At 44.6% G+C, this 72089-nt stretch overlaps 1 protein-coding gene across 1 annotated transcript; it reads right to left on the reverse strand.

Annotated features, from left to right (window-relative positions):
* Positions 1–2946: 2946 nt before the first annotated feature.
* Positions 2947–34872, reverse strand: CS (citrate synthase). The gene is made up of 11 exons (XM_044285222.1): positions 34652–34872; positions 21755–21802; positions 21536–21643; positions 20687–20752; positions 20480–20611; positions 19332–19520; positions 10703–10902; positions 8311–8440; positions 8128–8229; positions 7833–8042; positions 2947–4883 (listed from the first exon to the last, which is right to left on the reverse strand). The coding sequence occupies exons 1-11, from the start codon at positions 34700–34702 to the stop codon at positions 4713–4715; spliced, it is 1407 nt and encodes a 468-aa protein (XP_044141157.1). The 5' UTR covers positions 34703–34872; the 3' UTR covers positions 2947–4712.
* Between the last annotated feature and the right edge of the window lie 37217 nt (positions 34873–72089).

The raw sequence follows: 72089 nt of genomic DNA on the forward strand, positions 1-72089 counted from the left end.
ATCCAGTGAGTTAGGGGAAGAGTATTCCTAAGTCGATCACTTGCTGCCCTTAGATAGGATTTCAAGTTTGATATGACTCCTCATGCTGGGGAGCAAAAGACATAATGGGAAATGTAAGCACATGCATTAGGGTAATGTTCCCAAACATGTGGCTCTCCAGATACTGCAAAATGTCACCGCCTAGCTATGGGTACTTTCACGCGTGCGTTTTTATTCTCCGGCATAGAGTTCCATCACAGGGGCTCTATACCGGAAAAGAGCTGATCAGGCACATCCCATGCATTCTAAATGGAGAGTAATCCGTTCAGGATGCATCAGGATGTCTTCAGTTCAGTCGTTTTGACTGATCAGGCAAAAGATAAAACCGTAGAATGCTACGGTTTTATCTCCAGCAGAGAAAAATAAAAAACATGGAAGACTTAGGCTACTTTCACACTTGCGTTCAGAGCGGATCCATCTGAGACACTCATATAATGCAGACGGTGGATCCGTTCAGAATGGATCCGTCTGCATTATATTGTAAAAAAAAAAAAATCTAAGTGTCAAAGTAGCCTCAGACGAATCCGTCCAGACACTACATTGAAAGTCAATGGGGGACGGATCCGTTTGAAAATTGAGCCTTAGTGTGTCATATTCAAACGGATCAGTCCCCATTGACTTACATTGTAAGTCTGGACGGATTTGCACGCCTCCGCACGGCCAGGTGGACACCCGAACGCTACAAGCAGCGTTCAGGTGTCAGTCTGCTGAGTGGAGGCCAAACGCTGCCAGACTGATGCATTCTGAGGGAATCCGCATCCACTCAGAATGCATTAGGGCTGGACGGAAGCGTTCGGGGCCGCATGTGAGAGCCTTTGAACAGAACTCACAGGCGGAGCCCCGAACGCTAGTGTGAAAGTAGCCTTACCTGAATGACGGATCCGGCATTTTTTCCCATAGGAATGTATTAGTGCCAGATCCGGCATTCAAATGCACAGACCAGTAAAAAATAAAATACAAGACGGATCCGTCTGCATGACAAGCGGAGAGACGGATCCGTTCTTGCAATGCATTTGAGAGACGGATCCGCATCCAGATGCGTCTCACAAATGCTTTCAGTCACATCCAGTTCAGCGGATCCGGCAGGCAGTTCCGACAACGGAACTGCCAGCCGGATCACACTGCCGCAGGTGTGAAAATAGGCTAAAGCCGATAATTCGATTAATTTGCTCTTTTAGTGTCCAAAAATGTTTTTTTTTTTTTTTTTTTTAAAGTTAAACAATCACTGCAGCCAGGCTCCTGCTGTAATGACTGGATCAGAAATAACTCAGATCCTGACCATCTAACAACTTAGATCAGGGGTCAGCAAACCTTCGGTACTCCAGCTGTTGTAAGACTACAATTCCTAGCATGCTCTATTCATTTCTATGGGAGTTCTATGAAGAGCAGAGCAAGTATGCATGCTGGGAGTTGTAGTTTCACAACAGCTGGAGTGCCTACCCCTGCCCTAGATGCTGCAGTCGATAGCGACCATGGCATCTAGGCAGTTACAAAAGGAGGGGGCTCCCTGTCAAGCTTCTCACATGGCTACATATAGTCAAGGGTGCTCACTCAGCTATTTTCAGAACTCCCATAGAAATTAACGGTGAGCACATGTAAACGTGCGAAGTGTTCTCTTTCACTTTGGGGGGCCTCTTCTGAAGACAGAAGGGGTCCCAGAGGTGGGGCCCATACCTATCTGACATTGACATATCCTAGAGGAAAAAACTATTATAAACAATAATTATGATAATATTTTATCATACTGTATTTTCTACTGCTTATATCCTGATTTCTGAGAGGTGTACCGTAATTTATTAGTGATATTTGCCCTGCAGGCTTTCAAGGGGTAACATAGGTGTTCAGTACAATTAGACCTTGGAGGCATGTTTTGTTTCACCATGTAATTGGACCCTCCCATATTCTGTTGTCCTGTTTGCACATTGTAAGTTTGTGCCAAGAAGGACGACATTCGTTCGTCTGAAATGCCTAACATTTGAATTTGCACTATGGATCTTTTTAAGAAGTGACCGATAAAAAATTGTTTTATCGAGACGCAGTGCTGGATTTCTCTTATCGGTTTTTGCACCTGCATTCTTTGTTTTGTGACAAAATGTGTGACTTTAGTTATTTCCGACATCCTTGCCACTTTTCCAAATAGTGGGCAGAAGTTAAGTGGCTGACTTATTTACGCACTTGCCTGCAGTGCCAGCCCCGGGGGCAAACCTTAGAAGTTGGCATTTACTTGCCAGAACCAGCATTCTGCCACGGTCAGTTATATGTTGCATTATCAAGAGTTAGAACTTTTTCAGATGTGGTTGTAAAGGTTGTAGATGGTCCTGAACAAGGCAAACTGTTGCCAAATTCAGTCAGAATAGCTACAAGAAATGTTGTCTATAAAGAAATTTTATAGAAAAACTTTCAAGAGGTAAAATACAATTTTTTTTCCTGAATATCTGCTTCAGATATTGTATATTGCAGATTGTTACAAAGTTTTACACTAAGGCAATACTAATTATACTTACTGTATTGTGATATATACGTTTCCATTTTATTTTTATTACTTTACTTTTGACTCCAGCATAATGTAAGCCGGACTAATCAGTTATGCAGGCCATAAACGTCTATTATGATGGAATGAATAACAGAATGCCTCTAAAGTCATTCAGTTATGCATTCCGTTATAGAATTGCGTTATGGTCCGTGGTAAAAAAAATCCATAACGTAATTCAGTAAATACCACATCACAAACCCACACAACTTCAAAATATGAAATTCGCTCATCACTACCAACTATGCCTAACTTTTTGTGAGTAGTGTAAGTCACCAATGAGTTTCCCTTTAAAGAAACAATGGAAGACAAGAGCAACTAACACAATACAAACTAGGGAAACAGATTCAAAAAGTCAAGAAAACACAGACATGATGTAGTTAATAAAAACATTTATTTTGCATTTATACAGAACAACCTTAAGTCTATTGTGAATCTGAACATCCATCTGTAATTTGCACAGCGTTTGCTGGCATGATCTGCCTGCACAGACAAGAGGGGGCAAGTATGTCACACAGTTAGAGGTGTAGGAGTGTATTATATAGGATTCCCTTTCTTTCTAGAGGCGAATGGGCGATTTCCAGTACTGCCGAGGAAGTTAGCTTTACCAGACTAGTTTTACCAAGTTGGGAGCAATTACTTGAAAGAGATGGTAGCAGCTTAAGTAATGCCAAATAAGGCCAAATGACTATTGTATTGGTAGTAATCAGTTTTATTTCCGGTTTCTGCTTTCTTATAGCTTCCAAATATAGCCAAAAATAGGGTATAGAAGCAGTTTACCAAAAAAATAATTCAGCAGCTTGTGCAATCTCAAACCGTGGTTAGATATTGCTCACTACACACTGCTGGAGGAAACAGGAAAGGAAACAGGCTAAAAAGCAGCTTTTAAGAAGACATACGTTTTAAACACCTGAACCGTCTCCATCACAGTGGCTTTACCTTTTTATCACACACAAGAAAAAAAGTAAAAAATAATTGTTCATACATTCATGACAGATAACCAGGGGATGGCAGGAATCTAGACATAAAAATCTGAAAAATAAAAGCTTCACTTAAGATATGACCAGAACCAGGAATAAAAGCTGCACATCATCACAGGAAGCACTGCTGCGAGACCGTTCTTTGTTCTCCGTGAGCTCAGAAAGGAACATTCTCCGATATAAAAACAACCATAAAAAATCCTAGAAAAGCAGCCAGGCAGAGAGTCCATTTTCCAGGACAAATGTCTCGCACATACATGTATCAGACATGCAAGGAACGGATAGCTTCACAACTGAACACACCACTAGTGTGACAGCACTATCAAGCTTTTGGGTTTTTTCCCCCCAAGCCCCATGAGAAAAGGCTTCATGGATTTATGGATAAAGAGGTTGTGCAGCGTCCTAATAATGATTGTGATCTAGTCAGATCAGCAGGGGCCCAACTCCCTGCACCTCCGCCGATCAGCTGCTTGAATGGTTAGCTGGTGCGATCGCTGCTTCCTCTTCAAAAATTACCTGTGCGCTGTTCTGTTACAGCGGCAGCGCAGTGTACTTACAACTTTTCGGCCCACTCATTTGATAGGGATGGCTCAATTGTAGCTTACCTGCGCGTCCTCTTTTTGAAAAAGAAGCAGTGCTTGCATGAGCGCCAACAGCTGATCGTGGGGTTCAAAATTAGGCCATTGCATAACCCCTTTAACAGAAGAACCATGTAAATTTTAGAATGCAACACTAACATATATATAGTGTTTACCAAAAATCTTCTATAAAGATATGACCCTTTGCTAGAGCAATTGCAAAAGTCACAGCTTTTTTTTCCCCACAGTGTAGCTGGAGCAGACAAAGGTGTACAGCAAGTCTTGCAGGCTGGTTTATAAATAAGTAAAAGGAAGGTTATAGGTAACCAGTGAACAACAAGTCCCTATCGGCAGCACATGAACCCTTTCCTGGTGGAGAACTGAATCGCTCCAGCAGGGAAGGTAGATGAACAGGATATGTTGTGAACAGAACATATTTCAGCATAAATAACCAAAAGTGTTTTCTTGTCAGCGCTCAGAAGACAATGGGGTGCAAAGCAGTCTGTTGAAACGAAAGGTGTACTGTCTTTCTTTTACTTGGCCCTTCACCCAGAATGAGTGAAGCCTTCGGCGTTCCGTTTTTATTTAACCAGATTTTGCTCCGACTAGCTGCATGAGGCCATCTGTGCTCATGGATTTAGGCCTCTCCAGAGGGAACCCAAGTGCACGGCTCCAGATAAGCTGAGATAGGACTCCCAATGCTCTTGACACACCGAAGAGGACTGTATAGTAATTCATCTCCTTCATGCCATAATACTGCAGGGAAATACAAAATAATCAATTATAGGCAAAATGCAGCTTCTAAACCCATCTTACATCTGTTGTCACATTGTTGATCCACCTCAATTGGGCTTGGTGTAGTGCCTCTCACTGTATAGATTTATTTTTATTTTTTTAATTTAATTCCATGCATTTTGGGCTAATATTTTATATAGGTTTGGAGCAGTTTGGCTTCTCCAACCTGTAGAATGAATGCTGTTCCCTATCAAATCTCTGTCTCCAGTCCCACGGTCACCCCACTTCAGAACTTTCATTATGGTCATAAATCATATATGAAGATCATACAGGAGAGGAGAGAGACTGGAAACTAAGCTACAAGGCTGATCTCACACAAGCAGGTTCTGTCTGGATGCGATGCATGCAACAAACCCAACAACATCCGGACTGAATCCTGATCCATTCATCTAAATGGGTCTGTGCACACAACATCTCTGCATTCAGAAAAAAACGTAGCATCTTCTATATTGTCCGTTGTTCATGCAGCCCTGTCTCCATAAAAATTAAATAGGGCTTGCGTGAAAATTGGAAAACATTCGGATGCAATGTGTTTTTCACTGATGGATGCTAGATGTTGAGTGTTATTATTCGGGTTTTCTTCACAAGCATAAAAAAAAAAAAAAGTCAGGGAAAAACAGATTGTGGTGTCTGCAGGGGAAAAACTTGAAAACACTGAACGCAATCAGAGACAAAACCAATTTAGCTTGAGTGCAAATACATCTTCTAAACCTGGACTGTATGTATCTTACATCGTATTTGCGATGTTGAATACTTGTGTTAATACATAAGTATTAAGGGAGTGATACCTTTATAGGCTAACCAGACCAAAAAATATATATATATATTGCAAGCTTTCACAGCACAAAGGCTCCTTCAGGCAAGATTACAAATGAAAGACTGAGAAAAGAAATAGGCCCAACACTTCTAGGATGCTAAAGAAAAACATGTACATGGGAGGGGATGCATAATTAAGATAAAGCTGATCAACAAGTGGACATGGCGGAGACAATGTAGATTAGGGATTGGGAGTCGAACTGAGGGAGGTGTGAAATTTGTCTAAATAGTGGGTTGTGAAACCAGGGGCGAGATTCAGTCCACTACTTATTGACTGGAATGTAGTCATCATTTTAAATTCCCAAGTTTTTCTGTCTCTATCATTCTTAAAGTTCCCTTTGAGAATTAAAATCTTTAAATTCATTAATTTCTGGTCCTGGTCCAGAGAAATGGATTCCTACTGTTTTATCGGCTTTGTGGTTTATCTTAAATCTGTTCCTCCAATGTGGTGTACATGATACTCTGTACTGTGTGTCCTAATGGAAGAATGGATATTGGGGATACTGTACAGAAACTGTGATGCAGAATTAACCTGCACAGATTTAACAAACCCCAAAGCCGATACAACAGTAGGAATCCATTTCTCTGGACCAGGACACCCCATTAATGACTTTAAAGGTTTTAATTCTCAAAAGGGAACTTTAAGAATGACAGACAGAAAAACTTGGGAATTTAAAATGATGACTACATTCCAATCAAGTGATGGGCTGAATCTCGCCCCTGGTTTTACAACCTACTATTTAGACAAAATTCACACCTTCCTAAGTTAGACTCCCAATCTACATGGTCTCTGCTGACCATGTTCACTTGTTAATCAGCTTTATCTTAATTATGCATCCCCCATGTACATGTTTTTCTGTAACATCCTAGAAGTGTTGGGCCTATTTCACAGTCTTTTTGTAATCTTGCCTGAAGGAGCCTTTATGCAGTGAAAGCTTGCAATATAGGTTTTTTCTGGTTAGCCTATAAAAGGTATCACTCCCTTAATTCTTATGTATTAACACAAAAGTATTTAACATTGCATTATTTTTGCGGGCCAACACTGTACTATGCAATCCTTGCCTTACATCATATTTGCTACAACATAAGTTTCAGTTTTTCCTTGAACAGATCCTGACCATTTGTATTACTCGCGTGAAAGAGGCCTTAGAGACAGCGTGACGGGTTTTCTGCAGCCTACTATGTATTAGAACACAGGCAGGCTGCAGAAGCTAAAAAAAAAAAAGTCCACAATTTTTTGTAAAAAGCTATTAGAAAAATAATTGTTAGCCCAAGATACTTGCAATTAAAGAAAAATAATTGATCTAAAAAGAGGTCCGTAGCCTTGGACGTTTGCACAAGTATTCTAGATGTCAGATTATGAAAATTAGAAAGAGGAGAAGAACCCGCGCTGACTCTATTTATACCTGAAGAAATGCTAGTAATCTCAGATTTCCCCAAGGTATATAGGACCTTATAGTCTTCAATATCTGTTCTGGTAGCTCTATTCCTGTCAGTACTGAGTGGATAGCTGCGCTAGCTGTGCTTATCCTTTACATGCAAATAAGTGTTGCAGAAGGTAAAAAACTGTTGCGGACTAGCGCAGCTATCCACTCAGTACTGACAGGAATAGAGCTACCAGAACAGATATTGAAGACTATAAGGTCCTATATACCTTGGGGAAATCTGAGATTACTAGCATTTCTTCAGGTATAAATAGAGTCAGCGCGGGTTCTTCTCCTCTTTCTAATTCTCAACAATAGGTCTCCTCCTATTTTGTGGGCTGTTTTTTGGCAATTAACCCCACAGCAGAACCCTGCAGCGACGGGGCTCACACACAAGTTTGTTTGTAAAAGCTTGCTTGTGTGAGCTCACCCCTACCCCAATTTATCCAGACGGCAGCGCGAGTGTTTATCTATCTTTTTAGATTATGAAAATTATCTATAGCAACAGTACTTACCACCATACATAAAATAAAGTGTAGGCACAACTATACAGTCCACCCATTATAACCATTCCCTCCTATATAAAATTTCTTGCAATATACAGGACAAGGGTGAAGACTGCAGCAAAACATAGCACAGTAGAACAACAGTAGGTTTGCCATGTTCCTACCTGTAAGAGGACACCACTATGAGCATCTACATTGGGCCAGGGGTTCTGGGCTTTTCCTTGCTCAAGTAATACATTGGGTACAATCTTGTAGAGCTGAGCCACCAGCTTGAACATAGGATCGTTGGGAAGATGCTTTAGGGCAAATTCTCTTTGACATGTGTAGCGAGGATCAGTCTTTCTGAGGACAGCATGGCCGTACCCAGGTACCACCTGTCATGAACAATATTAGTTGTGTAATTAACCTCAACAATAATACTACAATGAATATATACAGGAAAATAGCGCCTGCACGTACCCTGCCAGAATTCAGTGTGTTCCAGATGTAGTCTCTGAGCTGCTCGTCCGATACTTCTCCACCCAAATCCTTTTGCAGACTTGTTAACCAGACTAGCACCTCCTGTAAATAAAAGGTTTTAAATAAAAAATTTAAAATTGTACAGGATACAGAGTTCACTCACAGACGGGATAATATAGGTACCTGATTGGCCAATCCGTGGAGAGGACCAGCAAGTCCATTCATGGCAGCAGCGAAAGAAAGGTAAGGGTCAGAGAGGGCACTGCCAACCAGATGACTGGTGTGTGCACTTACATTTCCGCCTTCATGGTCACTGGAATTTAAAGAAAACATGTCTGTCAGTCAAGGAAGACTAGGAGGGAAAAGAAAAAGTTGCTCTCCATAGGGAATAATAGACCAGAGGTGACAGGTGAAAGTTGCACATAGTGTTGAGCGAACTTGTGTTTTAAGTTCTGCGTCCAAAGTTCGGGTTATTGAAGAATCCAGTTATGGATTACGCTACCACGGACCATAACGGAATTTGGAATCCATAACTGTATTCTTCGATAACCGGAACTTTGGACGCAGAACTTAAAACACAAGTTCGCTCAACACTAGTTGCACACCATTTCAGTTCCCAAATTCACAACAGCCATGCAGTGAACAGGGAAGAAAGTGAAACTTCCTCTCAGAAAGTAACCAACTAGAAGACAACTGTCAAGAGCCTTGTCTGCAGATTTTCTAACCAAGATCTACGATACCTTGCTGTCAGCCCACAGATCAGGCGGTGCAACACTGCCTGGTGTCAATAAGAATCTGTCTAAAGGTGGCCATACTGTTACAGTAGCAGACAGCAAATCCTATTAATTCTCAAGGAAGATCATTTGCCCAAAGGATCAGGCATGTTGACATTCCACATCCCTGATCCTTTTTTGCTCCCCTGACCTATGCAAAAAAATAAAATAAAAACCATTGGCCAAACATGTCATACACATTAGACAATCAGCAGGTCCCACAGACAGAAGTCTAAGGCTACTTTCACACTAGCGTTCAGAGCGGATCCGTCTGAGACGGATCCGCTCATATAATGCAGACTGTGGCTCCGTTCAGAACGGATCCGTCTGCATTATATTGTAAAAAAAATTCTTAATGTGAAAGTTGCCTGAACGGATCCGTCCAGACTTTTACATTGAAAGTCAATGGGGGACGGATCCGTTTGAAGATTGAGCCATAGTGTGTCATCTTCAAACGGATCCGTCCCCATTGACTTACATTGTAAGTCTGGACGGATCCGCACGCCTCCGCACGGCCAGGCGGACACCCGAACGCTGCAATCAGCGTTTAGGTGTCCGCCTGCTGAGCGGAGCGGAGGCTGAACGCTGCCAGACTGATGCATTCTGAGCGGATCCGCGTCCACTCAGAATGCATTAGTGCTGGACGGATGCGTTCGGGGCCGCTTGTGAGCCCCTTCAAAACGGGGCTCACAAGCGGACACCCAAACGCTAGTGTGAAAGTAGCCTAAGGCTATGTTCACACTAAGTTTGTTCAGTGCTGAAAAAAAAACTGTTGTGGAATTTGCATCAGGCTTTTTTAATGAGGTTTTTGGAAAGGATTTTCATTCCTGCCCATTTTCAATGGGAACTCTGTGTGCGGAATCCGCATTAAGAATGAACAGGGCACTTTCTTCTATGGTGTGGTTTTTACAAGTGGAAAATAAAAGTGATTTTTGAATTAGCATGCGGATTCCCCATTGAAATCAATGAAGAACCTGGTGTGTTTTTGGCAGGGTATGCATGCAAACGTGTGAACATACAGTAACTGTAGATTTACACAGCAGTGTAGTTTATGCCGATTTTAATTCAGATGTTCCTGTGTTTTCGCACCAAAACCCATGTTACTTGACACTGGTTTGCCCCAGATTTCCCCCTTTTGCATTGCAGAATGTCAAACCTGCACTAGAAATCCACCCAAGCAATTGACATACTGCAGACTTCAAAATCCACACCACGGGTCAATTTCTACATTGTGTAGATGAAATTGTGAAAATCTCATCTAATTTAGCTAGTACTTTATTATGCTGTGGATTTTCCATATAAACCTGCATGTAATATGCACCATGTGCATGTGGCCTGAAGGCCCTTTCACACAGACCGCCTGACAGGCAATTATAAAACACAACATTCATTCCTGATAATATCGACTTGATAGGCAGTTATAACAACTGAACAATTGCTACTAGGACCTGATCCTTCCAAATAATTGCCTGCTTATCAGGCTAGGTGAGAGCTGCATTCACGAGTGGTTATAACTGCAAGCGCTCATCCCCATGCAAATTCATTCTGCTGTTTAAACAGTGATCTGATTCCCAGAGACAAACTGCTGCCCAGAAACTATTATTTTGAAGTCAGATTAAACGCCTGTTCATCGGGTGAATGGCAGCACATTTACACAGGCCAGTTATAGGGAACGAGCATGCATGCGAAGGTTCATTTCCAATAATCTGCCCGATAATGAACAATTAGACCAAATTAAAAAGTACTCTGTTGCAATGAATCTCCGCCAGAACTATATCTGTTCCCATAGAAATCTCAAGTACCTGTGGATGGTGAGATAGAGTCTCATGAGCTCTGTGAACTGGGCATCGGTGTATCCCAGCATGTTGCTGAAATTGCAGGACCAGTCCAAGTTAGAATCTATGGCTCCAATACTGCTTCCCTCACGGTAAAGGTTACGGTAGATCTTTGCTGCAACGCATGGGAGTTTTGCAATCAGATCCATGGAGTCTTCATAGATCAACTTTAAAGAAAAAAATAAAAATAATTATGTAATGACTTAATACAATACAGAAATGTACTAGACTGTGCTTAGCATGAAGCCGGCCAGACATGAGAGAAAGCTGCTAACTCCACCGATTCCAGCAGGACTGATGGATAATCTAAGCTTCCTCTTGCTTCACACCGGACGATGTGGGGAAAGAAGGACTGACATTTTGGAGTTTTAGGCTACTTTTACACTAGCGTTTTGGCTTTCCATTTGTGAGATCTGTTCAGGGCTCTCACAAGCGGTCCAAAACGGATCAGTTTTTCCCTAATGCATTCTGAATGGAAAAGGATCCGTTCAGAATGCATCAGTTTGCCTCCGTTCAGTCACCATTCCGCTCTGGAGGCGGACACCAGACCGCTGCCTGCAGCGTTTTGCTGTCCGCCTGACTAAGCGGAGCCAGCTGTTTTCTCCGACAATAGAAAACGGATCCGTCCCCTATTGACTTTCAATGGTGTTGAAGACGGATCCGTCTTGGCTATGGAAGACATAATACAATCGGATCCATTCATGGCGGATGCATGCAGTTGTATTATTGTAATGGAAGCATTTTTTGCAGATCCATGACGGATCCGCAAAAAAACGCTAGTGTGAAAGTAGCCTAAAGTGCACAATCTTTTGATTCTGCAGGACAGAGGGATCTAACAGCAGTTGACTCCATCATGAACATGCACGTTTAACTATATGGTGAGAATGGAGTAAAGTGAAAGAACCTTTGGTCAAAAGGTATCTCATGTGGATGGCCAGCTTAAAGTCCAGTGTGTACAATATATGACCACATTCTACAAATCACGTGCACCAGCTTGAAGGTCAAAGGGGCAGATTTTCATACAGCACAAAGACATTGAACTCTCTTTAGTTCTGCACAATTTCATTAATTTTACCTCACTTGGGGACGATTGATAACAGTTATAGTCCAATAGCTGTAAAGAATAAATCAAGGCAACTGGACGTACTGTAGATTTCTTGAAAACGTTTCACTCGTTCTTCCAACGAGCTTTCTCAATTCTGAGTGATTGTACAAAAATTCTGGGAATAAATATGTAACTATTCCCCGAATTTTTGTACAATCACTCAGAATTGAGAAAGCTCGTTGGAAGAACGAGTGAAACGTTTTCAAGAAATCTACAGTACGTCCAGTTGCCTTGATTTATTCTTTACAGATATACCATGACCTGGATAAATGAGAACCTTCACAGACAGTTATAGTCCAAGTTGACCTTTGATGAAAAACTGGACACAAGGGCACGTGACTTTCCATCAGACTCAGATAAAAAAAAAAAAATCTTGAGGGTGGTGGCATCGGCAGAAGTGTTTGTTGTCACCAAGTATTCCCTGGAACAGGATCAAATGTTTATAGGGTATGTACACCTTTGATTTTGATGGGGTTTTAGAAGCCAAACACAAAAGAACTGTGGTGCTCCAGTTTATGCTGGGCTGTTGTCATTGGCATCACTGTTGTGTGGATCGTGCCCAGTCTTGTTTTGGGGGAAGTAACTGCACCTCAGTTTACCTTTAGTAAACAGTCCCCATCACCATGTGAAATAATCATCTGCATTTGTTTAAAGGGACATTTCCATCAAAACATTTTTAATCACATATTAAAAGCCTAAGTGTGAATATTCCATGTAATTTTTGGGATGCTGGGACAGGCAGATGGTTTCTGGATAGAACTCTTGAAGTCACACTATGTATTCTACTTCCCGTAATAGCTCCAACTTCCTCTTTGTTTGGAATTTTGGGAAGGCAGTGGCACACAGTCTTGCTTAAAGAGAACTTATCACCAACTAAATGCAGTGCAATCTGCAGGCACCAGCTACCTTTTTATACACCCTTACATAGGATGACACAGCAGGCAATTATCAGGAACAAACCATTTGTTCTTGATAACTGACTGCCCAGAGGTGGCGACAGCTGCATTTACATGCAGCAATCACCTCTGCTGCATAGGGATGAGCGATCTCTGCTGCGATCATTGTTTCTGGGCAGCAGCAGGTCACTATTTAGACAGAATGAGCTGCTGCTCAGAAGTGATTCTTTACGTGACCGCACCAGCAATGCTTCCACCCAGTGAACAAGTATTTGCTCGTTCATCATGTGATTGGTGGCACAAAACGCTACAAGGGGAGCCATACTTTCCCAACACTTCCATCATCTTCCTGGCTGCGACATTTCGTTCACACAGGTCACCATCACCATGCAGCCAATATACAGGACATCCTTGCTGAGGTTAGTGACTGGTGAAGTGGTGACCCGAGGGCATGGTACAATAGCGCTGCAGTCAGGAAAACAGCAGTGAGGAGGACTGGAGGGCAAACCAGCAATCTACGATTTCATGTGTATTGCGGTTTTGGGAGACACAATGACTTGTGACAATTTACCAGACTTGCACATTTTCCACATATCTTCAAGGCCATTCTGCTACTTTTTATTGCTAGGTTTGCTTTCCCATTGCTGCAAATAATATTACATAAAAAAATATTGTTGGCTACGAAATAGAAACCAGACAGCATTTGAGAAGGGAGAAGTATAAGAGTACTTTCACACTTGCGGCAGAGGATTCTGGCAAACTGATGGCATTTGTCAAACGATTAGGATCCTGATCAGTCTGACAAATCCATTGAAATGCCAGATCAGTCTCTCCGGTGTCATCCGGAAAAACGGGTCTGGCATTTATTTTCACATTTTTTGCTGTCTGAGCATGCGCAAGCCGCAATGCTGGATCCGTTTTGCCAGAATCCGGCATTAATGCATTTCAATAGGAAAAATGCCAGATCTGGCATTCTGGCAAGTGTTCCGGAATTTTGGACGGAGATAAAACCTGCAGCATGCTTGTGGTATTATCTCCGTCCTGAAAAGGCAAAAAGACTGAACTGAAGACCTCCTGATCAGATTGCTCTCCATTCAGAATGCATTAGGATAGAACTGATGAGTTATTTTCCGTTATAGAGCCCCTTCTGACGGAACTCTATGCCGGAAAAGAATAACGCTAGTGTGAAAGTACCCTAAGGCACTGCTTGTAGGAGAAGCGGTCTGCAGACTGGCAGCCTATTTATTACAGATGTCCCCAGTACTTTCCATATGTCCTTTGCAGAGCAGCGTCAAGGAGTCACAGCGAAGTACGTCAACCCTTGTGACCAGATCAAACATTAAATGCTCTGCATGCCATGTACTGAGCGTGTACATACAAGCTGATGGGAGGGATGGATGACATTGAAAAGTCAATGGCTGGGTCACATTAACATACAATGGCTTCAGCTCTAGTGTGCATTTATAGAACAAGCTCAATACAGGACTCGCCACTTGTTCTAAGATCACATGTGCCAATGCTGAAAACCTCACAGCTTTCAGTGTACGTGTGAGCGACCTGTCACAAAGCCAAGGACATTGATGGGTGGAGGGGAGACACTCATGGAAACTCCTAGCCACTCCTTCATAAACACACGTCACAGACTACAGTGTTGTAGAAGGTAATGCAAGGACACAGAAGTGCGACCTTGTGGGGGAAATCTCATAGCGCATGTACCATAGGAGAAAAAGGAGAGGTAAACAGCTGAACTATAAGAAGCATCTAGACATTACCAGAGCCGCTGGTCTCCTTACAGGTTCTGAATGTATCTTGGTTATAGCCACCACCTTCTCACAATCATTGCACCGCAGTGGTCAGGCTACCATGGGGGAGGACCAAAACTTCACAACTAATTCTGCTTTCCAACATAAATCCATGGTAATTAGCTGCAGCCGCCGTGCAGAAATACACAGAGAATGATGGTGCGTCACATTCATAAAGAATCTATTTCACATTTTCTGACGCAGAAGTTGCTGAAAGTGGGCAAAATCACTGCTTTCGCATTATGAGATTTCTCCACAAAATTTTTTTATACGTTTGTTGGAAATGTCCCCAGGGCCCCTGCTGAAGTGAAAGTAAGGGTGGCATTACACTGCCCGATGTACCGGCAGTGTGAGCAGTGATGGATGACGACATCTATCGGCACTCGCTTACACCAGAATGATTGCACAGGCCGATGCAAACATAATGCAGAAGGAACGATTCGATTCTCCGTGATTCGGATCTATTCATTGTCGGCAGAACATCCATGATTACACGTGGAGGTGTGCCTCTGATAATCATCCTGATGAAGATGCCCATCAGCCAATGAACAAGTGTTTTCTCATTCACCGGCTGATTGACTGCTCAATTATATATGCCTATAGAGGAGAATGAGAGCTATGAACGCTTGTCCCCAATGTATCACAACAGCCAAAGAGTCAAAACTATTATAATATTTTTCCTGTGTGCTGTGCACCCTGAACAAGTGTCATATGTACAAAAATGGTACCATTACAAACTACAGTTCGCTCCCAAAAAAGCCCTCCTACAATGAGTATTCTCATTTACAGGACACATTTAGAATTACAGTATATTTAACCTTTTCATTTTTACTAATTGCTCTTCATCTAGTCGTAGGATTGAATTGCAGGACAGTTCATTAGAAAAGGCTTGGAAGGTAAGGCTGCATTTTGGAACAGGCTGCCCCCTAAAGGATATTGTTGATACCACATGCTTTTAAAAGGGAACCTGTCACCGGGATTTTGTGCATAGAGCTGAGGACATGGGTTGCTAGAGGGCCGCTAGCACATCCGCAATACCCAGTCCCCATAGCTCTGTGTGCTTTTATTCTGTAAAAAAAATAAAATGATTTGATACATATGCAAATTAGCCTGAGATGAGTCCTGTATGTGAGATGAGTCAGGGACAGGACTCATCTCAGGTTAATATGTCAAATTTTTATTTTTATTTTTTACAAAAACACACATTTGTCTGTTCACATGGGCTTGTTATTTTGCACTTTCCAACGCCATCACGACGTTCGATAAAACCGACCAGTTACTTTTATTCTACAGGTCAGTACGAATACCTTATATGTATAGTTTTTCTTGCATTTTGATAGTGATAAAATAAAAAAGCGTGAGAGTTTTATTTCTTAGTCGCCATATTTTGACCCCTATGACTTTTTTGCAATTATTTGTACGGAGCTGTGTGGGGGCTCATTTTTGGCGAGGCGATCTGAACTTTCCATTGATACAATTATGGGGCGTGTATGACTTTTTGATCACTTTATTTAATTTTGTCGAAAATGAAGCGAATAGGCCATTTTGACGCTTTTTTTCCCCCCATTTTGCTTTATGGGGAATATATTTTTATACTATGGGTGTTTTCGCACATGGTGACACCCATTATGTGTATTAAAAAAAAAAAAATATTGTTCTTTTATTTGGGGGGGGAGGTACACTTTTTTTTTTAGTTCCTCCGATCGCTGCATGGGGGAGACAGAGCATCAACGGAAGCATGCACTTCCAGTGCTTCACGTGTTCAGATGCCGTGGTCAGGATTTACCACGGCATCTGAGGAGTTAAATGTCCGCGATCTGCATTGCCGTCGATTGTGGACATTAGACGCGGGTGTGTGCTATACGAAACAGCAGTCCACCCGCTCCGCTCAGGAGCCGGCGCCATCTTTAAAGACCGGCAAGCACCGTACTATTACGGCGCTGGTCAGGAACGGGCTAAAGGGGTTTTCCAGTTACAAAAATAATAAATTCCAGCTTTGAACTTCACTGCATTATAGAAATCAGTTGATGAAGTTCTGAGTGCATTTTGACCACACCATGTGTTTACATCCAAGGGCGAGACTCATGGGTAGTGTTTATAGCATCAGGTCTCTGCCTCTCCTTCCAGCTGGAACATCACAGATCCAAGCAGGGCTGGCAGCCTCATTATTATTCACTTCAGTGCAGAGAATACTAAATTAAGCTGTGTGGGATATGGGTTGGGGTCCTCTACCAGCCCAGACTTTTACTAAGGAAACTACTTAACAGGTCTTATCAGGATTTCAACCACATACCTTTTGTATGGCAGGCAGAAGAGTTACCATTACACTACAGACCTGCCCTTTTGGAAAGGGTTGAATTTTCGGTGCTTAAAAAAGCTATACTCTTTAAAGGCATAATGCTAAATAAAAAGTATACCAAGTATGTTACAAGAACTTTAATGTTTTTTGTATGGTTATTTTTAGAAATGTGTGACCATAAAAAGAAAAGCTGGAAAATAAACTTTTTTTGTTAGCAATAATAATCTACTATAAAACTAATAGATAAGTTTTATTGTACACTTTTACTATGAAGATTTTACATGCATCAGTGATATTTGAACCTTAGACCTTCTGTGCAGTTGCCAGATGCCTTACCCACTCCTCTATAGAAAACCTCTGCTGTGGGAGAAGGGATTTTTTTTTGTGTGTCTTATAGCATTACTGTTTTTTTTAAAGGAGTTTTCCAAGATTTTAAATACTGATTACCTATCCTCTGAATAGGTCATCAGTACCTGATCGGTGGGGGTTCAACACCTGGGAACCCCACTGATCAGCTGTTCGAGAAAAGAGTGGCGCTCACAGTAGAGGCGTGGCCTTCTCACTGCTTCGCCCTAGGCCAGTGATGACACTTTCATTGGTCACATGGCCTAAACACAGCTCAGCCCCAAAGATGCGAATGGGGCTGATCTCTGATACCAAGCACAGTCGCTATACAATGTACAGCGCTGTGCTTGCTAAGCTGCGAGAAGGAAGCAGCACTCATAGCAGCGCCGGTGCCTTCTCAAACAGCGTAAAGAGCGCGGGGACGAGAGATAGTTACTCCCCATGTTGCTGAGGAGATCGCTGCTATTACATACAACAGTCTCCTCAGCAAGCGAGCAGGAGATAGCCAGGAGGGAACTGTTCCCTCCCGACAATCACCTGTGTGATCAGGGTGTCTAATGTACCCTTTACAAGCCTTGCTACACATCAGATGTAGAAGTGAGGTAATCGGGAAAGGGAACCAACACAGGCTAAAATGGCATCTGACCATGATAGAGTACAGGAAAACAAAGCATTACAGATAAATTACTATTAGTAAGTGATATAAGTTGATTGGAACAACACTGTTATACTGAATACTATCCTCACAAAACGATGTATCAATCAGCTCAGCTCCGCCTGATCTATATAACATGCTGCCTGCAGATTTCATTGTATTTACTGGCAATAGTTCCTCTTTAACAGCATTTAGGGATATGCTTACCAACAGCCACCATAGGCTAAAACAATAGTTACTTCTATGCGAGTTTTCTAGACATGCTCTTTGACCTGTGCAGAGGTCATAACTTTGACAATCGCCTACTGTGAATAGTAGATCCTGTTCAGAGGTGGCGAGATCTGTATTTACATGCAGGAATCACCTCCACTGTACGAGCGATCGCCTCGGCAATCACTCATCCCCATACGGATTCATTGTTTCTGGCCAGCGGATGCCTGGTAACACAGCACGATTTGCTGCCCATAGACTAAGATTCTGGTTTCAGCAAAAACTATTCTTTAATCTGATGAAGTAGAGTTTGTTCCCGATAATCTGCCCGTTAACAGTCCCGTGTAAAGGAACATTAAAGCGACAAAAGGAGGTAAACAGTGAGCAGTACTGACCAAGAAGTGGCACCTTTTATTAGGTTTAATAGCCAGTGCAAAAACTGCAGGATTTATTATAAATATAGATAGTGACATGGAAAATTAACCAAAATTTAAAAAGCTCTGGTGAGCATGATCAACCATATTAAACCAGGCATATTGCCTGGCTGAGTAAAACTATATTTCTTTTGCATACATTCTCAAAAAATGGGTCAAGATATATTAAAGAGGTTGTGCCAACTAGCTGATAGCTGGGGTCCGACCTCTGGATACAGCTACGAATACAATGTTTTAGGGAAAAGTTTATTTTTACAGTGTAGAAATGTTAAGGGTTAAATCTGTGTTTTAGGCTAGTTTCAGACAAGAGTATTCATTCCAGGAAACACACTCCATGTGCGAGTAGCATTTCCTGGCCTGAATGCTGATCTTGTGATGTGAATGCGCAACATCATAATGATTTATGATGTTGTGTATTCCAGTCTCACTGACGATCTACTGAACTGTAGTCAATGCATTATGTGATAATAGTTCTGCAGATCAGCTATAAGACTAGAATTCACAACAGTATTATAAGTTTTCGAGTTCATTTCTCAGGAGCAGAGTTCAGGCTGCGAAATTATCCCACATGGAGTGCATTTCCCAGAATGAACACACTTGTCTGAAAAGAACCTTAAAAGGTGATAATGCACTGATGGGGAGAAAATACAGCAGTGTCCCAACTTAGTAAATGTCATTTAAAAAAGTATGGTCATTCATATTAAAATAATGCCATGTGGATAAGCATGAGAAGCTCGTATGCTGGTAGCACGTAGGATGTCACGATACTACACATCATTGCTAGGAGTGGCTTTTGCACTCTACAACTTTTTATCTTTTCTGCACATAACAGGTCCAGCAGCATTCTTACCTCCCAGTACTTGGTCTTGTTAACGCCTTCAGCATAAGCCCGAGCAAAGTTGCTCTCGCTGTTTAGGGCCGTGATTGCTGCACTGAACTGAGACATGGGATGCAGATTGGTGGGAAAGTTGTCAAGCATTGTTACAACGTGGGAAGGTAGAGCAGCTCGCTTTGCCCACTCTTTAGAAAGCCAGTTAACCTGTCAAACAGAGCAGAAGCAATAGAGACATGAATAGAAATAAAACTTGTATAATATATTCCTATTTCAAAAAGAAGAAAATGGTAATCTTTCAGGTTTAGGCTGGGTTCACACTTGAGCGTTGCGCAAACGCGCGTTTTACGCGCGTTTTTGACGCGCATTTTTATGCGCGTTTTTGTAATAGTAAACGCGCGTTTGACGCGCGTTTGTGTGATTCACTACAGTGTCCTATGGCCACAAACGCCCCAAAAGTCGCTCATGTACTTTTTGGAGCGTCGGGCGTTTTACAGCGCGATCGTACGCGCTGTAAAACTCCCAAGTGTGAACCATTCCCATAGGGAATCATTGGTTTCTCCTTGTTGAGCGTTTTACAGCGCGTAGGAACGCGCTGTAAAACGCTCAGGTGTGAACCCAGCCTTAGGGCTCATGTACACGACCATATGCATTTTGCTGTCCGCAAAAAATATGGAAGCCGTCTGTGTGCCTTCCGCAATTTGCGGAACGGAAGGCCCATTGTAGAAATGCCTATTCTTGTCCGCAAAACGGACAAGAATAGGAGATGCTATTTTTTTTTTTGCTGGGCCACGGAACGGAGCAAAGGAGTGCTGTCCGCATCTTTTGAGGCACCATTGACGTGAGTGGGTCTGCACCCGAGCCGCAGAAAATGCGGCACAACAACGGTCGTGTGCATGAGGCCTAATGGTTATTTGTGGAACTCCCATAGAAATGATTGGAGAGAGCTGCACAAGCGCAGCAAGCTCTCCATTCACGATGGCCTCAGAGGTGGCACCCGAACCTATTGGACATTTATGGTTATAAGTAACCAGATGTGAATACCACTTTAACTATAAAACTGAACCAATGATCCTGTCTAACCATGTTCACAAAACAGACTGCAGCAGTACTAGTGTGACGGCCAGACATGGTGTCAGCAGATGAGGTTTCTCCTGGAAGCTTACCTGTTCTTGTGAGGGAACCTCCCCTGTGACCAGGAGCCAGAAAAGTCCTTCAGGTAGTGGCTCCTCACCTCCTGGTGCCCTGGGAAGCAGCTTCTGGCATTCAGGGATGCTGTAACCACGGAAGCGGATGCCCTGGAAACAAATACAAAGTTGTTAGTTAAAGTTATAGTAAAACAAGCATGTTAACTGCGTTGTCCATAAACTTACCTCATCAGGATCAAGCACAGATGTTTCATAGACTAATCCCTTCATGCCTCTCATGCCTCCATATACCTAGAGAAGAGATACAGCATGACTCTTAAGAGGGTGGACAGGTTTCTTTTTACTATTCAATTCATCCGAAACTATAAAGTGTAAAAGATCCACAATGCATATGCCAAACGTATGCGTTAAGGGGTTTTCGAAGGTCTGGAAAAAAATGGTCCACGGGCAGGAAATGCAGAAAAATTAAAAAAACTCTTATACACGTGAAATCATTAATGTTATCTTATTCTCATTATACACCCTGCTGTTTCAGCGTTACTCAAGGATTTGTTTAGATAGACACGTTAATGCATTTATTAGGGTTTTTTAAGGTTTTAAGGCATTTCCCCCTTGGCTGAATTTTCTGATTTTGGAAAACTCCTTTAAAGGTTTTGAAACACTTCTAAGAATGATGCTGTCCCAGGTGACTGCTCTGTGCAATATGTTTTACTACAAGGCATCCGTTCGCCCAAGATTAAAGGCATTACCAGCGGAAAGTATTTATCGACTATCCACAGGAGGGGTAAAAAAAATATTGGATTGCTGGAGATCTGACTGCTGGGACCCAGAGTGATCCAAGAACAGAATGAGCGGTAGAATGTGTCACTTGAATGGATGCAGAAACCCACCATGGCCACTTTATAGAGCTGTGTAGCTCCGATACCAGTTTCTGGCACTGGAACTAGTAAAAACAGCTGATTGATGGGGGTTGGGAGTCAGACCCCTCGACGATCTGATAACAAGTAACCTATCCTAAATAAGTTATGAAAAACTCCTTTAAGGCAATGCAGATATTTTTCTGCCTTCTCTTACCATGTCAACGGTGATTTGGCCAATAACAGTCTTCCCATGCTGTTGTTTAAAGTTCTTGATTCTTGCCTGTTCTTTGGGAATGAGGTCTGACAGGACATCTTTTAGGTTCTTTACAAGACAAAAAAAATAAAAAAAAGTTAGGACACTAGGCAGCAGATCCTCATTAAATAAACGTGCCCAAAATCAATCCAAAAAGGAGAGAAAAGAGCCAGAGCTTACCGTGGAGGAGCTGGCATGGCGAGCAGCGATCAGCACACAAGGGGAGTTCTGTTTAGAGAAGAAAGAAGAGATTGTGCCCATTATTCAGTTGTTTGGACAGCAGAGAAGGAAAATAGCTTGCCGTTGCCTGCCAATGTGAATATAAAAAGCAGTCTCGGAAACCCCAGGGAAAGGAATGGCTCTCACACACCGATATGTAATGGTTCTCTGGGGGTTAGCAATACCTGATCAGCTGCAGCATTTCCCAGTTTTAAATTTCAGCCAAACAATACAGATTTCAAAGATCAGCTTTGGGGCTCATAGGAGGAAACATAAGCAGGTAACCATAGGAAGATATGTATAGGGTTTACCTACCATCACACACACAAAGCAAACATAACATGAGACCAGTAGACGACTTGCCTATGCTTGGCATGTACGCCAGGAAAACTCATGGTGAACACATGCCAAATGTAGCCATAGACCCTGACTCATGTTTAAACAGTGCCCATTTGGCATACGTCAGGCTGGAATTAGTTACTATACTGTGGGACAGATTTACTTATCCTATAGCTGGTGTAAAACAGGCTGTCCCTGTATACCAATGCTAGACCAACAAGCGCAGCACGGGGCAAAGGAGGGAAGCGCAGCACGGGGCAAAGGAGGGAAGCGCAGCACGGGGCAAAGGAGGGAAGCGCAGCACGGGGCAAAGGAGGGAAGCGCAGCACGGGGCAAAGGAGGGAACAATTTCTTTAAAAAATTGCATCTGCTCAAGTAAAACTATGATATAAAAAGGTATGGATTTCAGAAAAAAAAAAAAATGTTGCTCTGAAATTGCTGCGTTTTGGATGTGGCAAAAACGAAAGATTGCAGTTTTTTCAAAAACAAATCTGCGTTAGGGTCCATTCACATATCCGTAGTGTATTGCGGATCCGCAATACATCCGTCTGGCAACCCCATAGAACTGCCTATTCTTGTCAATTGCGGACAAAAATAGGAAATGTTCTATTTTTTTTTTCGGAGCCGGACTGAAGGATCAGGGCCAGGCTCCGGAAATGCGGAGAGCACATAGTGTGCTGTCCGCATCCATTCCTGCCCCGTAGAGAACAAATGGGTCCACACCCGTTCCACAATTTGCATAACAGATGTGGACCCATTCTACGGAACGTGTGAATGGACCCTTATGCTGTATTCCTGTCCACTAAAGGAAAAAAAAAAAAAAATTACAGACTACAAACTTGAATAAAATTACAAAACAGAGTTAGCCTACATGCACACGAATGTGGTTTGGTTAGCATCCGAGCCACATTTCACTTCAACTGGGCCGCAAAAGATGCGGACAGCAATTGCTCCATTCCGTAGCCCCGCAAAAAAAAGAAGAACATGTCTCCTATTCTTGCATGTTTCGCGGACAAGGATAGGCATGGTTACAATGGATTAGCAAAAAAAAAAAAAAAAAAAGCCATACGGACATCAACTTTTTTGCAGACCGCAAAACACAAACGTTCGTGTGCATGTAGGCTGAAATTGATAAAGCAGCATAAAACGCAGATATGTGGTTGCAAAAATTACATGCAGTGTTATGATGCTTTTTTTGCTACATGCAAAACACTGCACAGCAGAACCCTAAGGCCTCTTTCACACGGGCGTCAGTTTTTTTGCCCGGATAAGAGGCGGGTCCGTTGCGGGAAAATGTGCGATTTTTCCACGCGAGTGCAAAACATTGTCATGCGTTGCACTCGCGTGAGAAAAATCGTGCATTTCACAGAAGTTCGGGCTTGGGATTGATGTTCTGAAGATTGTATTATTTTCCCTTATAACATGGTTATATGGGAAAATAATAGCATTCTGAATACAGAATGCATAGTAAAACAGTGCTAGAGGGGTTAAAAAAATAATAATTAACTCACCTTAGTCCACTTGATCGCAAAGCCGGCATCTACTTGTGTCTCCTCTGCTGAACAGGACCTGGGGTATTAAATAGAGGTTAAGGACCTTTGATGACGTCACTCCGGTCATCACATGGTACGTCACATGATCTTTTACCATGGTGATTCACCATGGTAAAAGACCATGTGATGACCGGAGTGACGTCATCAATGGTCCTTAACCTCTATTTAATGCTCACCCCAGGTCCTGTTCAGCGCAGAGGAGACACAAGGAGATGCCGGCTTCGCGATCAAGTGGACTAAGGATAGTTAACATTTAAAAAAAAAATAATTTTAACCCCTCTAGCGCTGTTTTACGATGCATTCTGTATTCAGAATGCTATTATTTTCCCTTATAACCATGTTATAAGGGAAAATAATAACGATCGGGTCTCCAGCCCGATCGTCTCCTAGCAACGGTGCGTGAAAATCGCACCGCATCCGTACTTGCTTGCGGATGCTATGCGATTTTCACGCTTCCCATTCACTTCTATGGAGCCTGCGTTGCGTGAAAATCGGACAATATAGAGCATGCTGCGATTTTCACTCAACGCACAAGTGATGCGTGAAAATCACCGCTCATGTGCACAGCCCCATAGAAATGAATGGGTCAGGATTCACTGCGGGTGCAATACGTTCACCGCACGCATCGCACCCGCATGGAAAACTCGCCCGTGTGAAAGGGGCCTAAGGCCTTTCACACAAGTGATACGGATTGTGTCAGGATCTGTCCGGGAAAAAACTGATGGTTTCACATTCAATCAGCTTTTTCTGCAAAGCATTCTGTGCATGCATTTTTTTCTGTCTGGACTATATCTGAATTGAATGCGTTTTTTCATGCGTGTGAAGAAAAACTAGATCTACATCTCCTACCAACCATCCGTGAAAAACACATTGCATCCAGATGCCTTGGGTTTTTCACACAAGCCCCATTCACTTCTATAGAGCCAGAGCCGCTTGAAAAAACGCTGCTTGAAAGAACATGTCCTATTCTTGTCCGTTTTGCGGACAAGGATAGGACATTTGTGTAGGAGTGAAAAAAAATAAAAAATGTCTGCAGGCTCTCAGCCTGTAGCTGTGATTTGCAGATCACAAATGCCAAAGACTGTTGCATAAAACTGCTTTTGTCCGGCCGAAACCTGGCATTTAGTATGACGAAAAGCGTCCGGATCCACACTGGACCTCAGTACAGTCAATGGGGATCCAGCAATGCCTGAATCCACCAGGCTGCTCTCTGCCAGATCTTGCTGTAAATGTGAACCTGACCCTAAAGTGCAGTCATTAACACCACAGAGCAACTAGACAGTTCCGGCTGCAGTTCGTAACAGCCACAGGGTATTCAACCACAGCCACACCGTGTGGTCAAACCCTAACCTGAAAATTAATTGGATTTTGTCAAGTTTAAAAGGGGCATTCCCATATAATGACATAACGATATATCACTAGAATAAACCATCACGTCATGATTGGTGGGGGAGGGGGGGGGGCATCCGACCTCTGCTGACTGAACGAATCATGGGATCAAGTGTGAAAAGGAGTGCAGATCCCCTTAATTTTGTGTATAGGTGGGAGGCAGGAATTGGCTTTTAGACCTGTACCCTTCACTATGGCAAACCATTAGTGTGGCGCCCCGATTTAACCTCTCCACAATGTGATTAACACTAATCAGGTCATTTTGGAGAATATACAAACCAATGTCTCAATGCAATGTCTGGGAATCATGTTATTCTGGTGCAACATTCACATTTAGAAAACCAATGAAGGTGTATTCACATGGCTGGAAGCATGCTGCAATGCAACCCCTTGGAAAAACACAGTAAAAAGTGTTTTTTTACCATGCCCCAAAATACCCGCCTCTGTGATTGCACCTTTTGAATATAGCCAATTTCAGGTGCAACCCTGATACATTGCCTAGAGCCCTATGCCTAGCAGGGACATGGTACTGAGGTGACAGTAAACCACAGGCACCTGAAATACCACATGCTCTCCAAAAACCCAACCATCAGGCTTAGCAAAGGTCTGGTTTTATCTACAATAGGCAGGAGCGCTATAGCTCATCACACACCCAAACCAGCAACGTCTCCTGACCCTTGTCACACAGCATACCAACAGCACAATGATACTGTACAAGGGCAAATAATCTTATCTACAGTCAAGGCAAAAATCAATGCAAGCAAACTCACATAGGAGAAGCTTGTGTTAGACACTGACAAATAGCACTGCATCCCATAAATCCTGAACGGTGCGGAAAATAGACTATATTACACATTCTTCTAAATTTCACCTCAATTTTTGATGAAATTCAGCAGGTCTTTGCATAAAGGCTCATTCATACGACGGTATGGTCTGCAATGCACGGGCACCGGCTGTGTGAATCCCGTATTGCGGTGTGGACCCATTTACTACAACAGATCAGCGATCCGGAAAATACGGCAAAAGATTGGACATGTCCTATCTTTCGCGGTGCAGAAGCACAGACCTGAAAGCTACCGATCGATGCCTCTGCAAAAGAAAGATAGGACATGCACTACCTTTTTAGGATCATGGAGCCATACAAATCAATTGGTCCATATCCGCACATGGCATTTTGAAATTTTTTCACGATTCGTTTACTGGTAAAAGGTGAATTGCACTATGGATTTCGTTACCACGGACCATAACGCAATACTATTATGGAATGCATAACGGAATGCCTTTAGAGGCATTCCGTCATAATAGAAGTCTATGGGCTGCAAAACTGATTCGTCCCGTCTCCGTTATGCAGGCGAGGACTCCAGCATAATGTAAACCGGATGGATCGGTTATGCAGGCCATGGACTTCTATTATGACGGAATGCCTCTAAAGGCATTCAGTTATGCATTCCATAATAGTAATTGCGTTATGGTCCGTGGTAACGAAATCCAAAACGCAATTCACCTTTTACCAGTAAACGAATCGTGAATGGATTTCAAAATATGAAATTCGCTCATCTCTAGTGATATCACTACAGGCAGGAAGAGAAGAAAATATATCTGCAGTAAAGTGATCTGAATAAACCAAGAAGTGGCGCCAATTATTAGACAGTGGCCAGTGCGAAAACTGATGGATTTTATCTTTTTTGTTTAAATATATGGAATACATTAAAAATCACAAACTATCAAAAATTCTTCAAAAAATGTTAAAAACAGTGTTTTCAACAGCAGGTAATTTTCTGAGGACACATTCCCTTTAACCTCTTCCCGACCAGCACTGTAAGGCCTCTTTCACACGGGCGTCGAGTGTGAGGGCCGGATAGGATGCGAGTGCGTCGCTGGAAGATGCAAGATTTTTCTGCACGAGTGCAAAGCATTTTAATGTGTTTTGCACGAGCGTGAGAAAAATCGGCATGTTTGGTACCCAGACCCGAACTTCTTCACAGAAGTTTGGGTTAGGTGTTCTGTAGATTTTATTATTTTCCCTTATAACATGGTTATAAGGGAAAATAATAGCACTATTAATACATAATGCTTAGTAAAATGTCCAGTGAGGGGTTAAAAATAATATATTTAACTCACCCCATCCACTTGGTTGCGTAGAGGATCTCCTCTTCTTTCTTCAGGACATCACTGCCCTCATTACATGGTCCATGACCATGTGACTGACCATGGTTATAAGGGAAAATAATAAAGATCGGGTCTCCATCCCAATGGTCTCCTTAGCAACCATGCATGAAAGTCACACCGCATCCGCACTTGGTTGCGATTTTCACTCAGCCCCATTCACTTCTATGGGACCTGCGTTGCGTGAAAGGCAGAGGCTCATGTCCAGCAGTATGTTCAGTGATGTCACCGGCTCTGATGGACGGGCTTTAGCACTGCCCTAAAGCCTGCCCATCAGTGCTGGTGACGTCACCAGGCTCACTGAGGGCGGAAGCCTCTGCCTGGCAGCCCTAAGGAGAGCCCAGTACGTCACCGGAACTCCACAAAATGCCCTTGCCCTGGAGAGCATCGGAGCATGAACTGCTCTGATGCTCAAGTCAGGGGGGCTGCCTGGGTGAAAGAAGACCTTTCACCTCGATATCTATAATCTAATTATTATACTACCTTATAGTGCATCCCACAGGGATGTCTTTGAATTTTTTTTTTCCTAAAGAGAGTTTTGGCTTGCGGTTTGGGCACTCAGTCTCTAAAAGGTTCGCCGTCACTTCTATAGAGGAACAACACCAGCATATCAGGATATCACTGATAACGAAGTTTGATGTAGATCATATGGTCCAACCACCATCTGAAATGAATGTGCTCAATAGAAATCTTAGAGAATAAAATAAAAAAAATACTAAAAATGTCCAGTTATGTAACAGAAGAACAGTCACTTCCTATGGGTGCTAAAGTTTCCCCAAAGTGTTGGCAATTGCAGCAGGAGTCTCACACCCTCCTAGAAACCGAAGAGGCACAAGACAACACCCTCCTATGTACAATGCACCGACTAACTGGTTTAGCCCTCATTCACACTTTCAAAGGAAAGAAAAAAAGATACAGAGAAGGAAAGACATTTCCAATGATTCTCTCTATAACTTACACGCCCAAGCTAGAATATCTAACTTCATGTCTAGACCGGACTGCTTCCCTCAACCTTCAGGTCATCCATCCCCAGCACAAACAGGACATTTAGGTGCAGTAATCCAGCATGACCACAGTACCAGACAGGTCTGCCGACCCCCCCACACAAACAAAAGCAGCCTTTCAGTGGTGGGGTGGGAGTTCAGAATTTTTCTTTTAACTTCAGTTATATAAAACTTGATACAGTAAGTAAAAGTCTGATGGTACGGACACAGTCAGGATTTTTCATCAAGTTTTTGAAGGCCATCTGTGCCCGTTTTGCGGACAGCAAATGGTGTTTCCACAATATACAGGCACCGGCCTCGTGAATCCTGTATCATGGACCCATGGGTCTACAATCCTCAAGACACCACACAAGATAGGACATTTCCTATCTTTTGCCTATATTGTGGACCCATTAACGCATACTCGTGTGAACGTACCTTTAAAGCGTTGATGATCTGGGACATTGAGGGCATGTCGCTAGGATATGTCAATGTTAGATAGGTGCAAGTCTCCATCCATTCCGCAATTTTGCAGAATGGGTGCGGACCCATTAATTTCAATGGGGACAGCAAAAGATGCTGACAGCACACATTCCGTTCCGCGGCCCCACAAAGAATATAGAGCAAGTCCTATTCTTGTCTGCAATCTATCAGTGCCAGCCATGAGCAGTCCACAAAATGTGGAACGCACGCGGCCGGTATCAGTGTTTTGCAGATCCACAATTTGAAGACCGCAAAACACTACAGCCGTCTGAATGAGCCCCAACACTGATGGCATATAGCTAGGATATGCTATCAGTGTCTTAGATGGAACAACCCCTTTAATGCTCCCTCTTATGGGCGGCCACACCTAAACTGGGGTGCTTTCACAAGCGGCAGATTTTGCGGCAGAAAATTCCACAACTGAAAATCAGTTCCATTCATTTGATTGGGGTGGCCGGCACACGGATTTCTGAAATCTCCATTAAAGGGGTTATTCCCATCTTAGGATATGCCCCCATTGTCCGATAGGTGCGGAACCCACCTCTGGAACCCACACCTACAAGGAAAATGGAGCAGAGAAAGTTAGAAGGTGCACTGTGCATGCGTAGCCGCCCTCCATTAATTTCTATGGAGCAACCAAAAATAGCCGAGCGCTGGCTCGGCTATTTCCGTCAGCCCCGTAGAAATGAATGGGAGCGGTAGCCACGCATGCGCAGTGCGCTCCCATTCACTTCAATGGAAGAGGCGGGGAGCTGCGCCTGGTGGTGGACGGACCCCGGGAAACCCAGTGTCTTCCAGCCACAACTCTCTCCAGCTTATCTCCAGATAACCCCTTTAAAAGGGGAATGGAACTGATTTTCAGTCGCCAAATTTTCTGCCACAAAAATCTGCCGTGTGTGAACGCTCCCTTAGGCTTCAAAAACTGCACAAAAAAACTGAACACAAGTCCATACCCTGTCAATTCTTGACTGAAGTTAATGGCCAGTATCCTATGAACAGGGGATGTTCACATTCTAAGACCTATAGTGCAGCAGAATCACCTGATCAGTACAGTATATATTCCAGCTAGGTGAGGCCCACACGACTGCTGTATCCTGAAACCTGGAGCTGTGGGACATATGGACACCTGCAAGCGCTGAGACTTCATTTGAGAGCTGCTGACATTGCCCCCATGTTACATAACATATGACTGACACATGACTACCTTATCTACGACCTCATCGATTGAGCTAAAACCTGACCTTGAGGGCCGAGGACGCTGCCGGCATGGACTGCTTAGTGCAGCTGATCTGCTCCAGGTGGAGGACAGTATGGAGCACAGTCACACCCTTCTGGTGGAACTCTTAATATGTGTAGGTCTCATGCACATGACAGCATGTATTTTGCGGTCCGCATGCCACAATTTTACTTTAGAACTGCCTATTCTTGTCCTGCTAAATGGGCAAGATTTCAGTTATTTAATGAAATCTGTATAGCGCCACCTGCTGTTTGCCAACTTGAAATAAACCTAGGAGAGCAATGAATGTGGATATCTTTGGATGCATGTTAATTATAAGGCCAGCTTTATCTTTTTAAGATAGAGGTTCCATCACATTATAGACTGCTTGTTTCCATGGTTACGACCACCATGCAATCCAGCAGCGGTGGCAGTGCTTGCACACTACAGGAAAAAGTGCCGGCCTCTCTGGTGGCCAGGACCAAGAGCGCACATAGGCATGCATGCGCAGAAGCTTCCGCCCAGGTCACCTCTTATCTGTGCTGCAGCAGTGGTCGTAACCATGGAAACGAGCAGTGTATAATGTGAGGGAAAAGGAATCTAGCCAGCAAAGGAGGCAATATGGATAGTAACTGCCTTGTATTTAACTTTCTCAACATGATAAAAGCCATTTGCTGAAGTGAGACAATCCCAGGGGTGTAGCCACCATGGAAGCAGGGGAAGTGGCTGCTATAGGGGCATGAACGCAGGAAGGGGCCCAGAAAGAGATATGAGTATGGGGCTCCTAGTCCTGGTATTATTCACTGCTACCTGGTCTTTCAAGGCGCCTGCGCTGTACTAAGTCCTGGCAGCGCACAGCCTCAAGACACAGCGAAGTGTGCATAGGAGCGTGCTATGATCTGATGCTGAGCGACTTCAGGTCACAGTGTTGCATGAAGAGCGGAATCGCCTATAGAAGAGGTTTATTGGGTCCAATCTGTGGTCTGCTTTAGACCCCATTCAGACTGTTGCAGACTGCAAACATACAGCACAATATAGGACATCTCCTATTTTTTGCAGTGCGGAAGCATGGATTGGAAGACAGAAATACTCTGGCTCACAATTCTGTGAGCTTCGGATCCATGCCCCCGCACCCCAAAAGATAGGACCTGTCCTATCTTTTGATGTACCTTGTGGATTGCGGACTCATTCAAGTCAATGGGTTCCCACTGCAGCATGGAGTTCACACGGCTGGTGCCGGTGTATTGCCTGCTTCTGTCACCCCACTAAAGTGATTTTTTTTTTTTGGGCTAGTGAAATTAGTTATATTGCGATATATGACAATATAATTGTGTAAATTACTTTGATCCAGCAGTTTCTGCAAAAAACGAAGTTTTAATATATGTAAATTCGGTCTCTACCAGCAAGTAGGGCGGCTACTTGCTGCAGAAATCCGCCCCCTCGTCGTGTTGATTGACAGGGCCAGCCGGGATCTCCTCCTCCGGCCAGCCCTGTCGGCATTTCAAAAATCGCGCGCCTGTGTGGATTCGGCGCAGGCGCTCTGAGATGAGGAGGCTCGTCTCCTCAGCACTCCCTCAGTGCGCCTGCGCCAATGACGTCTTCTATTTCGGTGATGTCATCGGCGCAGGCGCACTGAGGGAGTTCTGAGGAGACGAGCCTCCTCATCTCAGAGCGCCTGCGCCGAATTCACACAGGCGCGCGATTTTTGAAATGCCGACAGGGCTGGCCCTGTCAATCAACACGACGAGGGGGCGGATTTCTGCAGCAAGTAGCCGCCCTACTTGCTGGTAGAGACCGAATTTACATATATTAAAACTTCGTTTTTTGCAGAAACTGCTGGATCAAAGTAATTTACACAATTATATTGTCATATATCGCAATATAACTAATTTCACTAGCCCAAAAAAAAAAAAAAAACACTTTAGTGGGGTGACAGAAGCCCTTTAAGGGGCCGTTCAATTACACCACTGGACAACCTCTAACTCCTCTGGCCTCTGAGGACCAGGCATCAGGTAAATGTCATCCCCCCCGTGTCTGTATATTCTGTAGCAGATACTTTATATAAAAAACTAGAACATTATAACACAATAGACATCTCTATGTCTAAGGCTACGTTCTGCCAGTAACTGTGACTGGAGGTTTGACAAATGTGGGGGAACTCATGCCTCATGAGCAATACTTAAAGGGGTCAGACTCATCTCACTTCAGCAAATGGCATTTCTCATACCAGGCACTTACTGGGCTCCGATCACAACTGCCACTGCACCACCAATGAGAGGAGGGAAGGGGATTCTGTGGCCACTGCCACCAATGATTTTAATACTGGGGGGGTTGAGGGGGGCGGGCACACTGCTCCACCAATGATTTTAATACTGGGGGGGGGGGTTAATTAACCTTTAATACAGGAGGCGGGTGCCGGCAGCAGATCAGCGGCAGTTAACCCCTCAGGTGATACAAGGTTGCCAAGATGGGAGATGCTGCGCATGCGTGTCTATGTGCGATCCATGGTCCTGGCCACTAGAGAGGCCAGCATTCTTCCTATAGAGTAAGCCCAACCACCACTGCTGGATCGCAGGGAGGTTGTAACCCCTGGAAACAAGAAGCGTATATTGTATTGGAAAAACAAATCCAGCCGGCAAAGGAGGCAATATGGACAATCACAATACATTTAACTTCCTCTACATGATAAATGCCATTTTCTGAACTGAGACAATTCTAACTCATATCTACTGCAAATATCAAATAGGGAAATAGTAATACGAAGATTTGGGAGAATTCTGTTTTAGAAGCCAAATAATCTCAGATTTGTAAATGTATCACACAGCTCGTGGCCTCCCCAAATGAATAGGTCTGTAAAATTCTCAGGGGCTGTCAGGAGTTCCCATAGCAGTTCGCAATCCATTGCGTTTGGCGAGTGCCAAAGGGTTTACTGCAGTTGCTTTCATTGGCAAAGGTCCTAGTTCACCCCCCATTTTCCAATGAATGCATCTGACAAAAAGGTTGAAGACCCCTGGATTAGGCCTTGAACCTGGCACTGCCCATCCCCCACCCCAAACCTAAAGTAAATGGACTCTTCCTGTCATGGCAGCAGAAAAGGGTCAAGTGACCTCTCCGGGCTCCACAGAATGGGTGAAGACAGGCACAGAGGGGAGGGAAATAAGAAAGATGTCCCAACCCCCTCCCCCCAGAGCTCTGCATTGGAAGGGCGTCTGACAGACACAGCAGTGGGGGAAGGGCACGCCTCTGTATGGATGCCTGGTGCCAGTCATTGAAGACTCTTAGGCTAGGGCTACACAACGACATGTGACACATAGGGCACAACTACACTGCGACATTTTGTCACACGACTATTTTTATAATGATAGTCTATAGTGTCGCAGAAAACTGCTGTCGTGTCACAGTCGCAGCGCGGCTATCGTTATAAAAAGTGTCGCTGTGCAGTTGCGCCCTATGTGTCGCGCAGCCCTAGCCTTATAATCCATACACAATCTCAGCACTTCGTCCAGAGCCGTGCCACACATTGATGGAGGCGCAGCCCCTGTCCTGGAACACACCGGGGGTCATTTATCAACACAGCTATTTTAAGCAACTTTTTTTTTTTGTGTTCCTTTTACACCGGTCAGAAGAAGCGCCTAATTTACGATGGGGCATGATCCGGGTTGTAAATAATGTGCATCTTTGGTTGTACTCGCTTCTGCCAGAAAATCAGCGCAACTTTTACAGCTTTTTCCTGGCAACAAATTAGTGAAGTCGCCAGGACTGGGATACCACTCCCTTGATACTCCTATGTGTTGAATGTCGCGCAAAAGCACCCACACAACAGATACTGTCACACCGGCGGTTAAAATGTTGCAAACAAGGAGATGTGAGACAATTTAAAAAAAAAAAAAAAAAGTCCTCTCTCCAGAACATGGGCACGCTAGCGCGTTCTTTTTAAACGTCCATGACGTGCATCACAAAAGTATATAGGGTTTTCACAATGACAAGGGTGGGCAGTGCACCCTCAAAGTGCAATCTATAGACCAATGGGATCCTTTATCAAACTGGGGTAAATTAGAACTGGCTTAGTTGCCCATAGCAACAAGATTCCACCTTTCATTTTCCATTTGCTATGGGCAGCTAGGCCAATTCTAATTTACACCAGTTTGATAAATGACCTCCCAAGTTCGTCCACTGACCTCTGAGCGGCAGGAATCACATGGAGCTGCCCCTGAAATGCCAGTGTGTGCCCTGCCATCCGCTCCGCAGCGTGCAGAGGTGTTACCTTTCACTGGGGGTAAGATTTCAGTCAGCTGGCATAAGGTACCCCAACATGGAAAGAGGGTGCATTTACTTTATTCTATAGAGTAACCTTACCTGCCCCCCTCCCCCAGCCTGGAAGGTCAGGGGGTTGTTTGGCACATCCAGGGTGCTTCACCCCAAATACAAGAGATGGGTGACAGTCCTCCAATAGGAGTCCATTGACCTTACAGTGCAGCCAAAGCCACCCTCAGTCAATGGCTGTCACCCATCCCAATGGCAGCTCCCTGCTGTGACACTATGCAGAAGACGGGCAGCAGTATGGCCGCTGGAGCCACGGCTGAAGGAGCGGCTCGTACCCCATGTGCAGAACCCAGAAAAAGCCGCAGCTACGGGGCTCCCCTCACACCGGGCAGGGGTTACTCAGCACCTTGGTAATGAGAAGGAAGCGTCCGCCTATGGCCGCTCATAGTCCAATCCTAAGACTCACCTTAGCCCCGAGAATACGAGCGCACAGGCGTCCGGCGGTGATGAGAGACATTGAGAGGGCGGCGGGAGTTCGGTGTCTGACCACAGGGAGGCGGAGGCCGTGACGGGGCCCGGAGAACTTTGCAGCGTCTTACTTAAACCGGCAAAGCTGAAGGCGCCTGGAAGGCCGTAGCCGGGACAAGGTTGAAAAGGAGGATTCGAGCCACGCCTCCTGTCTAATGACGTCACGACTGTGTCGGCACGCAGACGTATGGCCGCCATCTTAGGAGAGGCAGCATTCTGACCTTTCCTCGTCCCTTCCCACTAGCGGAATAACACATGCGCAGAGGCTGGTAGTAGGCGGATCTCGGCTCCATCTTATGAGCTCCAGGTCACGGCTGACCTGACGTGTTCCTTGGTTATTAGTAACGCTTTAAATGTCGGAGTGTTACTACTGTGTCACGCGGTGTGTCGGGCGCCGCCTCTTAGGGAATTACAATCTGTCATGTGACCGCTAGGGCAGGGTGACCCTGTCAGGTGACTGGCACTGGGCCGCCTACATGTAGTAGAGGTTACACACAGCAGCGCCTGCCTCAAGGCCGCAGAGACACGTGATAACATGCGGAGCTGTGATTGGCTGTGCGCCTGTCAGCGAAGCGGGATGGAGAGCGGGAAGCTGAGAGAAGCCTAGGTTATAGCGTAGTGCGGAGCGGTCGGTGGCCTGGCTCTCCGGCTGCTGTTTTACTCCACAACTCCCAGTATATGCTGACATATGCATATTCGTATTACAACCTTATCGGTCCAGAGAGCAAACGGCATGTAGTGCAGTAGCCCTGGATACCAAGAGTGTGCGCACCAGGCTCTGTCACCTTTCAGGCACCAGTTATATTATAAAATGGATTTCCAGCGCTAACAAATGCCTTTAAATCTGATGGTATAAAATCCACTTGTAGTAGGCACATTGAGGGAGATGAGGGAAAACTGGCCCATAGCAACCAATCAGATTCTACCTTTAATTTTTCAGAGCTCCTTTAGAAAATGAAAGGAGGAATCTGATTGGTTATGGGCCAGTTCTCCTTTACACCAGTTTTGATGAATCTCCCCCACTGTATATATATTTATATATCCACCATGTTTGTGACTTTTAAATGCCACTTGCAACAAAATTTGTTGCAGGTGGCATATCTACAACACCTAGGGTCACCACCTTTCCCCAAAGAAATACCAGCCAAGTTAAGCCACATCCCAAAGGAGGCGTAGCTTAATACAGGGTGTTAAGTCGCTGTCATACTGTGGCTCCCAATATTATTAGGGGGTTATCTCAGCATATTGTAAAAAATGAAAATCAGATATAATATAGTACATGATAGTCTCTTGTTAACCAAGCTAGAACCAGCCCTGTACCTCACATTGATCCAGAGATCTCCCCATTCATTGCTCTGCTAGATTTATATCTAGCTGACAGCTCAGGGGAGTGTCCATTCTGCTGCAGCTCAGGGGGCGTGTCCATGATCTTCCTATCACAGCTCAAGGGGAGTGTCTCCTGCTGCAGCTCAGGGGGCGTGTCTCAGCTCTCCCTATCACAGCTCAGGAGGCAGTGGAAGGCTGAAACTGAGCATGTGCGTCCTTCTCAGTGAGCAGGTCAAAGAAATAACAGAAAGAACAAAGAGTAGGTAGCACTATGCAGATACATTTTATTTAATAATTCAGTAGTTATACAAAAAGTTTAACCCCTTAAGGACCCATGACGTACATGTACTTCATGAAGTCTGCGGAGCTCTGGGGGAAGACAGGGGTGGAATCGCGGCACCATGGCTACTCTTACCGGCAGGCAGCCATGCCAGGTTAGGGCAGCATGGTGCCGATCCACCCCCTGCAGCTCCAAGCGCTGCGATTGGCCAATCAATAAGACCGACAGCGCAGGAAGTTGTCAGAAGCTGCTGGGCGGAAGAAGGTCAGGGGCCGGTGCTGAACTGGTCAACACCGGTCACCTCCGAGGTGAGGCAGGGAACACCAGTGTTATGGGTCCCCTGCCAGCGCTACAATTGGCTGGAACAACGCTCCAGCCAATGGCAGCGCTATAGCTGCACAGGAAGAGGCAGAACTTCCCTGCATGCAGCCATTCTAGCTTGTGACTGCATGCAGAGAGGTTCTGTGCTGCTGTGGCTTGCTGGGAATGAAACCCATTTGCTGCTGGAAAAAAAAACATCTGGAATAGCTGCACAGATTTTTTTATTTTATTTGCAGCTGTTCCAGATCCCTCTGTCCCTGTCCCCCCCCCCCCCCCCCCCATCCTTTTCTTACGGACGCCATTTGGTCTGTGCACTTTTTTAGGTCTTTTTTTTTTTTACCATCCACAGATTCCCAGTAATAGTGCCATCCACAGACCACCATTAGTTCCAAACCCACCCAAAGCACACCTTTTGGTTTAAATTTTATTTTATTTTCCTCCCCAAAAAACGGGGCGAAAAATACGGGTAAGTAAAATTTTTAGCCAGTGTTCACTGTAGTAAAGTTTTATACGACAGTTTTTGCACACACGATCTGTATGCGTGCTGCAGTAGTGTGCTCAGTAGCATCTGCAATTTTTTTTTTGTTTTTGGACACACCTTCTCATTCAAAGAGTTTTCTTTATTTTCATGACTATGAAAATTGTAGATTCACACTGAAGGCATCAAAACTATGAATTAACACATGTGGAATTATATACATAACAAAAAAGTGTAAAACAACAGAAAATATGTCATATTCTAGGTTCTTCAAAGTAGCCACCTTTTGCTTTGATTACTGCTTTGCACACTCTTGGCATTCTCTTGATGAGCTTCAAGAGGTAGTCACCTGAAATGGTTTTCACTTCACAGGTGTGCCCTGTCAGGTTTAATAAGTGGGATTTCTTGCCTTATAAATGGGGTTGGGACCATCAGTTGCGTTGTGGAGAAGTCCGGTGGATACACAGCTGATAGTCCTACTGAATAGACTGTTAGAATTTGTATTATGGCAAGAAAAAAGCAGCTAAGTAAAGAAAAACGAGTGGCCATCATTACTTTAACCTCTTAAGGGGAAGCAAGGGGACCGCCATGTTAGGGACCCTGTGGCCCACACTAGTACGAGCAGCTCTGGGGCTCGTACTGGTTTCCCGGCCCACCAGTTAAATCCACCGGAGCACCCTGCCGGTGAACTAGTCTGGTGTAGCCCAGAGCGATACGAGCCCGTGATTCCTGATTTTGTAGGCCAATCAGGAATCCAGATTTCCACCGTGGGCTACACTAAATATGACTTTTTTCGTCATTTTTTCAGTGACCCACTGGTAAATCTGATGGTGGAGCAGACGAATCTGTACGCCCAACAGTTCGTCGCTCAACACCCGGGCTCCTTTTTGGCCAGGCCCGGTGGCTGGACGCCGGTCAGTGCAGCCGAAATGAGGACATTTTGGGGCCTCGTGCTGCATATGGGCCTGGTCAAGAAACCCAGTGTCAGGCTGTACTGGAGTGGGGAAGTCCTATACCAGGCCCCACTTTACAGTACGGCCATGACACGCTCCCGGTTTGAGGCCATCCGGAAATGTCTGCATTATTCCGATAATGCAGCATGTCCCCCCCGAGGTGATCCTGCCCATGACCGTCTGTATAAGATACGTCCGGTCATCGATCACTTTGGGGCCAAATTCATGGAGGCCTATGTACCTGGAAGGGAGGTTTCGGTTGATGAGTCTCTAATTGCGTTCAAGGGGAGACTCATCTTCCGCCAGTATGTGCCCTCCAAGCGGGCGAGGTATGGCGTGAAGCTATACAAAATTTGTGAGAGTACCTCAGGGTACACTTACAAATTTTGTGTATACGAGGGGCGAGATTCCCGGATTCAACCCCCAGAATGTCCCCCCACTCTGGGTGTTACCGGGAAACTTGCGTGGGACCTTATGTACCCACTGCTGGATAAGGGTTACCACCTTTACGTGGATAACTTTTATACCAGTATCCCCTTGTTCCAGTCCCTTGCCGCCAGATCCACGTCCGCTTGTGGGACCGTGCGGAAAAATCAACGCGGCCTCCCTGCCCACCCCCTCCAGGTACCTATCCCCAGGGGTGAGACCCGTGCCCTTACCACTGGAAACCTGTTGCTGGTCAGGTATAAGGACAAGAGGGATGTCCTTATGCTGTCCACAATTCATGGTAACGGCATCACCCCTGTGACCCCTGATCTTTTCGGACCGGGAAAGAGCAGCCCGGAGTACCTCGGGAACTGTAGGTGCCCGGATCGTCCCTGGCCAACACTTTCCAGGTGTGGTCCCCCATACTGGAAAGAAGGGGCGAACCCCAAAAAAGTGCAGAGTGTGTCGCAGGAGGGGGATACGGAAGGACACGACTACTCAGTGCGACACGTGCCCCGATCATCCGGGCCTCTGCATTGACGGTTGCTTCAGGGAGTATCACACTTCCATGGAGTACTAAATTTATATCCCAATTTAGGACTGACATCGGAAAAAAAAAACATGGTTCTCAGACTTGAGACGCCCCAAAAAGCTAAAATAATTTATTAAAAGTAGACATATTAGGTATCGCCACGTCGGTAATAATCTCCTCTATAAAAATACCCCATGAACTAATCCCCCAGATTAACACGGTCCAGAAAAAAAAAAAAATAAGGTGCAAAAAAAGTTTTTTTTTTGTCACCTTACATAATAAAAAGTTTAATAGCAAGCGATCAAAAAGTCATATAGCCCCCAAAATAGTGCCAATAAAACCGTCGTCTCATCCCGCAAAAAATGATCCCCCCACATGAGATAATTGGATTAAAAAAAATGACCCTTAGACTTTAGAGATACCCCCAAAAAAATTTGTATAAAAAAAGATAATATAGTCTAAAACCTAAATAATTGTAAAAAAAGTAGACTAATTGGGTATTGCCGCATCCGTAAGACTCTCCTCTATAAAAATACCCCATGACCCAACCCCCCAGATTAACACGGTCAAAAATAAAAATAAAAAATAGGTGCAAAAAAAGATTTTTTTTGTCACCTTAAATAACAAAAAGTTTAATAGCAATCGATAAAAAAGTCATATAGCCCCCAAAATAGTGCCAATAAAACCGTCCGCTCATCCCGCAAAAAATGAGCCCCCACATGAGATAATTGGATAAAAAAAATGACCCTTAGACTTTAGAGATACCCCAAAAAGAAATTAGACTTATTAGGTATTGCCGCGTCCGTAAGAATCTCCTCTATAAAAATATCCCATGACCTAACCCCCCAGATTAACTCGGTTAAAAAAAAAAAAAAACGGTGCCAAAACCGCTATTTTTGTCACTTTTCCATTTCAATCCGTTTTTTCCGGTAACAAAACAAGGGTTAACAACCAAACAAAACTTTATATTTATTACCCTGATACTGCAGTTTACAGAAACACCACATTTGTGGTCGTGTTCTGCTGTATCAGTAAAAGGGAGGCTGCAAAAGGAAAGGACCGACATGGTTTCTGGAAGGCCGATTTTGATGGCCTTTTTTATTGACACCATGTCCCTTTTTGAAGCCCCCCTGATGCACCCTAGAGTAAAAACTCCCTAAAAGTGACCCCATCTAAGAAACTACAGCCCTCAAGGTATTCAAACGTGATTATACAAACTTTATTAACCCTTTAGGTGTTCCTCAACAGTTAATGGCAAATGGAGATTAAATTTCTGAATTTCAATTTTTGGTAACCTTGCCTCACAAAAATGTAATTTAGAGCAACCAAAAATCATATTTACCCTAAAAATAGTCCCCAAAAAAATGCCACCTTATCCCGTAGTTTCCAAAATGGGGTCACTTTTAGGGACTTTCTACTCCAGGGGTGCATCAGAGGGGTTGAAACAGGACACGGTGTAAATAAACCGGTCCATAAAAATCAGCCCTCCAAAAACCAAACGGCGCACCTTTCACTCTACGCCCCGCTGTGTGGCTGTACAGTAGTTTACGGCCACATATGGGGTGTTTCTGTAAACGGCAGAGTCAGGGCAATAAAGATACAGTCTTGTTTGGCTGTTAACCCTTGCTTTGTTAGTGAAAAAAATGGGTTAAAATGGAAAATAAGGCAAAAAAATGAAATTTTCTAATTTCATCCCCATTTGCCAATAACTCTTGTGCAACACCTGAAGGGTTAACGACGTATGTAAAATCAGTTTTGAATACCTTGAGGGGTGTAGTTTCTTAGATGGGGTCACTTTTAGGGAGTTTCTACTCCAGGGGTGCATCGGGGGGTTGAAACAGGACACGGTGTAAATAAACCGGTCCATAAAAATCAGCCCTCCAAAAACCAAACGGCGCACCTTTCCCTCTACGCCCCGCTGTGTGGCCGTACAGTAGTTTACGGCCACATATTGGGTGTTTCTGTAAACGGCAGAGTCAGGGCAATAAAGATACAGTCTTGTTTGGCTGTTAACCCTTGTTTTGTTAGTGGAAAAAATGGGTTAAAATGAAAAATTAGTCAAAAAAATGAAATTCTCAAATTTCATCCCCATTTGCTAATAACTCTTGTGCAACACCTAAAGGGTTAACGACGTATGTAAAATCAGTTTTGAATACCTTGAGGGGTGTAGTTTCTTAGATGGGGTCACTTTTAGGGAGTTTCTACTCTAGGGGTGCATTAGGGGGCTTCAAATGGGACATGGTGTAAATAAACCAGTCCATAAAAATCAGCCCTCCAAAAACCAAACGGCGCACCTTTCACTCTACGCCCCGCTGTGTGGCCGTACAGTAGTTTACGGCCACATATGGGGTGTTTCTGTAAACGGCAGAGTCAGGGCAATAAAGATACAGTCTTTATTGGCTGTTAACCCTTGATTTGTTAGTGGAAAAAATGGTTTAAAATGAAAAATTTGACAAAAAAAATAAATTCTCAAATGTCATCCCCATTTGCCAATAACTCTTGTGCAACACCTGAAGGGTTAACAATGTATGTAAAATCAGTTTTGAATACCTTGAGGGGTGTAGTTTTGCTTCTAAACTTCTAAGCCTTATTACATCCCCAAAAAATTAAATATCATTCCCAAAATAATTCAAACATAAAGTAGACATATGGGGAATGTAAAGTCATCACAATTTTTCGGGGTATTACTATGTATTACAGAAGTAGAGAAACTGAAACTTTGAAATTTGCTAATTTTTCCAAATTTTTGTTAAATTAGGTATTTTTTGGTGCAAAAAATAATAATTTTTTTGACTTCATTTTACCAGTGTCATGAAGTACAATATGTGAAGAAAAAACAATCTCAGAACGGCCTGGATAAGTCAAAGCGTTTTAAAGTTATCAGCACTTAAAGTGACTCTGGTCAGATTTGAAAAAAATGGCCTGGTCCTAAGGTGTAAAAGGGCTGTGTCCTTAAGGGGTTAAGAAATGAACTTTGAAAGTGTCCCCAAGTGCAGTCACAAAACCCATCAAGCGCTACAAAGAAACTGGCTCACATGCGGACCGCCCCAGGAAAGGAAGACCAAGAGTCACCTCTGCTGCGGAGGATAAGTTCATCCGAGTCACCAGCCTCAGAAATCGCAGGTTAACAGCAGCTCAGATTAGAGACCAGGTCAATGCCACACAGAGTTCTAGCAGCAGACACATCTCTAGAACAACTGTTAAGAGGAGACTGTGTGAATCAGGCCTTCATGGTAGAATATCTGCTAGGAAACCACTGCTAAGGACAGGCAACAAGCAGAAGAGACTTGTTTGGGCTAAAGAACACAAGGAATGGACATTAGACGAGTGGAAATCTGTGCTTTGGTCTGATGAGTCCAAATTTGAGATCTTTGGTTCCAACCACCGTGTCTTTGTGCGATGCAGAAAAGGTGAACGGATGGACTCTACATGCCTGGTTCCCACCGTGAAGCATGGAGGAGGAGGTGTGATGGTGTGGAGGTGCTTTGCTGGTGACACTGTTGGGGATTTATTCAAAATTGAAGGCATACTGAACCAGCATGGCTACCACAGCATCTTGCAGCGGCATGCTATTCCATCCGGTTTGCGTTTAGTTGGACCATAATTTGGGACAATGACCCAAAACACACCTCCAGGCTGTGTAAGGGCTATTTGACCATGAAGGAGAGTGATGGGGTGCTGCGCCAGATGACCTGCCCTCCACAGTTACTGGACCTGAACCCAATCGAGATGGTTTGGGGTGAGCTGGACCGCATGCTAAGCATCTCTGGGAACTCCTTCAAGACTGTTGGAAGACCATTTCAGGTGACTACCTCTTGAAGCTCATCAAGAGAATGCCAAGAGTGTGCAAAGCAGTAATCAAAGCAAAAGGTGGCTACTTTGAAGAACCTAGAATATGACATATTTTCAGTTGTTTCACACTTTTTTGTTATGTATATAATTTCACATGTGTTAATTCATAGTTTTGATGCCTTCAGTGTGAATCTACAATTTTCATAGTCATGAAAATAAAGAAAACTCTTTGAATGAGTGTCCAAACTTTGGTCTGTACTGTATATATATATCTCAATTTCAATTAGTGCCAGTAATTTTTGCACAAACGCACCATCAGCGTACGTGCATTTTGCAACCACTGAGCACTGATCAGTAGTGTCCATTACTGATCACGTCTGCTCAATTTGCACTGAAAGTTTGTTTTTGTGCAGAAAAGACTAAATTTTATTTTAAATTTTCTACAAGCCCCTTCACATGTGAAAACACTACATACCCACCCCTTACCCTAAATAAAGGTTTCCACATTTCACACGTTACACCCCAATAAAAAAAAATTGGCCCATCCATCCCAACGACTATACTCAGCTGAAGAGGCATACGCCATGCTTGCCTCCAATACTGAGTCTGCCAGTGAGGGAGAAGAAGATGCCACTTTCCTCTACTCCTCTACCCCCCTCATCATCATCCGCTGATGAGGGACCCTCTAGAAGGCGTCCCAGGGTAGCAGAGGAGGCAGCCCCCCCAGAGTGAGCCAATATGGACCCCACCCCCTGACGATTATCAGCCCCAAATTCTTGAGTTTGTGGGCAACTCAGGAATTCTGATAGATTGTGCTGGCTTCACTGAGCTAGATTTTTTCAAAATCTTCTTCTCTGAAGATTTTGTAAATTTAATGGTGGCCCAAACCAATTTGTACGCCCAACAATTCATTGCTCAGAACCCTAGTTGACCATACAATAGACCCCTAGGTTGGACTCCAGTAGATGCAGCAGAGATGATGAAGTTTTGGGGACTCGTGCTGCATATGGGCGTAATAAAAAAAAAAACGTTAGGCAATATTGGAGTTCTGACATTTTCTATCAGACTCCCAATTTACAGTCAGACCATGACCCGGAAGCAATTTGAATAAATCTGAAAAATCCTACACTACAATGACAATTCACAGTGCCCACCCCAAATTGACCTAACATTTGACCGACTGTTCAAGGTTAGGCCTGTCAATGACCGCTTCAACAACAAGTTTGCTGAGGTGTCCAACCCAGAGAAAAATGTCAGTGTAGATGAGTCCCTATTATTGTTCAAAGGGAGGGTTAGATTCCGCCAATACCTGCCTAGCAAACGGGCAAGGTATTGCATAAAAATATACAAACTCTGTGAGAGTTGCTCCGGGTACACCCACAAGTTCCACATTTACGAAAGGGAAATATTCCAGGATAGAACCCTCAGAATGCCCCCCGTCCTAGGAGTTAGTGGGAAGATTGTGTGGGAATTACTGCACCCACTGCTGGATAAGGGTTACCACTTCTGTGTGGATAACTATTATACCAGTATCCCCCTATTCAGGTCCCTAACTGCCAGGGGTACTGTGGCTTGCGGGGTCCCTGGTAGGGCAACCACTGAGAATGGGCGAAAGTAGGGCTCTCCACAATGAGAATATGCTGGTGGTTAAGTACAAGGACAAGAGGCCAGCTCCCCTGCCGCTGTACGAGGCACCACTACCACTGTCAACAGCCAGACTGCATTTTTGATTTCCACAGGCACATAGGAAGGATAGATCTTGCAGATCAACTTATAAAGCCATACAGTGCAACACGAAAAACAAAAGTGTGGTACAAAAATCTGGACAGACACATTGTACAGATGGCAATGTGCAATGCGTACATCCTATTTCAATCTTCAGGCCACAGAGGAACATTCCTTCAGTTCCAAGAGGTGGTTATCTAGGCCCTAATTTATCAAACCTAGGCCGGGGAGGGTCCCAATACTTCTGGAAGTCATGGTGCCCTTGTCGTCCCAGAGAAACATTTTCCAAATCAAGTTCCCCAGACAGCAAGGAAGGGAAGGACCCAAAAAAGATTCAGGGTGTGTCACAAAAGAGGGATAAGGAAAAACAACATTACCAATGCGAAACCTGGCCTGTGCATACAGGACTGCTTCAGAATCTACCGTTCTTCCATGGAATATAAATTTAATTTCATCCTTTATGCTCCCTGAAATATTTGGACTTTATATCCGATTTAGTCCACCTCGCTTGCATATCCACTTTCTAACAACTACTACATATTGTTTTCTCTGAGACATCTGTTTGCTAAAAAGTACCCTTTTTGCCACTTAAAATGTTCGTACGGGGGTGATCTTTCTGACATTGGGTCACTGCTTAGGTTTTTCATTTCTGGGGACCTCAGGAAATTTTTAAATGCGAAATGGCAGCTAAAATCCATGTCTGCCAATTCAGGCCTGCAAAAAACATATTTAGCACTTTGCCTCTAGTAGCCTGCTCTGCGCCAATACAGCAGGCTACGAGCACATATGGGGTGTTCGCAAAATGGGGAACATATACTGGGGTGCATTTTCTCCTTCAACCCCTTGTGAAAGTGAAAAATTGGGGTCTGCTAGTAATTTTTCATTTTTACAAATGTGTGCTTTTAAATGCTTCTCTCAAGTAATTCTGCCTTCTGTGAGACTCCTGTTTGCTAAAAAGTACCCTTTCCACCACTTAAAATGTTCGTACGGGGGTGCTCTTTCTGAAATAGAGTCACTTCTTGGGGTTTTTCATTTCTGGGGACCTCAGGAAATTTTTTAAATGCAGGATCTGCTGCCAAGGCCAATAAGATAATTGAAGTTAAGAAAGTTGCATCAGAAGGGGGCATAGATGCCTGTGATAAGAACATAGTCCTACCACTTTACAAATCGCTAGTCCGACCACACATGGAGTACTGTGTACAGTTCTGGGCTATTGTAAACAAGGTAGACATAGCAGAGCTGGAGAAGGTCCAGAGGAGGGCAACTAAAGTAATAACTGGAATGGGGCAACTACAGTACCCTGAAAGATTATCAAAATTAGGGTTATTCACTTTAGAAAAAAGACGACTGAGGGGAGTTTTAATTAATATGTATAAATATATCAGGGGTCAGTACAGAGATCTATCCCATCATCTATTTATCCCCAGGACTGTGACTGTGACGAGGGGACATCCTCTGCGTCTGGAGGAAAGAAGGTTTGTACACAAACATAGAAGAGGATTCTTTACGGTAAGAGCAGTGAGACTATGGAACTCTCTGCCTGAGGAGGTGGTGATGGTGAGTACAATAAAGGAATTCAAGAGGGGCCTGGATGTATTTCTGGAGCGTAATAATATTACAGGCTATAGCTACTAGAGAGAGATCGTTGATCCAGGGAGTTATTCTGATTGCCTGATTAGAGTCGGGAAAGATTTTTTTATTCCCCTAAAGTGGGGAAATTTGGCTTCTACCTCACAGGTTTCTTTTTTTTTGCCTTCCTCTGGATCAACTTGCAGGATAACAGGCCAAACTGGATGGACAAATGTCTTTTATCGGCCTTATGTACTATGTTACTATGACATGGCAACCAAAATCCATGTCTGCTAATTCAGGCCTGCAAAAACCATATTTTGCACTTTGCCTCTAGAGGCCTGCTATGCGCCAATACAGCAGGCTACAAGCACATTTGGGGTGTTCACAAAATGGGGAACATATACTGGGGTGCATTTTCTCCTTCAACCCCTTGTGGAAGTGAAAAATTGGGGTCTGCTAGTAATTTTTCATTTTTAAAAGTGTGTGCTTTGAAATGCTTCTCTCAAGTAATTCTGCCTTCTGTGAGACTTCCGTTTGCTAAAAAGTACCCTTTCCCCCACTTAAAATGTTCGTACGGGGGTGCTCTTTCCGAAATGGGGTCACTTCTTGGGGTTTTTCATATCTGGGGTCCTCAGGAAAAAATTTAAATGCGACATGGCAACTAAAATCCATGTCTGCCAATTCAGGCCTGCAAAAAACATATTTTGCACTTTGCCTCTAGAGGCCTGCTATGCGCCAATACAGCAGGCTACAAGCCCATTTGGGGTGTTCACAAAATGGGGAACATATACTGGGGTGCATTTTCTCCTTCAACCCCTTGTGAAAGTGAAAAATTGGGGTCTGCTAGTAATTTTTCATTTTTCATATCTGGGGATCTCAGGAAATTTTTTGAATGCGACATGGCAACTAAAATCCATGTCTGCCAATTCAGGCCTGCAAAAACCATATTTTGCACTTTGCCTCTAGAGGCCTGCTATGCGCCAATACAGCAGGCTACAAGCCCATTTGGGGTGTTCGCAAAATGGGGACAAAATGAGGAATATATACTGGGGTGCATTTTCTCCTTCAACCCCTTGTGAAAGTGAAAAATTGGGGTCTGCTAGTAATTTTTCATTTTTAAAAATGTGTGCTTTGAAATGCTTCTCTCAAGTAATTCTGCCTTCTGTGAGACTCCTGTTTGCTAAAAAGGACCCTTTCCACCACTTCAAATGTTCGTAAGGGGGTGCTCTTTCCGAAATGGGGTCACTTCTTGGGTTTTTTCATATCTGGGGACCTCAGGAATTTTTTTTAATGCGACATGGCAACTAAAATCCATGTCTGCCAATTCAGGCCTGCAAAAACCATATTTTGCACTTTGCCTCTAGAGGCCTGCTATGCGCCAATACAGCAGGCTACAAGCCCACTTGGGGTGTTCACAAAATGGGGAACATATACTGGGGTGCATTTTCTCCTTGAACACCTTGTGAAAGTGAAAAATTGGGGTCTGCTAGTAATTTTTCATTTTTAAAAATGTGTGCTTTGAAATGCTTCTCTCAAGTAATTCTGCCTTCTGTGAGACTCCTGTTTGCTAAAAAAAAGTACCCTTTCCACCACTTAAAATGTTCGTACAGAGGTGCTCTTTCTGAAATGGGGTCACTTCTTGGGGTTTTTCATATCTGGGGATCTCAGGAAATTTTTTGAATGCGACATGGCAACTAAAATCCATGTCTGCCAATTCAGGCCTGCAAAAAACATAATTTTGCGCTTTGCCTCTAGAGGCCTGCTATGCGCCAATACAGCAGGCTACAAGCCAATTTGGGGTGTTCGCAAAATGTGGAGAAAATGGGGAACATATACTGGGGTGCATTTTCTCCTTCAACCCCTTGTGAAAGTGAAAAATTGGGGTCTGCTAGTAATTTTAAATTTTTAAAAATGTGTGCTTTGAAATGCTTCTCTCAAGTAATTCTGCCTTCTGTGAGACTCCTGTTTGCTAAAAAGTACCCTTTCCACCACTTAAAATGTTCGTACGGGGGTACTCTTTCCGAAATAGGGTTACTTCTTGGTGTTTTTCATATCTGGGGACCTCAGGATTTTTTTTAAATGCGACATGGCAACTAAAATCTCTGTCTGCCAATTCAGGCCTGCAAAAAACATATTTTGCACTTTGCCTCTAGAGGCCTGCTATGCGCCAATACAGCAGGCTACAAGCCCATTTGGGGTGTTCGCAAAATGGGGAATATATACTGGGGTGCATTTTCTCCTTCAACCCCTTGTGAAAGTGAAAAATTGGGGTCTGCTAGTTATTTTTCATTTTTACAAATGTGTGCTTTGAAATGCTTCTCTCAAGTAATTCTGCCTTCTGTGAGACTCCCGTTTGCTAAAAAGTACCCTTTCCCCCACTTAAAATGTTCGTACGGGGGTGCTCTTTCCAAAATGGGGTCACTTCTTGGGGTTTTTCATATCTGGGGACCTCAGGAAATTTTTTAAATGCGACATGGCAACTAAAATCCATGTCTGCCAATTCAGGCCTGCAAAAACCATATTTTGCACTTTGCCTCTAGAGGCCTGCTATGCGCCAATACAGCAGGCTACAAGCCCATTTGGGGTGTTCGCAAAATGGGGACAAAATGGGGAATATATACTGGGGTGCATTTTCTCCTTCAACCCCTTGTGAAAGTGAAAAATTGGGGTCTGCTAGTAATTTTTCATTTTTAAAAATGTGTGCTTTGAAATGCTTCTCTCAAGTAATTCTGCCTTCTGTGAGACTCCTGTTTGCTAAAAAGTACCCTTTCCACCACTTTAAATGTTCGTACGGGGGGTGCTCTTTCCGAAATGGGGTCACTTCTTGGGGTTTTTCATATCTGGGGACCTCAGGAATTTTTTTTAATGCGACATGGCAACTAAAATCCATGTCTGCCAATTCAGGCCTGCAAAAAACATATTTTGCACTTTGCCTCTAGAGGCCTGCTATGCGCCAATACAGCAGGCTACAAGCCAATTTGGGGTGTTCACAAAATGGGGAACATATACTGGGGTGCATTTTCTCCTTCAACCCCTTGTGAAAGTGAAAAATTGGGGTCTGCTAGTAATTTTTCATTTTTCATATCTGGGGATCTCAGGAAATTTTTTGAATGCGACATGGCAACTAAAATCCATGTCTGCCAATTCAGGCCTGCAAAAACCATATTTTGCACTTTGCCTCTAGAGGCCTGCTATGCGCCAATACAGCAGGCTACAAGCCCATTTGGGGTGTTCGCAAAATGGGGAATATATACTGGGGTGCATTTTCTCCTTCAACCCCTTGTGAAAGTGAAAAATTGGGGTCTGCTAGTAATTTTTCATTTTTAAAAATGTGTGCTTTGAAATGCTTCTCTCAAGTAATTCTGCCTTCTGTGAGACTCCTGTTTGCTAAAAAGGACCCTTTCCACCACTTCAAATGTTCGTAAGGGGGTGCTCTTTCCGAAATGGGGTCACTTCTTGGGTTTTTTCATATCTGGGGACCTCAGGAATTTTTTTTAATGCGACATGGCAACTAAAATCCATGTCTGCCAATTCAGGCCTGCAAAAACCATATTTTGCACTTTGCCTCTAGAGGCCTGCTATGCGCCAATACAGCAGGCTACAAGCCCACTTGGGGTGTTCACAAAATGGGGAACATATACTGGGGTGCATTTTCTCCTTGAACACCTTGTGAAAGTGAAAAATTGGGGTCTGCTAGTAATTTTTCATTTTTAAAAATGTGTGCTTTGAAATGCTTCTCTCAAGTAATTCTGCCTTCTGTGAGACTCCTGTTTGCTAAAAAAAAGTACCCTTTCCACCACTTAAAATGTTCGTACAGAGGTGCTCTTTCTGAAATGGGGTCACTTCTTGGGGTTTTTCATATCTGGGGATCTCAGGAAATTTTTTGAATGCGACATGGCAACTAAAATCCATGTCTGCCAATTCAGGCCTGCAAAAAACATAATTTTGCGCTTTGCCTCTAGAGGCCTGCTATGCGCCAATACAGCAGGCTACAAGCCAATTTGGGGTGTTCGCAAAATGTGGAGAAAATGGGGAACATATACTGGGGTGCATTTTCTCCTTCAACCCCTTGTGAAAGTGAAAAATTGGGGTCTGCTAGTAATTTTAAATTTTTAAAAATGTGTGCTTTGAAATGCTTCTCTCAAGTAATTCTGCCTTCTGTGAGACTCCTGTTTGCTAAAAAGTACCCTTTCCACCACTTAAAATGTTCGTACGGGGGGTACTCTTTCCGAAATGGGGTCACTTCTTGGTGTTTTTCATATCTGGGGACCTCAGGAATTTTTTTTAATGCGACATGGCAACTAAAATCCATGTCTGCCAATTCAGGCCTGCAAAGAACATATTTTGCACTTTGCCTCTAGAGGCCTGCTATGCGCCAATACAGCAGGCTACAAGCCCATTTGGGGTGTTCGCAAAATGGAGAATGTATTCTGGGGTGCATTTTCTCCTTCAACCCCTTGTGAAAGTAAAAAATTGGGGTCTGCTAGTTATTTTTCATTTTTACAAATGTGTGCTTTGAAATGCTTATCTCAAGTAATTCTGCCTTCTTTGAGACTCCTGTTTGCTAAAAAGTACCCTTTCCACCACTTAAAATGTTCGTACGGGGGTGCTCTTTCTGAAATGGGGTCACTTCTTGGGGTTTTTCATATCTGGGGATCTCAGGAAATTTGTTGAATGCGACATGGCAACTAAAATCCATGTCTGCCAATTCAGGCCTGCAAAAAAAATACAGCAGGCTACGAGCACATATGGGGTGTTCGCAAAATGGGGAAAAAATGGGGAACATATACTGGGGTGCATTTTCTCCTTCAACCCCTTGTGAAAGTGAGAAAATTGGGGTCTGCTAGTAATTTTTCATTTTTACAATTATGTGCTTTTAAATGCTTCTCTCAAGTAATTCTGCCTTCTGTGAGACTCCTGTTTGCTAAAAAGTACCCTTTCCACCACTTAAAATGTTCATACGGGGGTGCTCTTTCTGAAATAGAGTCACTTCTTGGGGTTTTTCATTTCTGGGGACCTCAGGAAATTTTTTTAATGCAGGATCTGCTGCCAAGGCCAATAAGATAATGGGTTGCATCAGAAGGGGCATAGATGCCTGTGATAAGAACATAGTCCTACCACTTTACAAATCGCTAGTCCGACCACACATGGAGTACTGTGTACAGTTCTGGGCTATTGTAAACAAGGCAGACATAGCAGAGCTGGAGAAGGTCCAGAGGAGGGCAACTAAAGTAATAACTGGAATGGGGCAACTACAGTACCCTGAAAGATTATCAAAATTAGGGTTATTCACTTTAGAAAAAAGACGACTGAGGGGAGTTTTAATTAATATGTATAAATATATCAGGGGTCAGTACAGAGATCTATCCCATCATCTATTTATCCCCAGGACTGTGACGAGGGGACATCCTCTGCGTCTGGAGGAAAGAAGGTTTGTACACAAACATAGAAGAGGATTCTTTACGGTAAGAGCAGTGAGACTATGGAACTCTCTGCCTGAGGAGGTGGTGATGGTGAGTACAATAAAGGAATTTAAGAGGGGCCTGGATGTATTTCTGGAGCGTGATAATATTACAGGCTGAAGCTACCAGAGAGGGGTCGTTGATCCAGGGAGTTATTCTGATTGCCTGATTGGAGTCGGGAAGGAATTTTTTATTCCCCTAAAGTGGGGACATTTTGGCTTCTACCTCACAGGGTTTTTTTTTGCCTTCCTCTGGATCAACTTGCAGGATAACAGGCCAAACTGGATGGACAAATGTCTTTTATCGGCCTTATGTACTATGTTACTATGACATGGCAACTAAAATCCATGTCTGCTAATTCAGGCCTGCAAAAACCATATTTTGCACTTTGCGCCAATACAGCAGGCTACAAGCCTTGGGGTTTTTCATTTCTGGGGACCTCAGGAAATTTTTTTAATGCGACATGGCAACTAAAATCCATGTCTGCCAATTCAGGCCTGCAAAGACCATATTTTGCACTTTGCCTCTAGAGGCCTGCTATGCGCCAATACAGCAGGCTACAAGCCCATTTGGGGTGTTCTCAAAATAGGGAGAAAATGGGGAACATATACTGGGTTGCATTTTCTCCTTTAACCCCTTGTGAAAGTGAAAAATTGGGGTCTGCTAGTAATTTTTCATTTTTACAAATGTGTGCTTTGAAATGCTTCTCTCAAGTAATTCTGCCTTCTGTAAAACTCCTATTTGCTAAAAAGTACCCTTTCCACCACTTAAAATGTTCGTACGGGGGTGCTCTTTCTGAAATAGGGTCACTTCTTGGGGTTTTTCATTTCTGGGGACCTCATGAAATTTTTTAAATGCGACATGGCAACTAAGATCCGATGTCTGCCAATTCAGGCCTGCAAAAAACATATTTTGCACTTTGCCTCTAGAGGCCTGATATGCGCCAATACAGCAGGCTACAAGCCCATTTGGGGTGTTCGCAAAATGGGGAGAAAATGGTGAACATATACTGGGGTGCATTTTCTCCTTCAACCCCTTGTTAAAGTGAAAAATTGGGGTCTAGTGATCAGCAAAGCGAGCTTCAGATGTTACATCTGATTTTGCTTCATTCATAACTTCGGATTAATACTGTACTCAGATCCACCTCTGTACAGTATTAGAATGTATGGGCTCTGATAAGCTGCAGTTAGTTATTTACGAAGTCACGAGTGACGTTGTTGAATAACTTTGGTAATTGATTTGTGGAAAACCTCTTTAAAACTTGGAAGCAAACTTGTCTTCGGTTCTGAGGTACAAGTCAGAACTGAAGCCGAGTTCTGACTGGTACCTCGGAACTGAAAACAAGTTTGGTTCCAAGTTTTCCACTCTAAAAAGCAATTACCGAAGTTATTCTACGAAGTGAAGCGCGACTTCGTGAATAACTAACTTCGGCTCATTGGAGCCCATACATTTTAATACTGTAAGGAGACGGATCTCCGAAGTTATAAACAAAGTGACTTCGGGTGTAACACCCGAAGCTCGGTTCGCTGATCTCTATTGATGACCTATCGTCAGGAAAGGGTCATCAATATCAGATTAGCGGCGGTCTGGCACAAGGCACTCCCTCCGATCAGCTGTTTGAAGAGGAGGTGGCGCTCCATGTGAGTGCCGCTTCCTCTTCATTACAAGCACTTCATCTGGGAAGTGCAGTGTAATACAAGTACAAGCTCTATTCTAGTAAATGGAGCGAGTGCTTATAATGACACTACTCTGCTATTACACAGAAGACGAGGAGTAGTGTAAAGACCAGGAAGCGTCAAACAGCTGATCGGTGGCTGTACAGGGTGTCGGAGCCCTGCCAATTAGATATTGGTGACCTATCCTGACGACCTCTTTACTTACCTTTCCTGCAGCTCCTGCCGTCACGATCCCTGGTCTTCTGCAGGCCTGTGCTGCACTGCGACCTGACTGTGTACAGCATCAAGTCATAGTGCAGCGCTGCGCCCAAAGGAAGACCAGGCAACAGTGAGAACAGCCAGCACTAGCAGCGCTACCCTCACTTCTTCCCACACGCAGGCTCAGCTGGCCCACAGGGGAACAGGTAAATCCCCCAGTAGGCCGTGACATAGCTGGGCCCCAGTACAACATCTCAACCAGCCTATATCCATATAAGAACTGTGTAGATTATTTAACAAACTACCCAGTTTATTATTAAAGATGCATCAGGTGCCTGAGATAACTTAAGTACAGAGGCAGGTCAATCAGTATCCTCTTTCCCTTCGGCTCAAGCTTTTTAAGATGTTGGACCCCTATAATCATTAATCTTGAGTATCTCATTGCTGCCTGCTGCTGTGTGAGCAGCTAATATTTGTATGTACCTGAACAGTGGGGCCTCCAGAATGAATTTTACTGTGGGCCCTAGGCATCCAGTCCGACACTGCCTGCACCTTCTGCATAGTAGTGAGCACTTCCATAATGGAAGCAATCACTAGTATTCTCTTTAGGTAAAGTCAGTACAATAGATCTGCTTTCCAAAAGGAACTGACTGTATTATAAAGCACTATGATGCAGGCAGATCATCAGGGGTCCACGGTTGGTCTGAAAGATGCGCTCAGTACATGGACTGTATTTCCCAGACTGAGCATGTTTGTGTGAATCGACCTTCATATGTGGCAGATTGTGTTGCAAAAAAGTTTTTCTGCAACAAAATCTGCTGAGTGTGAAGGCATCCTCAGGGTATGTTTTCTGTGCAAAAAAAACCCCCCTCATGTGGTTTTTAAGTGATTTTTGTTCTTATTTTATTGGGAACAGTGGATGTGGATTCAACACTTAGGGCCTGTTCACATGGTAGAAATTCCGCTAGGGGTGTATGGTACCTGCCTCCCATTGGGAGGCAGCACTGCAGTTCGCGGGCCGGTGGTTTAAAACCGCGACCACACCAAGAATGCAGTGTCTGGACCACTTGAAGCCAGGGCAGGTCTCCACTTGTGGTTTAGGTCCATTCAGTGGAGGTAAGCCGCAGGCAGGTCCACAGCATTCAAAGTAAACATAAGCGTGAAAATCCGCCTTGTGAACTGTTCCTAAGAATGAGTGTCACTAATCTTTTCCACGCCACAATTTATAAAGCTGCAAGCAGAAAAAACATGCTGTGCAAATGTTCCTGCAGTTTTCCTATTGAAATCAATGAGAGGTGAATTGCACATGTTTTCTAAGCAGATTTTAAGCATAGAATCCGCTCCAGAATGCACATAAAAAAGCTCCATGTGAACATACCCTTAAAGAGGACCTTTCACTAGTTTAAAAAATAACTATATCAGTGGGCAGAGCGGCGCCCAGGGGTCCCTCTGCACTTACTAGTATGTCTGGGCACCGCTCCGTTCGCCCGGTATAGGCTCCGGTGTCTGCAGCTCCCTCTGTTGTACTGGGCGGAGTTTTTGTATTAGGGTTGTCCCTTGCTGCAGCGCTGGCCAATCGTAGCGCACAGCTCATAGCCTGGGAGTCCCAGCTGTGCGCTGCAATTGGCCAGCGCTGCAGCGAGGGACAACCCTAATACAAAAACTCCGCCCAGTACAACAGAGGGAGCTGCAGACACCGGAGCGGCGCCCAGACATACTAGTAAGTGCAGGGGGACCCCTGGGCGCCGCTCTGCCCACTAATATAGTTCGTTTTTCGTTTTTAAACTAGTGAAAGGTCCTCTTCAATGCTACATTCACACAACCATAGTGTAGCTTGGCCAGCTGTGTGAACTCCGTGCTTGAGTGGAATGGGTCCGAAATCCACAAGATACGGCAAAAGATAGGACATGTCCTATCTTTTGTGGTGTGGAGGTATGACCCAGAAGCCCACAGTAAGATTTCCAATCCGTGCCTCCGCTCAGCAAAATATAGGACATGTCCTATCTTATCCCGTATCTTGCAGAACATGGACCTATTCCGGTAAACCGCAGTCCTGAGTTCACACAGCTGGCGCTCTTTTTTTGCAGACCCGCAGTTTGTGATCCGCAACACGGGCACAGCTAAACCACAGTCGTGTGAATAAAATACATTTTCTGTGCATACTTTATGCAAAAGCCAAACAAACTACACTTATTAGGTATTCACATGACTGAAATAACTCATTTAACAGGTTATTCAGTGTGAAATGTGTACAGTGTAAACAATAAAGTAAAATATGCAATGTCAAGGATGTTTTTTTCTATATTTACAATACAAAAAATGTATATACTGTATTTTTCTTTTATAAGACGCACCTAGGTTTTAGGCTACATGCACACGACCGTATGTGTTTTGCAGTTCGAAAATTGCGGATCCATTGTAATAATGCCTATCCTTGTCTGCCAAACGGACAAGAATAGGACATGCTCTATTTTTTTTGCGGAGCTACGGAACGGACATACGGATGCGGATAGTACACGGTGTGCTGTTAGCATTTTTTGCCCACCTATTGAAATGAATAGGTCCACATCCTATCCGCAAAAGATATGTTTGTGTGCATGTAGCCTTAGAGGAGGAAAATAAGAAATAAATATTTTTTAGACACCTGTCACATGGCAGCCTGTTGTAGAGCTGGAGGAGTAAATGAGCCATTTTGATTTTTTTTTTCCATTACACCGTTCACCATACAGGATAAATATTTTTATTTTACCCCTTAAAGGGATTCTGTTATCAGAATTTAGGCCTATAACCTAAACATATGGCGAGGTCCCTACTAATACACATAATCCTAAAGTGACCTTATCAAATGCACTTGTGGCTCTATAATAATATAAAACAGGTTTATATAACCTGTCACTCACGCCACAAATGTGTCCAAGGGGACGTCTCATGATGCAGGGTGCCCGGCTGCAGCCATCTCCTTTCGGTGCCCAGCGCCGCCTTCTGAATCGAAATCGCCACCCCCCTTTTCATTGGATCCGCCTACCTCAGTTCATCGCCGCCTCTCTAACGTCCGCTCTCCTCAGCCAGATCCCGCGCGTGGGCACTAGGTATCACCTGATGCGCCTGTGTGGACTCCTGGCAGCGGCCTCGTTATGCGAAGTGCGCATGCGCCGGCCGGCGCACTTCGCTCGAACCTGCCTTGGCCGCCCTATTACAGCCATTCAACCTCCTACAGCCGGGTGCAAAGCTGTTCGGAGGTTCGGATCGCGCAGTCTGCATTTCTTCAGACGCTCCCTTCAGATCTTATTCAATTCAGGTGCACCGCACAGGAAATCTTTAAAAACATTTCAGACACAGTGATACCTAATATGTCTTTTTTTATTGTTAATATATTTTTAGATGTAAACTTGGGAAAGCAGGGTGATTTAAACTTTTAATATTTAGTTTTGTCTTTTAAACTTTTTTCTACTTCCCTGGGAACCTGGGATCTTTTGATGCCTTGTCCCATTCACTCTTTTAGAGATCTATTAGGGTGAAAGGGATTTTGATGCGCTCCCTGCTGAGCTGTGCCTTCAGAAGCATCCAGGCTGCCATGGTAACCGATCAAAAGGGTTAATGCACACGGCTGTTGCCCGGCCGTATTGCAGCCCGCATACAGTGGGTCCGCAATACACGGGCACTGGTCGTGTGCACCCGCATCACGGATGCGTACCCATTCACTTGAATGGAGGTGAGGAACGGAAGGCCGGATTGGAAACCCACGGAAGCACTACGGAGTGCTTCCGTGGTGTTTCTATCCGTGCCTCCGCACTGCAAAAACATGTTCTATTTTTTTATGGTGCAAACGGATCACTGACCCATTCAAGTTGAATAGGTCTCAATCCGTCCTAGCCGCCGAAAGGATGTTGCCTATGCATTGGGGACTGCAAATTGCGGTCCCCAATGCACGGAATGGCTGCACAACGGCCATGTGCATGAGCCCTAAGGCAGAGGGAGCTGCATCACTCTGCCTTACCTCACAGATGCTGCGATTGGTGTTGATCGCGGCATCTGAGAGCTTAAATGATGGGGTTCGGCGTAGGTACCTACTGTAGTATATGGCTGCATATGGAGTGGGCTCACTGCAGCAGCCCTCTCTATATATTACCTCTGTGATGTACCGGTATGTCACGGTGGCTCAAGAGGTTAATAGTACTAGCATTTTGGGACCTTGTAATGCTAATTTTATATTATTATATTTTTAAATTATTATATTAAAGGGTTTCTGTCACCCCCCAAAACTAATTTTTGGGCATATTAACCCCTTAGGGACCCATGACGTATCGGTACGGCATGTTTCCCGAATCCTTAAGGACCCATGACGTACCGGTACGTCATGGCTTTAATTCGCGATTCCGGCGCCGCGGGGGTTAATCGGAACGGGATGCCGGCTGAAATCATTCAGCCGGCATCCCGTAACAACGCAGGGGGGGGTCATTTGACCCCCCCGTATAGACGATCGCAGAAAACCGCAGGTCCATTCAGACCTGCGGTTTTCTGCGTTTCCGGTCCATTCGGGTGTGCTGTGACCCGATGAACCGGAAAAAGACTGCGATCGGTGGCGTAATTTTACACCACCAATCGCAGTCCGAGGATTTGAGGAGGCGGTGCTGGCCCTGGTGCTGAACACTGCTGTCCAGGGTGCTGATTGGTGCAGGGGAGAGAGGCGCGAGATTCAAACTTCCTGCGCTCCTCTCTCCCCTCCTCTTCCTGTCCAGCACCCTGACCGTGCAGCATCGTCCAGCACCAGCTCCTGTGTCCCCCTAATCGGCATCCATCACCCTCCTGCACCCATCGCCACTCAGGTAGGTTAGGGTCAGTGAGGGAGAGGCACCATTAGGAAGGGAAAGAAGGGAAAAGTTAGTTAGGAAAAAAAAAAAAAAAAAGAACTTTTACACAAAACTTTTTTGATCCATCTATCAGACCCCAGAGCCCCCCCTGCCACTTGCCCCCCCCTACCAGCCCCCCACCACCACCAGCCCCCCCCACCCCCCCCCACCCATCCCCCCACCAGCCCTCCCCCAGCCCCCCCCCCCTCACCACTAGCCCCCTTACCACCACTTTATTTTTATTTTTCTGCGTTCGCTGACTGGTCGGCACTTTAGCGTCCGTCCACTGTTAGCGCATCGCCCGCCCCACCGCTGATCAGCGTTGTACCGCTGATCAGCAACTTTGAACTTTTTTTTTTTTTTTTCCTAACACTTGCCCCTTTATTTTCCTTTTTTTAGTACGCGAACACCCGTTGCCCCCACACACACGCACATATAATAAAGGTTTCCACACACGCACACCTACACGCACACACACCCATGGCCCGCCGGGTGTTCTCGGCCGAGGAGGCATACGCCCAGATTGCCTCCGACTCCGAGAGCCCCAGTGAGGATGAGGATGACCCCACATTCCTTCTGTCATCCGCATCCTCCTCATCATCATCGGATGACGATGAGCCACCAAGGCGGCGGAGACGCCGCCAGGCGGAGCCAGGGGCCACACATGCTAGGGATCCTGTGGCCCACCCTAGTACGAGCCGCCCTGGGGTTCGTACTGGTTTCCCGGCCCACCAAATAAGTTCACCGGAGCCCCCTGCCGATGAACTTAGCTGGTGTCCCCCAGTGGACTTTGAGCCTGAGATTCCGGATTTCGCTGGCAATCCTGGAATCCAGATTCCCACAGTGGGGTTTACTGAAATAGACTTTTTTAGTTTTTTTTTCAGTAACCCACTGGTGAATTTGATGGTGGAGCAGACGAATCTGTACGCCCAACAGTTCGTCGCTCAAAACCCAGGCTCATTTTTGGCTAGACCCGGTGGCTGGACGCCGGTCAGTGCAGCCGAAATGAGGACATTTTGGGGCCTCGTGCTGCATATGGGTCTAGTCCAAAAACCCAGTGTCAGGCAATACTGGAGTGGGGACGTCCTATACCAGACCCCACTGTACAGTATGGTCATGACACGTCCCCGGTTTGAGGCCATCCGGAAATGTCTGCATTATTCCGATAATGCAGCATGTCCACCCCGAGGTGATCCTGCCTATGACCGGCTGTATAAGATACGGCCGGTCATCGATCACTTTGGGGCCACATTTCAGCAGGCCTACGTACCTGGAAGGGAGGTCGCGGTTGATGAGTCTCTCGTTGCGTTCAAGGGGAGACTCAGTTTCCGCCAATACATTCCCACAAAGCGGGCGAGGTATGGCGTGAAGCTATACAAAATTTGTGAGAGTACCTCAGGGTACACTTACAAATTTCGTGTGTACGAGGGGCGAGATTCCCGTATTCAACCCCCAGAATGTCCCCCCACTCTGGGTGTTAGCGGGAAACTCGTGTGGGACCTTATGCACCCACTGCTGGATAAGGGTTACCACTTGTACGTGGATAACTTTTATACCAGCATTCCCTTGTTCAGGTCCCTTGCCGCCAGATCCACGTTCGCTTGTGGGACCGTGCGGAAAAATCAGCGCGGCCTCCCTGCCCACCCCCTCCAGGTACCTATCCCCAGGGGTGAGACCCGTGCACTTACCAGTGGAAACCTGTTGCTGGTCAGGTATAAGGACAAGAGGGATGTCCTTATGCTGTCCACAATCCACGGTAACAGCACCACCCCAGTCCCTGTGCGAGGTACCGCGGCAACGGTCCTCAAGCTCGATTGTATCGTCGACTACAATCGGTATATGGGAGGAGTTGATCTCTCTGATCAAGTCCTCACGCCATATAATGCCATGCGCAAAACCCGGGCATGGTACAAAAAAGTTACGGTCTACATGGTGCAGGTTGCCATGTACAACTCTTTTGTACTATCCCGAAGCGCTGGCAGCACAGGGACATTCCTCCAATTCTATGAGGCAGTCCTCAAAGACCTGATCTTTTCGGACCGGGAAAGAGCAGGCCGGAGTACCTCGGGAACTGGAGGCGCCCGGATCGTCCCTGGCCAACACTTTCCAGGTGTGGTCCCCCATACTGGAAAGAAGGGACGAACCCAAAAAAGATGCAGAGTGTGTCACAAGAGGGGGATACGGAAGGACACCACCACTCAATGTGACACGTGCCCCGATCATCCGGGCCTCTGCGTTATCGATTGCTTCAGGGAGTATCACACTTCTATGGAGTACTAAATTTTTATAATCCCCAACAGTCCACTAGAGAACATAAAACACTATGGCTCTTAGACTTTGGAGACACAGAAACAATTTTTTTTCCCCAAAAAAATATTAGTTTTAGAGCAGGCATCCTCAAACTGCGGCCCTCCAGATGTTGTAAAACTATAACTCCCAGCATGCCCAGACAACCTACAGCCATCAGCAGGGCATGGTGGGAATTGTAGTTTTACAACATCTGGAGGGCCGCAGTTTTTAGGATGCCTGCTTAGTGTCTCCAAAGTCTGAGAGCCATACATATTGGGCATCGTCGCGTGCGTAAAAGTCGTCGCTATAAAAATAACATTTGACCAAACGCCTCGAATGAACAGTGTTAAAAATATAAAACAAAAACGGTGCCAAAACACCCATTTTTGGGCAAAATTTCAATTTGAATCCCTTTTGCCGGTAATAAAGCAAGGGTTAACAGCCAAACAAAACTCAATATTTATGGCCCTGATTCTGTAGTTTGCAGAAACACCCCATATGTGGTCGTAAATGGCTATATAGCCGCACGGCAGGGCATAGAACGAAGGGAACTCCATACGGTTTCTGGAAGGCAGATTTTGATGGACAGTTTTTTTTTTGACACCATGTCCCATTAGAAGCCCCCCCTGATGTAGCCTAGACTAGAAACTCCAAAAAAGTGACCCCATCTAAGAAACTACACCCCTCAAGGTATTCAAAAGTTACTTTACAAACTATGTTAACCCTTTAGGTGTTCCACAAAACTAAATAGCGAATGTAGAAACATTTTTAGAATTTAATTTTTTTGTTACATTGCCTCAAAAAAGAGTAATATAGAGCAACCAAAAATCATATTTACCCCTAAAATAGTCCCAAAACAACAACCACCTTATCCTGTAGTTTCCTAGATGGGGTCACTTTTATGGAGTTTCTACTCTAGGGGTGCATCAGGGGGCTTGAAAGGGTACATGGTGTAAATAAACCAGTCCAGCAAAATCTGCCTTCCAAAAACCATATGACGTTCCCCTCCTTCTATGTCCTGCCGTTTGGCCAAACAGTAGTTTACGACCACATATGGGGTGTTTCTGCAAACTACAGAATCAGGGCAACCCATTTTGAGTTTTGTTTGGCAGTTAACCCTTGTTTTACTCCTGGAAAAAATTGATTATATTGGAAAATTTTCCAAAAAATAGAAATTTCTAAATTGTTTCTCCATCTGCCATTAACTCTTGTGGAACACCTAAAGGGTTAACAAAGTTTGTAAACCCAGTTTTGAATACCTTGAGGGGTGTACTTTCTTAGATGGAGTCACTTTTTTGAAATTTCTATTCTAGGGGTGCAACAGGGGGCTTCAAATGGGACATGGTATAAACAAAACCAGTCCTGCAAAATCTGCCTTCCAAAACCCATATGGTGTTCCCCTCCTTCTATGTCCTCCCGTTTGGCCAAACAGTAGTTTACGACCACATATGGGGTGTTTCTGCAAACTACAGAATCAGGGCAACCCATTTTGAGTTTTGTTTGGCAGTTAACCCTTGTTTTACTCCTGGAAAAAATTGATTATATTGGAAAATTTTCCAAAAAATAGAAATTTCTAAATTGTTTCTCCATCTGCCATTAACTCTTGTGGAACACCTAAAGGGTTAACAAAGTTTGTAAACCCAGTTTTGAATACCTTGAGGGGTGTACTTTCTTAGATGGAGTCACTTTTTTGAAATTTCTATTCTAGGGGTGCAACAGGGGGCTTCAAATGGGACATGGTATAAACAAAACCAGTCCTGCAAAATCTGCCTTCCAAAACCCATATGGTGTTCCCCTCCTTCTATGTCCTCCCGTTTGGCCAAACAGTAGTTTACGACCACATATGGGGTGTTTCTGCAAACTACAGAATCAGGGCAACCCATTTTGAGTTTTGTTTGGCAGTTAACCCTTGTTTTACTCCTGGAAAAAATTGATTATATTGGAAAATTTTCCAAAAAATAGAAATTTCTAAATTGTTTCTCCATCTGCCATTAACTCTTGTGGAACACCTAAAGGGTTAACAAAGTTTGTAAACCCAGTTTTGAATACCTTGAGGGGTGTACTTTCTTAGATGGAGTCACTTTTTTGAAATTTCTATTCTAGGGGTGCAACAGGGGGCTTCAAATGGGACATGGTATAAACAAAACCAGTCCTGCAAAATCTGCCTTCCAAAACCCATATGGCGTTCCCCTCCTTCTATGTCCTCCCGTTTGGCCAAACAGTAGTTTACGACCACATATGGGGTGTTTCTGCAAACTACAGAATCAGGGCAACCCATTTTGAGTTTTGTTTGGCAGTTAACCCTTGTTTTACTCCTGGAAAAAATTGATTATATTGGAAAATTTTCCAAAAAATAGAAATTTCTAAATTGTTTCTCCATCTGCCATTAACTCTTGTGGAACACCTAAAGGGTTAACAAAGTTTGTAAACCCAGTTTTGAATACCTTGAGGGGTGTACTTTCTTAGATGGAGTCACTTTTTTGAAATTTCTATTCTAGGGGTGCAACAGGGGGCTTCAAATGGGACATGGTATAAACAAAACCAGTCCTGCAAAATCTGCCTTCCAAAACCCATATGGTGTTCCCCTCCTTCTATGTCCTGCCGTTTGGCCAAACAGTAGTTTACGACCACATATGGGGTGTTTCTGCAAACTACAGAATCAGGGCAACCCATTTTGAGTTTTGTTTGGCAGTTAACCCTTCTTTTACTCCTGGAAAAAATTGATTATATTGGAAAATTTTCCCAAAAATAGAAATTTCTAAATTGTTTCTCCATCTGCCATTAACTCTTGTGGAAGACCTAAAGGGTTAATAAAGTTTGAAAAAACAGTTTTGAATACCTTGAGGGGTGTAGTTTCCAGAATGGGGTCATTTTTGGGAGGTTTCTATTATCTAAGCCTCACAATATGACTGCAAACCTGAACTGGTCCATAAAAAGTGGGATTTTGAAGATTTCTGAAAAATTTCAAAATTTGCTTCTAAACTTCTAAGCCTTGTAACATCCCCAAAAAATAAAATATCATTCCCAAAATGCTACACACATGAAGTAGACATATGGGGAATGTAAAGCCATCACAATTTTTGGGGGTATTACTATGTATTACAGAAGTAGAGAAACTGAAACTTTGAAATTTGCTAATTTTTCAAAAAAAATTGTAGAAATTTTATTTTTTTGTGCAAAAAAATTAACTTTTTTGACCCAATTTTAGCAGTGTCATGAAGTACAATATGTGACGAAAAAACAATCTCAGAACGGCCTGGGTAAGTCAAAGCGTTTTAAAGTTATGAGCACTTAAAGGGACACTGGTCAGATTTGCAAAAAATGGCCAAGTCCTTAAGGTGAAATAGGGCTGAGTCCTTAAGGGGTTAAAATCCTTATTGTACAATTATTCCCTATATAGGGCTCTTACCTTGTTCTGTGGCTTCGTTTCATAAAAAAATCGAGCTTTTAAAATATGCAAATGACTTCACTACCAGCAAGTAGGGCGTCTACTTGCTGATAGCCGCCGCATCCTCCTTTTAAAAAAACACCACCTCCTCCAGTTGATTGACAGGGCCAGCGGGCGCTCTCCTCGACTGGCTGGCCCTGTCTGCAATTTAAATCCCGCGCCTGCACCTTACGTGTCTCCATTCGGCGCAGGCGCTCTGAGAGCAGGACGCTCGCTTCCTCAGCACTCCCTCAGTGCGCCTGCACCGATGACGTCACCTCTAAACATGAAAGAGAAGATGTCATCGGCTCAGGCCCACTGAGGAAGTGCTGAGGAAGCGAGCGTCCTTCTCTCAGAGCTTAACTAATATGTTTATAACATTTTATAATCACTTAACTAATATTTAGTTGTATAACCACTGTTTCTGAGAACTGCTGTACATCTGTGTTGCATGGAGTCAACCAACTTCTGGCCCCTGTGAACAGGCATTCCAGTCCAGGATGATTGACTACATTCCACAGTTCTTCTCTATTTCTTGGTTTTGCCTCAGAAACTGCATTTTTGATGTCACCCCACAAGTTTTCTATTGGATTAAGATACAGGATTTGGGCTGACCACTCCATAACGTAATCTTGTTAGTCTGGAACCAAGATGTTGCACGTTTACTGGTGTTTGGGGTCGTTGTCTTTTTGGAACACCCATTTCAAGGGTATTCCCTCTTCAGCATAAGGCAGCATGACCTCTTCAAGTATCTACTGAAACTGATCCATGATCCCTGGTATGCGACAAATAGGCCCAGCACCGTAGTATGAGAAATATCCTCATATCATGATGCTTGTGCCACCATGCTTCACTGTCTTCACAGTGTACTGTGGCTTGAATTCAGTGTTTGGGGGTCGTCTGACAAACGTTCCGGCCACTAGACCCAAAAAGAACAATCATACTTTCATCAGTCCACAAAATGTCTCTTTAGGCCAGTCAATGTTCTCTTTGGCAAACTGTAACCTCTTCAGCACATGTCTTCTTTTCAACAGTGGGACTTTGCGGGGGCTTCTTGCAGATAGCTTGGCTTCACACAGGCGTCTTCTAACTGTAACAGTACTTGCATATTTGGAATGGAATGGTCCTAAGGGGATTTGGAAGTTAAGATGTAAGAGAATTAGAGCATTTTTGTCCATATCGAGGGAGACGACGACACGCAGAGGGGGAAGGGGGGAGGTAGTTGGGGGGACTGAGAGATTTAATAACAGTTTATTTGATGCAGTTATTGACGTGCTGATTTGGATAAAGTATGATTAATTTAAATGTATTGATATCCTATTGTCATATAATGTACGGTTGGCTGTATGTAAAACTTTTAATAAAAAATGATCTGATAAAAAAAAAAAATTGTAACAGTACTCACAGGTAACTTTAGACCTTCTTTGATCTTCCTGGAGCTGATTGTTGGCTGAGTCCTTGCCATTTTGGCTATTCTTCTATCCATTCGAATGGTAGTTTTTCACTTTCTTCCACGTCTTTCAGGTTTTGGTTGCCATTTTAAAGCATTTGCAATCATTTTGGCTGAGCAGCCTATCATTTTCTGCACTTCTTATGTTTTCCCCTCTCCATTCAACTTTTTTAACAATGTCTGGAACGACCCATTTTCCCTTCAGAATTTCAGATAGAAATGCACTGTAACCAGCATGTACAACATTTGCTGTGAATTAATTGCCACCTGTTTTCAAAGAGTGAATGACCTCACTAATTGAACTCCACACTGCTATTATTTTGAACATGCCCCTTTCAATTAGTGATTAGATTACACAGAATCAGCAGCATGCATGTCATGACTATTGGGTATGTTAGGTTTCTATTACTCTACTACACCTGCTAGTAAATTATTTGCCATGTAGAAATATAATTTCTACCAAAAACAGTGATTGATCAGGTTAGTGATGTCTGACTGCTATTATTTTGAACACAACTGTAAGTTCAGTTCACTGCGGCACAATGAGGGCTTCTTTAGAATAGAGCTACTTTCTATATCATGACATTTGCAGTCCAAAATCATACATGTACAAGCTACTTGCATGAAAGTTTCATCAAACTGTCCTACATCAAGTACTGTATAGAAATAAGATTTCTGTGAAAAGGTTGCAAACAAATTGCATAAGTTATTGTAACTGATCAATTTTGGTGAAAATGAATACAGTAGGCAATATGGATCTCCGGCTCTGATGTATCCTGTTGAATCTGTGCTTATGTAGCTGCCTATGTCTAATATTTACTACCATTGTAATAAGAAAATGTAAAACAAAAAACTCTTTTTGCATACTTTATGCACATACAATAGCTGTTTTTCACAATGTCTAATTTCATTGTCTGTGCACTGTCACAATTCTTTCCTTCTAAAGGCATTCCGTCATAGAATTGCGTCATGGTCCGTGGTAAGGGAATCCATAACGCAATTCACCTTTTACCACCAAACGAAGTGTGAATGAATTTCATAAGCGGAAATTCGCTCATCTCTAATCACCAACGAGCATTCCTATGAATGCTTGTTAGCAATTATCTGGTGGACATCTCCCACGTGTACAACTGAAGACAGTGATTTAAATGTATAAATTAGAAGTTCTAATGAATCTTTTCCCACAAAACTATATATCAACTTGCTCAGCTCCTCCTGCTGTATAACATGCTGTCTGCATATTGCACACTGTATTTTGTGATGACAGGTCCTCATTAAACGAGTAGGCACTAGGTCAGCACCGGTCACATCCGAGGTGAGGCAGGGGACATCAGTGTTTTGGGTCCCCTGCCAGCGCCAGCCAATGGCAGCGCTATAGCTGCACAGGAAGAGGCGAAACTTCCCTGCATGCAGCCATTCTAGCTCGTGACTGCATGCAGAGAGGTTCTGTGCCTTTCTGTGTTGCTGTGGCTTGCTGGTACTTGTGGTGTTCCACCACTGCGAATTTAACCCTTTTGCTGCTGAAAAGAAGAACATCTGGAATAGCGGCACAGATTTTTTTTTTCATTTGCAGCTGTTCCAGATCCCTCCGTCTCTGTCCCTTCCCACCCCCTCTCACTCCCCATCCTTTTTTTACAGCGACATTTATCCCGTGCATTTTTTTGGGTCCTTTTATGTTTTTTTTTACCATTTTTCAGCTCTGCATCACTTTTTCTGCGTGCGAGCTGTGACCGCCAAGTGCTTTTCAGTGCGTACCTACCTGATCAGCACCTGGGATTATTTGTGCTGATTTTTTTGCCAATTTTTCATAAAAAAAATAAGAAGAACAGGTAGTTAGGGCTTTATATAAATATATAGAGCTCTATTTTTCTATATACAGTATATAGATATAAGTACAATTTTAGCCAGTGTTCACTGTAGTAAAGTTTTATACTACAGTTTTTGCATGCACACACCATCTGTGTGCGTGCGTGCTGCAGAGCACGGATCAGTAGTGTGCTCACTAGCATCTGCACATTTTTTAGGGTTTTTTTGTGTGAAAAAATAACTGCAGTTAGAGGTAGTTTTCTACATATATATATATATATATATATATATCAAAATATATAAATTTCAGTTAGTGTCAGTTTAGATTTTTGCACAAACGCACCATCAGCGTACGTGCATTTTGCAACCACTGAGCACCGATCAGTATTGTCCATTACTGATCGCATCTGCTCAAATTGCACTGCAAGTTTTTTTTGTGCAGAAAATACTTTATTTTGCTGTGCAGAAAATACTTTTTTGTTGTTGCAAAAAAAGTTTTTTTATTACAACTTTTCTTTTAAATTTAATTTAAAATTTTCTACAAGCCCCTTCACGTGTAAAAACACTACATACCCACTCCTCACACGTCACACCCCAATAAAATGAAAATGGCCCGTCCATCCCAATGACTATACTCAGCTGAAGAGGCATATGCCATGCTTGCCTCCGATACTGAGTCTGCCAGTGGGGGAGAAGAGGATTCCACTTTCCTCTACTCTACCTCCTCATCATCATCCGCTGATGAGGCACCCTCTAGAAGGCGCTCCAGGGTAGCAGAGGAGGCCTGTAACGGTAGCAGAGTGAGCCTGTAACGGATCTCCTAGCACCCCGACCGGGTACCTCCGTCGATAGATGCTCCTAGTGCTTTCCGAGGACTCCAAGCACTCCAGGAATCGACCGGATTCTCACCCTTCGAACTTCTCTATGGGAAGCGGGTGAGGGGGCCCTTAGATCTCATCAAGGATCACTGGGAGGGGCAGACAGAGATTGAGGGGACCCCGGTTGTACCTTATGTCCTGGAGCTGAGGGACCGCATGGAGGAATTAGCCCAGACAGTGCGAGAGAACCTCCGGGTGGCCCAGCAGCACCAGAGGGTATGGTATGACCGACGGGCTAGGCACCGGAGCTTTCAGATAGGCCAAAAGGTCATGGTATTAAGACCGGTCCGAACAGACAAGCTCCAGGCCGCCTGGCAGGGCCCCTATAAAGTTATAGGACAGATATGCGACACGACCTACACGATAGCCAGCTGCGAGGATGAAGATGTGAAACGAACCTTTCACATCAACATGCTCAAGGCCTATCAGGAACGGGCAGAGGAGGTAGCCGCTATCTGTGCACCAGCAGGAGAAGACACAGAGACCCTACCCCTTCCCGACCTATTGGGCAGTAACGAAGGGATGACCCAGATAAAGAAAGTCCAGCTAGGTGAACAGCTGGAGCCGCAAGAGCGGGCTCAAGCTGTCCGCTTACTAGAAACAAAACAGGCCACATTCTCTCAGGAGCCTGGATACACACTCCTAGCCATACACAAGGTAGAGACTCCAGGACAGGCACCCCTGAGACAGCCCCCTTACCGTATCCCCGAAGCAGTCCGGGAAGGGATGCGGAAGGAAATAGATGAGATGCTTCGGCTAGGCGTAATCGAGCCCTCAGAAAGTCCTTGGGCCTCGCCGGTAGTCTTAGTGCCAAAGAAGGATGGGACAACCCGCTTCTGTGTAGATTACCGGCGCCTCAACGACAAGACAGTTACGGACGCCTATCCGATGCCATGGATGGACGAGCTGCTTGACCGTATCTCTGCAGGGAGGTATCTGACCACAATAGACCTATGCAAGGGATATTGGCAGATTCCCTTAGCAGAAGATGCCATACCCAAGTCGGCCTTCATCACCCCGTTCGGCGTATACCAATTCCGGGTTATGCCGTTCGGGATGAAGAACGCCCCGGCCACCTTCCAACGGATGGTGGATCAGTTACTTGGGGGTCTCCAGAGCTTTGCATGCGCTTACCTGGATGACATCGCCATCCACAGCGATACCTGGGAAGCGCACCTAGAGCACATAGGGGTAGTATTAGATAGGATCAGGGGGGCCGGGCTGACCCTGAAACCGAGGATGTAATGGAACGCCTAGCACCCCGACCGGGTACCTCCGTCGATAGATGCTCCTAGTGCTTTCCGAGGACTCCAAGCACTGCACTTGACACCGTATGCCCTACAGACCCCACGAACCGCCGCAGCTTGGTTGGGGTCTCACCGTCCTCCACCCACGCTGGACCTACGACAAGGCTCCAGGCTCCAGTGGGTGAACCTCTCCTCCAGCCAGAGAGCAGGAACAGCTCTTACAAGAGCTAGTAGTTATGCCAGGGGAGTATAGCAAACCTTCAGCGTATAGCAATCCCCCAGTTTGATCAGTTATCCAAACACCAGTCTCAGCATGATGAAGGATAAAACAGGAACACTTTATTGAGGGCTACCCGCCCGTATTTATGCAGGTCCCCATCTGGTGGCCACGCCCTTAGGGGACCAGAATGGAGACTGCGACACAGGACAGATATGCAGAAATTCAGGATACACAGACACAACACATCCCCACAATGCATCATGGTTTCCTCCTCTCTGCCTGGCGACACCCGAGGAGCAATCCAATTATGTCTCAGGACAAAGGGAAAACACCAATACACACGTGGAGACAACAGGACAGGAATCACCACCCAAACACACAATGGCACACCCTCCCAGCAAACACAGACATTTAACATATCCCCAGATAGCTCAAGTCTGAGTGCATATCATTAGGTGAATGGCACTCAGAATACACGAATACAATAATATTAGCTATCTGGGTGCCCTCACATAACATACAATTTAACCGAACGCATAATAACATAAAACACAATTCCAAAGACAGATTTAAGCTGTGCGGCCGGCCTGTTTTCTTTAAAGTTAGTATGGGCCATAATCCTGAGGCAAGAGGCTAGCAACCAGCCCCCTCCAAAACACCGTGGCGAGGTTGGTTTCGTCACACATCTCCCCCTTCCAGGGAAGACTAACCAGATACCTGACCTCACGGTCAGTACCTGAGTTAGTCTGGCAGTCCAACCACAACCCCATACTGGACCTGTTGAATTTTGGGGCCTGGCTCTGTTCCGTATGTCCCCAGCTGCTGAGTGGGCATCTGCGACTCCTTGCTGCCTTGTGGTTCTCCAGCTTGAAGCTGTAGGTACTTGGTGGGCAGAGGCCGACTGCGCTCTGCCCAGATGCCAGCTCTTCCGCTGGGGTCGCTTGTGGGGAGTCCGGCTCTGAAGAAGAGGATAGGGGAGGGCAGAGGCCGACTGCGCTCTGCCCAGAGGCCAGCTCTTCCGCTGGGGTAGCCTGTAGGAAGTCCGGCTCTGGAGTAGAGGATAGGGGAGGGCAGAGGCCGACTGCGCTCTGCCCAGAGGCCAGCACTTCCGCTGGGGTAGCCTGTGGGATGTCCGGCTCTGGAGAAGAGGATAGAGGAGGGCAGAGGCCGACTGCGCTCTGCCCTGATGCCAGCTCTTCCGCTGGGAAGAAATCAGTGGGTAGCGCAGGCTCATCCCCTGCCCCCAGAACTCTGTTGGGAAGTAGCTGGGAAGGGGAGGGCTCGCTTACCTCCTCCTCCTGGCATCCCTGCGGAGATGGATGGGGATCTGGACCGACTGTCCAGCATCCCTGTAGGACTGGCACCGAGCCCGCGGTCTCATCTGCGCCCATGCAGAGGGGCTTGTGTTCCCCTTTTCCCGGTATCTCCGGCTGCTGGTGGAAGGTGAGGCCGGTTGCCTCTCCTCCCCAGGACTCTGGTTGCTGTAAGGCAGAGGGACCCCGCATCTCCTCCCCCTGGAACTCAGGTTGCCGCTGGGGAGAGAGACCAGTTGTCTCCTCTCCCTGTGATATGCACTGCCGCTGGAGATCTGGGCAGGCGGCCCAGCATCCCTGTAGGGCCAGTAGAGAGACCTCGGTCCCATCTCCACCTGCCATCTGTGGGTCCTCCCAGGACCAGTCTGTGAGGTCCCTCAACATTTGCGAGTCAGGATCACCTGCGTCCACACCTGGCAACTCCGGCTGCCGCTGAGGGTCTGGGCCAGCATCCCAGCATCCCGGTGGAGAGCCCTCGGTCCCTTCTCCACCTGCCTGTTGTGGTTCCTCACAGGACCAGTCTATGAGGACCCCTACCTCTGTAGCTGGTACTGAAGCAGGGGATACTTCAGTCGGGTCTTCCCAGCTGTAGGGTTGTAGGTCTGGGACTGCCACCCAGCTCTCTGGCAGTGTATATTGGTACCGAATTGAGCTGAAGAAGTATTGGTAGTCCTGCTCCAGCTCCCACTCCTTTGTGACTAGAGATGCCAGGTCTTGTCTCACCTCTCTCGCTGTAGCCCAATCATGCATAGCCTCTCTGTAGTCATAGATATCCCAGAACCGGGACCCTCCAGCATCTCCGAACTCCGGTTCTGCGAAGACCTCAAACAACAGGCCAGGGCCATCATAATCCTCACCCTCGGGTCTGTCGTGCTCAGCCATCCAGGGAGAGTGCCGAATCACATACCACCAGAGTGCCTGGTAGGCGTCATCTAGCCAAAGCTCCTTCCATACCAGGCTCTCCAGTCTCTTCGGAGGCGTGGGTTCGAATCCCACTGCTGCCACCAATGTAACGGATCTCCTAGCACCCCGACCGGGTACCTCCGTCGATAGATGCTCCTAGTGCTTTCCGAGGACTCCAAGCACTCCACTTGACACTGTACGCCCTGCAGACCCCACGAACCGCCGCAGCTTGGTTGGGGTCTCACCGTCCTC

The sequence above is a fragment of the Bufo gargarizans genome, chromosome 3 (assembly GCF_014858855.1).
Source record: "Bufo gargarizans isolate SCDJY-AF-19 chromosome 3, ASM1485885v1, whole genome shotgun sequence".
NCBI lineage: Eukaryota > Metazoa > Chordata > Amphibia > Anura > Bufonidae > Bufo > Bufo gargarizans.

Excerpts from the sequence above, each read along its gene's own strand:
- CS (XM_044285222.1), bottom strand. The coding sequence starts at position 34,702 with ATGTCTCTCATCACCGCCGGACGCCTGTGCGCTCGTATTCTCGGGGCT. Across the intron at positions 21,644-21,754 it reads GCCATGCCAGCTCCTCCACG|AACCTAAAAGATGTCCTGTC; the intron begins GTAAGCTCTGGC and ends TGTCTTGTAAAG. Across the intron at positions 8,441-10,702 it reads CTCTATCTCACCATCCACAG|TGACCATGAAGGCGGAAATG; the intron begins GTACTTGAGATT and ends TTTAAATTCCAG.